Source organism: Helicoverpa zea, chromosome 17 (assembly GCF_022581195.2).
Source record: "Helicoverpa zea isolate HzStark_Cry1AcR chromosome 17, ilHelZeax1.1, whole genome shotgun sequence".
Taxonomy (NCBI): domain Eukaryota; kingdom Metazoa; phylum Arthropoda; class Insecta; order Lepidoptera; family Noctuidae; genus Helicoverpa; species Helicoverpa zea.
In genome coordinates this window covers 29,082-90,501 of record NC_061468.1, presented here as the reverse complement: position 1 = coordinate 90,501, position 61,420 = coordinate 29,082, and the positions used below count along the sequence as shown (strand labels likewise).

The 61,420-nt window shown below is 40.4% G+C and overlaps 5 protein-coding genes and 1 long non-coding RNA gene across 11 annotated transcripts in view; 4 read left to right on the top strand and 2 right to left on the bottom strand.

Annotated features, from left to right (window-relative positions):
• The first annotated feature begins 1,728 nt into the window (after positions 1–1,728).
• On the top strand, positions 1,729–9,864 carry LOC124638062 (tafazzin). 4 transcript variants are annotated; one of them, XR_006985325.1, is made up of 5 exons: positions 1,732–2,025; positions 4,098–4,223; positions 6,036–6,459; positions 8,258–8,762; positions 8,809–9,864. XR_006985325.1 is itself a non-coding variant. In XM_047174871.1 (4 exons), exons 1-4 carry the CDS (start codon positions 1,911–1,913, stop codon positions 6,629–6,631), a joined length of 699 nt encoding a protein of 232 aa, XP_047030827.1. In that variant the 5' UTR covers positions 1,729–1,910; the 3' UTR covers positions 6,632–7,689. The 4 variants fall into 4 exon arrangements, 3 of the variants coding, with proteins under 3 accessions (XP_047030827.1, XP_047030826.1, XP_047030825.1); XM_047174871.1 differs by lacking the exons at positions 8,258–8,762; positions 8,809–9,864 and adding an exon at positions 6,611–7,689 and having other exon boundaries at positions 1,729–2,025; positions 6,036–6,472; XM_047174869.1 differs by having other exon boundaries at positions 1,733–2,025; positions 8,258–9,864.
• An 11,169-nt stretch (positions 9,865–21,033) lies between these two features.
• On the top strand, positions 21,034–29,166 carry LOC124638044. The gene is made up of 2 exons (XM_047174840.1): positions 21,034–21,539; positions 26,993–29,166. The coding sequence occupies exons 1-2, from the start codon at positions 21,511–21,513 to the stop codon at positions 28,791–28,793; spliced, it is 1,830 nt and encodes a 609-aa protein (XP_047030796.1). The 5' UTR covers positions 21,034–21,510; the 3' UTR covers positions 28,794–29,166.
• Positions 29,167–30,103: 937 nt separating this feature from the next.
• On the bottom strand, positions 30,104–33,702 carry LOC124638046 (enhancer of mRNA-decapping protein 3). The gene is made up of 3 exons (XM_047174841.1): positions 33,047–33,702; positions 32,821–32,969; positions 30,104–31,634 (listed from the first exon to the last, which is right to left on the bottom strand). Exons 1-3 carry the CDS (start codon positions 33,199–33,201, stop codon positions 30,484–30,486), a joined length of 1,455 nt encoding a protein of 484 aa, XP_047030797.1. The 5' UTR covers positions 33,202–33,702; the 3' UTR covers positions 30,104–30,483.
• A 213-nt stretch (positions 33,703–33,915) lies between these two features.
• On the bottom strand, positions 33,916–36,094 carry LOC124638047. The gene is made up of 2 exons (XR_006985323.1): positions 35,930–36,094; positions 33,916–34,311 (listed from the first exon to the last, which is right to left on the bottom strand). It is a non-coding gene; the product is annotated as an uncharacterized LOC124638047 (long non-coding RNA).
• A 6,162-nt stretch (positions 36,095–42,256) lies between these two features.
• Positions 42,257–52,740, top strand: LOC124638085 (endoplasmic reticulum metallopeptidase 1-like). Of its 3 annotated transcripts, none has more exons than XM_047174917.1 (10): positions 42,257–42,677; positions 44,494–44,727; positions 45,103–45,250; positions 45,318–45,443; positions 45,710–45,866; positions 45,943–46,045; positions 46,107–46,227; positions 46,294–46,776; positions 49,572–50,231; positions 50,897–51,438. In XM_047174917.1, the coding sequence occupies exons 1-10, from the start codon at positions 42,675–42,677 to the stop codon at positions 51,295–51,297; spliced, it is 2,436 nt and encodes an 811-aa protein (XP_047030873.1). In that variant the 5' UTR covers positions 42,257–42,674; the 3' UTR covers positions 51,298–51,438. The 3 variants fall into 3 exon arrangements, with proteins under 3 accessions (XP_047030873.1, XP_047030871.1, XP_047030872.1); XM_047174915.1 differs by having other exon boundaries at positions 42,264–42,677; positions 45,695–45,866; positions 50,920–52,740; XM_047174916.1 differs by having other exon boundaries at positions 42,265–42,677; positions 50,920–52,740.
• A 4,149-nt stretch (positions 52,741–56,889) lies between these two features.
• Positions 56,890–61,420, top strand: part of LOC124638034 (basigin) — a 6,933-nt gene continuing 2,402 nt past the window's right edge. The window contains exon 1 of the mRNA XM_047174822.1: positions 56,890–57,129. Coding sequence (XP_047030778.1) covers positions 57,060–57,129 — 70 coding nt within the window. The 5' untranslated portion in view covers positions 56,890–57,059. The remainder of the gene's footprint in view (positions 57,130–61,420) is intronic.

Sequence of the window (61,420 nt, the reverse complement as noted above, 5' to 3'; positions counted from 1 at the left end):
TTATTCTGATTAAAACTCGAGAACGGCTGGGCCGATTGAGCTGATTTTGGTTTTAAAATGCTTGTAGAGGTCCAGGGAAGGTTTGAACGATACGAAGTTCGCGTGATCAGCTAGTTAATAATAATTAATGTTATGAATCATGAGTTTGGACTAATAAGAAACATTCATATTTTTATGGCTGAGTTCTATTTTACAACGTAGGCACAGTTCGTAAATCGCGCCAAATAACTTAACAATGGGATGCTCTTTTTTTATTATTATTATTTTCCTAGCTGATGACTTGATAGTGCTAACCTAGGTACATGAATGCAAGGAACGGAATGTCATATCTTATCAACCTCATATAATTTTCAGGTAGGTAAACGTTTTTATATCATAATTTTTAAAATAGACAATAGGGAATGGAAATGGAATAAAAGAAGAAAAGAAGACAGTCAGATTATTATCCGAATATCCTGAGAGATTTTTTTAACAATTTTCCAGAACTCTTTTATCTGAATTTCTTGGATCTCGGGTCAAAGGGCTCGGTGCAATGTTTTTTTCTAACTTGGCAAAGGCACACTCGCGTTGTAAGTACATGGCCATCTCGTCACTTTCTTGGGAATATTTTTTTTTTAATTATCGAAAAAAACCTTCCACAGCTTAGTGCATACCTCATAGATATAATATTACTAAACAAGATTGCGCACGCTCAAAATATATATTTACGAAAATGAACTCTATTCTAACGCAATAAGGTACTAAATTGGTTGCATAATACACAGAGGCAAATCCGAGCCGAGAGGGATAGTTCGAACGGAGGCTGTTTGTCTCTTTCTAACACCTTGCCAGCATAAAAAAATGTTGTGATCAAAAGTTTTGTCTTCCCAAAAACAATTGAATCACTTATATTTTTATCTTATTTTAACAATTGTAAGTCAACAAATTAATAACAATCGCATTAATTTATTCGTATTTATTATTAAAACATAAACAACATAAATTTTTATTTTGCTTTTTTTTATTTTCTAGCGGTAACCCTGAACATTCTTGGCGCGTAATCAGCATTTAAAATTTTGTTTATATTTTTTTGTATTAAATCAATTTAAACTATTAAAATGGTGAACAAGTGTTGCGTTTCTACTTGCAAAAGTGAATCCTATGGTGGTTGCAATATATCGTTCCACAGGTTAGCTAATAATAACATTTTCGTAAACCAAACAACTAGGGTGCCCATGAATTCTTGTAACGAGTCAAAATATGGGTGATGGATTTTAAAACTGTTGTACTATTGTTATAGCTTCCCAAAAAATGAAGAAAGGCGACATAAATGGCTCAGCAGTCTATATATGAAGTAGAAATACAAAAAAAACAGTCTTCACTTCGAATCTTCCTGCTTTTATACTGCTAATTTCCGCTAATTATTAAAAGCCTTTATTAGTATTTTAAGGTCACAAACTGCGTAAGTTAAAACTTCAATACTAATCTGTGTTTAATAATCTTAGCAAATTCGGATTTGTCTCACATAGCTTAATCTCATAGTCACCCTATTAGAAAGGGACAGACAGCCTCCGTACTAACTGTTTCACTCGGCTCGTTTTTTGGGTTTATATGCGCAGTCCTGTTTACTAATATTATGTCTATGGCATACCTTCACTCTCTCATGTGGATTTTTCTTCTCGTCTATTAATTACTAAAATTGTTATAGCAACACCATTTTTGTACGTCAGCTTTCTGTCATAGCTGTCCATAGCTGTCTTGTACTGTAATGTCAGTCAGTCAGTCATGTCAGTATTGGCATTGTCATACATTTCGCACAATAGGCTGCACGAGTGCTGGCTCCGAGAGAGTTTAAGTGTTTTAAGTAAAGAACATCACAGTAATGATGTTGTTGTAGCGTGTTGTCGTGCTGGTACGCTTCCGCCGCGGCCATGGGCTACGACATCGGCTGGATCATCCCGCGGCTCCGGAACCCCGGGAGACTGTGGTACTGCGCGAGTTCTATCACAGTCGCCGTCGTCGGATTATTTAGTAAAATTATCATTGGTAAGCACAGTTATCTTTCTGACACGCTTTCTTTGCAATAAGCAGTGCATCTTGTGTTAAACAGTATTGCTCAAACGCGTGATTTTGAATACGTAATGTGTTAGTGTAGTGGGGACCGAACCCTTACATCAGCGTACATTTGTAACTTGTTGCTTAGGACGTGGACGCTCCTCCGTGCCAACGTTTCATTTACGTATTAAATGATTGTGATGGGCCCTATAATCGATAGTGCTTAACCTCAGTTCAAGTATAAGTCATGAAGCTCAATGTCCAACTACTAAAACATTATCCAAATGCTGAACTGTGTGCCAGTATTTGTATATTATGTCATGTGTTGAATCAGTGAATAATATATATAAACCTATGATTATAAATGAATAGTTGTAGGTTGTGTTGCCCCATAAGACTGCTAGTTGGAGAGAGTGTACCAGCACGGGAGAGTGCTGGTCAGCTCGGGCCCCATGACTGCTACTCTGGATGTATCGTGATTTCATTACATCATAATTTTAAATTTGATCAAAAATAAAACTGGTTGTGCTCTTAAGAATACTATTAAGAAACTTGGAAATAAACTCTTTCAATTCATAATATTTTGTGTTTAGAGAAAGTGAAGTAAGAGTTAGTAAGGCATGTTTTGAGGTAATTTTTTTTGGGCACGAATGTGGATGAAGCCGTTACTTAACATAGAAAGAACAAACTTAACATAGAACTAGTTATGCAACAAATGTTTGTTAGTTTTATATTACTGAGGTTAAATAAGTCAAGATCAAACTGTATATTGTATGGCTCAAAGCCCAGCTCTAAATATATGCTCAGGGACAAATATTTATTCACTTTAAATATTCATTAAATGCCTTAACAAGCTACTGTTGCTAGTGAAACTAAATAAATTACTCAGCATGTGTCTAGCGACTGTTGCACTAGTATGGATATTATCTCATAGCTGATGCCTTTTTGACCCATTTGCTGGAATTAGGTTAAACATAGAATATTGTTTATCTACAGCTTCACAATGTCATTCTACATTGAGAAATTTTAATAATAATAATTTAAAATAAACTTGCAACGTGAATAGGGCTGCCATCCGTCCGGGTTTCCCCGGATTTGTCCTCGTTTGGAGACCGTTCGGGGGCCGTCCGGGCGGAGTTTCAAGAAGTGTCCGGGGAAAACCGGGCCAAATGAAAATTAGGTCTTGTTTTCTTTGCATATTATTTTCGGACTCGTCCGGGATAAAAAGCGATTTTCGCCAAATGTCCGGGTTTTTTTAAATCTTTGTCCGGGTTTGACGAAATACGAGATGGCAGCCCTAAACGTGAAGAATGCATTTTTTACAAAAAATTTCAATTGTTCTTCAATCTATACAAATATAAAAAAGCAAAACAGAAGGCTTTAGAATATGGGAATCGCTTTGCGCACCGTACACTTATGGCAAGAAAAAACATACACCCTTTTATTATTTATGTTTTCCTAAGTTCCCTACATAATTTCATACTGGCTCAATGATGTAAAGCAAGATTTTATATTGATTTATTTAATGGAGAAATGGAAATTCGGATGGAATTAGGTAATCAAAAGTGTTTCTAATTTAAAATATAGGTTACATTTTCTAGTTTGACAAAAAAAAACTACTATGTACCTTGGTACTTTTCTTGTTAACTCTCTTGAGGACTCACTTCTACAATTTTTTACCTCGAATTTAATTTATTCTTTAATGAAATGAAAAACAAAAAGAAAAATATATTTTATAAAAATTGGTGTCAATTAAATTGGCGTGAGGTCAACTGCAGCAAAGATCCAATCCCGAGTGCCGGCTATGACGCGATGCGCTGCGGGCCAATCACCGCTTTACCCCGCCCCACGCCTCACTTCATATCACCAAAGGGACTCAATAAATCACTTCTGCGCAGGTGAAGGTCAGCACTCAATATCCGTGCTGATGATTATAATAGAAACTGCAGGCGGATTCTAGTTACAGTTAATATAAATTCCAGCAAGACTTTAGTGAATGTACGTTTTACACTGATGTGAATGCCGTAGTGAACGTGCAGTGAGTTGAGTGCGTTGTGTTGCAGAGTTCCTGAACAAGACGACGGTGTACAACCGCGAGACGCTGGCGGCGGCGGTGCGGCGGCCGCGCGGGCAGCCGCTGCTCACCGTCTCCAACCACCACTCGTGCTTCGACGACCCCGGCCTCTGGGGTCAGTGCCCTCTCGCACCATGTACAGCCATGCCGCGCGCGCCACCTACACTCAATACTCGTTAAACTATTATTAACTATTTTTGACAAATAATCCTAATAACGCATTCCCGTTTATCTTTATTATTACATTATGGCTATCTACATAAAAAAGGTTTACGTAACCCTGGCGCAGCCGCTCCCACATTCTCCCGAGCTATACATTACTTTTACGTTATAATGGGTGCGGATTGCCGCATCACGCTCTGATGAAAGCATATCGTGCTAAATTCTACTAAATAAAACATACACATAAAGGTGTATAGGTAGGTATGATGATCAGTAATGTTTGCAACTGAAAGGCTGTTTAGCTACTGAAGACCTTAGGAACCAATAAAACAACAATACTTTCCTTATGTACCTATGCCTGTTCATGAAAACAAATGTAACTATAGATAAATAATGTACGTAAATATAGATAAATTATAATCACGTGTCCACTAGCCAAAATAGTTATTACTACATGTTCGTCTTACATTTTATAAGTAGAAACGATAATCTGTGCGATAAGCGCGTACCGTGCGATACATTTTTATCAGCGAAATACTTGTAGGCAGTGAGGCAAGTCGGTGTCGTTCACGAGTTGTTCGGTTACGACTGCACTCATTTTGACCACTAGCTGTTTTGCCGCGGTTCCACTCGCGGCCCGTGGAATATACTTCCCGTACCCAGATAAAATATAGCACCCTGGTATCCCGAGTAACTTTACAACAGTGAAATAATTTTTCAAATCGGTTCAGAAGTTTTGGAGGCTTTAAACAAATAAACAGCATCGAGCACGCGTGGCACTGGTAGTGGCGGCTGACGTCACGCCACAGCTGATGCCGACCACCGGCCATTGTCGCCGCAGCCTGCCGCTCTTACTGCGTGCCGTGCCATCCACGATCACATAAACATACACTTTTATAATTACAATAGAATGAAGAAGTATAGGCGATTGCAGACCACGTTCAAGGGTAGGATACCCGCTACCGAACTGCAATTTCAATTGGAAGACGATATCGGTATGTCAGGAGTAATGTGAGATGAACTTTCATTATGCATTGCTGGCCTAGTAGGTAGCACGAGCGACTGCTGAGCACGAGGTCCCAGGTTCGATTCCAGGTTCGGGCCAAAATTATTTTGTAGGTTATAGAATTTTTACAAAGCAGCCGGCAGTCTGAAAATTGGTGACGGATACACTCGTGCATCGGGAAGCACGTTAATGTCGGTCCTGCGCCTGATTTCTCCTGAGTCGCGGTCGCTATTCGAGAACTTCTCTGCCCCATTGTCCATCTGTTCTACAAACTATGTGCCCTGCTCATTGCCACTACTACAGATCCGCGAAAATGTTGCGTTTTTAGTTAGCTTCCCGAACGCTCCCCAGTCGAGTTGGAGTCGACAATTGACCTCCTTCTCGAAGTTGGACTAACCGAGCTGAACTGTTTTTCCTATCAATAACTTCGGACGTGCAATTTTCCACTTTTACGGGTGTAGGTACTTACTACACAGCGGTTAAATAGGTTTATTCCCAATGGTTGTACGGTAGAACTAATGGGTTTTTTTTTCACTAGACCTTGTCTTAGGTATCCATGTTCATTTTAAGATCTACTTGATAGGAGATTCGTTGAGGTCATCGAGCATTTTACTCAAATCGTCCAGGGTCTCAGCAACAAATGAAAATAAATAAATAATTATTTAGTAAATGGATTAAGAAATAACGACGAGCACAAGAAATATAGATTTGTTTGTAAGACAGATTAGAGGTTTAGCTAAGGACGATGTGGTGTCGCAGGCGTGCTGGATGTGCGGTCGCTGACGAGCCGCTCGCGCATGCGCTGGTCGCTGGCGGCGCACGACATCTGCTTCACGAACGCGCTGCACTCGTGCTTCTTCGCGCTCGGCAAGTGCGTGCCCGTGGTGCGCGGCGCCGGCGTGCACCAGCCCGCCATGGACTTCTGCGTGGAGCGGCTGGCGCGCGGCGAGTGGGTGCACATCTTCCCCGAGGGCCGCGTCAACGTCAACAAGGAGCACATCCGCTTCAAGTGGGGCGTGGGCCGGCTCGTGGCCGAGTGCCCCGCGCCGCCGCTCATCGTGCCCGTGTGGCACGAGGGGCTGGACGCCGTGCTGCCCAACCAGGAGCCCTACCTGCTCAAGTTCCGCAAGCACGTGTTCCTCAACGTGGGCGAGCCCATCCAGATACACCAGCTGCTAGACAAGTTAGTACACTACTACAACCCTTGCCAATAAAGAATGGGATTAGAAATCGCGACAGCTGTATTTACCTCTCGCTCATGTGCTATAGTGTATGAGCGAGAGGTAAATACAGCTGTCGCGATTTCTAATCCCATTCTTTATCGGCACGGGTAGTACTTTACTGTCGGCTGTTAACCTAATCACATTAAATCCTATCACATACACTTTATGATATTCTATGGCCAATTGTTAAAAAATTAACGTAATTCAATCAGTGATTTGGCCACAGGAGTCATTTTTCGTTTCATAAAATTTACATCATGTGTAAAGCAGAGATAAAGTTAGGAGTATCGAATTTTTTGACAAAGTTTTGTTGTAATGACTGACTCTTACATGGTCTTCTAATTCCCGTACATTTTTATTTACTTTGTTTGAAAAAAAACACTTTTTTATATTTTTACGTATTTTATTTTGTTCTTCGTGCTAATCGACGTATAATAACCAGTAGGTATAGTAACGTATTTAGTTTATTGTGATTAGGTACTACACACTGTGTATGTCAATGTTAACCAGTATATTAACGTGTTTAATTTAATGTGATTAGGTACAACACAGTTTGTATACCTATACTCCATATGAATAGGCGCTTAACTAAAGGTCAATCTTGATATAACTTTTACTCAATTATAATAATTAAACAAAACAATGATTCAATTGGTTAATCAGATTCAGAAAATTTATTTGTTAAACATAAAGTTGTTATTGTTGTAATAACGTTGATTTTAGGTCACATTTTAATTTAACTGAGTTTTTAACTAAAAAGTCCTATCAAGATTGTGTCTTCTTCTTCCGGACAAAGGATTCGCGTCGGTTCTCTCGTACGTATCACGATGGTTCGCCCAGAAAGAGCGTACGCAATGATGGAGTTGAACGAAGCGGCAACATTGTGCTTAGCTTCTGTAAGCTGCGACTGTTCGCAGGTCAATAGAAACGAAGGGGAATTACAAAATGAAATTTTCTCTGTTTTTTTACTAAACGTCATGTGCTACCTGCCTAACTGCTAGCATTTTCCGACCATGTTGGGCTTCCAGTCTAACCGGATGCAGCTGAGTATCAATGTTTTACAAAGAGAAACTGCTTATTTGCCCTCCTCGACCGAGTTACCTGGGCAACCCAATACCTCTTAAAATTATATACTTCTTTTGATTGTGTGTAACTTTTTACCAATATATAAATCGATTTGTAAATGTGAATACCATGTACCATTTTAATTTCGTCATATTTTATTGCTTGCGATTTTACATGATCTCCGCATGTTAATTGTATCTATGTTAACTGTACTATGTATACTATTAACCTTATCTACTATGTATACTATTTTTAAAAAGCGCAACCGTGGAGTTTCTTGCCCATGGGAGGCTACTTTTGGAATGCAACAATAATTAATTAATTTATGCAATATTTTTTTTATATTTTTGACGTTAATAAGTCCTTGTAAAGACCGAAATGAAATAAATGATTCAACTTTTCAAGACTGATTGTCAGACTTTCTGACTACCCGTAACGACCCACCAGTTTATCGTACCTTCCGAAACACGGAAGAACTTGTCATCGGACTCCCGGCTGTCATTCGAACATTTTTGACAATCGTTAGGTACGGGTTACGGTTATCTGTGTTGCCGAGGTAACCGGATCGAGGAGATCAGATATGCAGTCGGTTTATGTGGGACCCTGGTATAGAGTGGAAGTGGCTGCATCCGGTTAGAGTGGAACACGGTCGGGGCGCTAGGCACAGCAGCGCAAGTATAGTGTGTGTGGCAGGCTGCGGCGCGCGAACGCCAGCGAGGAGGAGACGCGCGCCGCCATCACCGACACCATCCAGCGCGAGCTGCTGCGCCTGCGCGACGCCACGCACGCGCTCATCCGCCGCGCCGCGCCCAAGCGCGCCGCCGACCTGCTGGCGCCGCCGCCGCCGCGCCAGGACCCCGAGCCCGAGCTCTAGCGCCGCCAGTATTACCCAGCCTAGAGCTGGAGCCCGCCTCTACTCCTTACTTATTCTATTCTAAGTTTATCACGTGGGAATGTTTATCGATAAGGTTAATATGTCGTGTGCGGTGAGTACGTGTGTGTGCGTGTTGCGGAGTCGCGTCTTGTCGACGGCGCCGGCTTCGCCCACTGTTGATGTCGCAGGAGCTTCTACGTATTTTGTATCTACTCACTAATTTTTTATAACGAATTTTTTGAATATTTTTTTACACCAGTTTACCTAATCTATATCATTTATATCCCTTAGGATAGCGACTAATATCGAGTGTCTCCTGTTATACTGAGCGGCGCCGCAGCTCGCGACGCGTCGCCGGACGCATCGCGGGCTGCGGCGCACCTCGCGGATATCATACATGTGATGAGAGATTTAATTCAGCGGCTACCGCCATCTCAACAACCAAAGACTGTTGCACACATAATGTACACAATATTTTATATCCAAAATATTTTTAAACATGTTTATTAAAAATAATCTTTTAAATGAATTATATTTTTCACATAAAAGTAAATATTAAGGTATAATTTGGTGGCACACGTCGCATATTCTTAAGCCGTCCATGCATTGCGAGTCACGGGCCGAGACCGCGCACAGCGAATGCCTCGCACCCTGGATACACTTCATGTATACTCGTGACGAGGCATATGCTACGTATGGCGATGCCTCGACCCGACCATAATGTTGCTATCATTTTTCTATAGACAGGCACGCCTCAAGCCGAGGCATTCATTGTGCGCCGTCCATGGCGCATGCCTTGCAATGTCTGGATCCACCTTTAGGTGTTCAGTTGTGGACTGCACCCTGTGTCACACACCATTGACATCGGCCGTGTCAACTATTTATTGCGAAAATATTATATTAATACGTACACTGCAACGATAATAGTACGATGTCAAACTAAAAATGTTCAATTTTTTATGGCAAAAATAATTATAGTACTTAAGTAGCTACGCGTTAACTCTGCAAAAAGAAATGTTACGTAAGGAGGGTGCAGTTGTGCTGTTGCTGACACAACTGAACATGCGAACGGTGTGAAAAGTAATCAGAGCAGAATAGTAATGAAGCGTTACCGCGGCAGTGGAGGCGCGTGGCTCGCTCTGCTCAAGCCGAGAGCGAGCTGTGACGACGCGCGCCTCTGTCCGAGACGCCAGTCTTCCGATCGCTAATTATTATTTATTGTTATTTTGTAAATAATAGTTATGTTTGAGGCGAGTGCGGTGCACTTGCGCCAGTTTGTACAGTCAGCCGCCATGTTGTATATAAGTTTACCTAGATGCTATAGTGTTGTTGTGTTAAGCCATAACATAATCATGTTCTGTTGTCCAAATAAGTGTGATGTGCTTTTTGAGGAAATAATTTTTCCAAATAAATCGATGGACATAAAGTTACCTTGTTTCCTTTTTTACGATTAAATAATAAAAGAAAATTATGCATCCTACCTATACGACAGAATAAGCATGGTGAATGAAAAAAAGTAATTATTCTGTTTTTAAATAACACTAAAAGAGTGGACACGTATTTTTATTTTCTCTCACAAACAAACACCAACGAAGATACAACACTAGAATGTTGTGTTTCGTAACTTTTGAGCACTTTCACAAAAACCCGCTCCCAACTCCCAACCCTTCTGCCTTATATCGGAGTGAATTCAATATATCCTGTCCTATATTTTTTGGTAACCTAAAAGACGGAATAGAACTATTATACATTATATAACTATAGTTAGCGTATAGACGGTACTGTGGGACAAGGCATTTCTAGGCGACGATGATGTATAACGTTAAATGTGCAAAACCTCAGATACTCCAAACTATTTTTAAATCAATGTTGCACGCGGTTTTACCTGCGTCTCGAGCAATTTACTTCCCGCACCAGGATAAAATAGCTGTTGTGGATGCATAATAGGAAGTCTACCAACACCAACTATCACATTGTTCAATGTTCGATTGCTATACCTACTCACGCTGTCCTGGTAGTTTGTGAGCATTGAGTGTTGCTGGGCTCATGAAAGTTATGCTGTTCTAGTACTTGACGAGCAGTTGTATCGATCGTCATCCCGCGATTGGTATATACTTCCGCATTTTATGAGTGGGTCTAATCACCCGATCCATAATCTAACTAATCACCTGAGCCCCGGGCGACTTCTTTCTGTCGGTACCGAATAAAAAAAAAAATCAAGATAAATTCATATTTAAATAGCTATCGTTTTTATTTTTTTTTTACGACCATCTTAATGAATGACAATATCAAGGCATTCCTGTTAGCTTTGCAGTACTGCCAACATGCGGGTAGTGCAGTAGTACAATCGTAACTTGCGTAGCCAGTGCTCAGTCAAGGAATGTGGAACAACTTTGAGTTGTTTTAGATTGTGAGTCCAATCATTCCAACATACCAAAATAAAAGCTCCGCGTTCAAGGCTTGCACTATATGAACTGTTTCTTATTTTCGGACAGAAAAGCGTTGGAGCGGGTCTGGCAACATTTGCTACTCTTGCGGGGCTTATCCGGTAGAACTAAGTACGTCCCGCACAATATATCGGGTGTGTCGCACCTAATCACATTAAATTAAATACGTGAATATACTGGTTAATATGTATCGATTAACACAAAGAAAAAAAAAACCTAAAAATAAATATTTTTTCAAACAAAGTAAATATAATAAAAATGTGCAAAAATTAGAACACCATAAAGGTTATGGCACATTATAGCGGCACCGCAACAGCACGGCTCCACACCAGCATTTAAGTTGTCATTCAATTTAGACTAGAGCATTAAATCGTGTATATTATAATATATTTCGTAATGTCAATATGAAAAAGCCAACGGCGAGCAGTCAGCGTGCTTGCCGCTTCCATACAACTCGACTCGCCGCCCGCGTGCTGCAAGCGAGCGGTCCTCATGCGTACAGCGCGCCGACTCCGAGCCGGCAGCGAAACAACGTCATTACGTCGTGTTCAATCATAACATCAATCATAATCATCTTAAAATAATATTGAGTTTGCGGTGACAGCAAGCTTACACCTCGCAGCAGGCGCGCCGACGGCGAGCGGACAGCGCGTGGTTGGTGCGCTGGCAGCTAGCCGTAGTCTTAATTCGAGGCGACGCTGTGCTGTTGCCGTGCTGTTGCGGTGCTGCTATAATGTGCCACAAGCTTAAGAGTCAGTCAATACCATCGAGCTTAGAATTATAAGGAGACGCCGTGTTGTTATAGACGTGTCTATAGTTATATAAATATGAAACAAACTATGCAACATAGTTCTGTCTCACTCTTTCTAAGCAGATAAGTGTATTTGAAAACAGGGACAACAATATTTTTGTGATTGCGTAAAATGGTGACATTTTACTTTTGAAATCCTCCGGTTTGTAGGTGCGTGCCATATCTGGCCATATATGTCATGGTAGTTGTGCTGTCAAATAGGTGCTCTTCGTGACTTATTTTTGCTATTTTATAGAAAATCACTCGAGTTTACTTTTAAGACTTTACTATTTCAATAGTGAAATAATCAACGAATATGCCTATGTGTTGTATTGTGAAGTGTGGTGCCAGGAAGCACCAAAATCAAGCTGGATTGTCGTTACACAGGTTAGGAACCTATTTTTGCTAGAAACTACATAAAATAATTCACATTGGATAAAAAATATGTATGGGAACATGAATTGATGGTGAAAGTACTTATATTTTGGTTTATTTCTGTATAAAAACCTATATTTAGAAATAAATGTTGTTTACAATAACATGTCATATTGGCATAGTGCTGTGCAGTTGTCATAATAGTATCGATATATTATCCACTTAATAAGTGTGCTTTTACAAATTTTAACCTAAGACACTGAGCCCTCAGAGTTGTGTATTATTTTCAATAAAACATCTTTATTTTGTTCTTTAGTTAAATACTAGCTTTTCCTCGCGGTTTTAGTTGCGTTCCGAATATATGTGTATATTTTTAGGGAATAGTTTATGTTTTTATATATATATCCTTCATTTTACAGATAAAAAGTTTTAAAATGCAGTTAAAAACATTTTGATTAAAAAGGCGTATTATAAAATTCAGGATTTTAAAGACATATTTTATTGAAAATAATATGTTTTGCCTTTTTATCTTCACATGATGCTTCTACGGCGACCACGGGCACGGCAGTGCTTCCGCACAGACGAGCAAATCGGAATGCAAGTTGCAATATTTGCTTCAGAACTTAGTTACCGAATATAGGTTTCGAATTGTATAAATATTTTTTTCTTAGCACTAAAATTGTTTTGTACAATCGATTAATACATAATTAGCTCCATTTGCATTATATAACTTTCTCATGAATAGCTTGAAAACGATTTTTAATTATTGTATTTTTTTTTAAGAGAGTATCTACTTATGGCGTTTCTTGCGGATTCTTCTTCATAAGACCGAATCTTTGGCACCCTGCAACTAGTCTGTCGTGAAAGAACTTTCATAGGGCTATTTGAAATAATAAATCCCTACCCTACTGAAATGACTCCTCCCATTTGGTTGATGTTGTTGAGGTTATTATAGTTCGGCCATTCAGAGAATGCGTTCCTGACACGTCGCGATTGAACTGACGACGTAACTACATTCATTGATTATTGATATAATAATGTTGTTTTAATGCTCCTCAATTGTTAAAACGGTAAACAACCAGCAAAAATATTTTTATCGTAACTGCAACGCCATTGCAAAGTTACGTCGTCAGTTCAATCGCGACGTGTCAGGAACGCATTCTCTGAATGGCCGAACTATAGTATCAGTGAAGTTAATGTGATAGTTAGTTCTATGACGAAGAAATTATTTATACTCGGTTATTTTTATGCACCCAGTAAGACTCGTACGTACTTCTAACTAGAATACAATATCGATATTTGTTGAATCCGGTAGCGGTACAACCCTAGTAACGGCAGCCATTTTAGTTTCTGCAGTATGCACGTTTTTTTCATAGACATTTCCTGTCCCTATAGTTATATGTCAATGGTCAATACAAACAACGGAAATTCTCCCTTCAAAACTGACAGCTGTCAACAGGTCAAAACATTCGATACTATATAACTTTATCTCTGCTTTACACATGATGTTGTAAATTATGAAAACGAAAAATAACTCCTGTGGCTAAACCAGTTGATGGATAAGGTTATTTTTTGTACAATTCGCTATGGAATCCATTTGGAATTATGATTATTTATGATATTCCATAGTATGGAATGTCATAAAGTATATATGAAGGAATTTAATGTGATTATACACCCGATATACTCTATCTGGGGCCCGATTCTCCTAAGTTAATAATGTCAAAATCGAATAGTAATCGAATCGCAATACGATCGTAATAGCAGTTTTAACCATATCGGGCATTCTGCTACTAATAAAAGACCAATCGTATTCGATTGACATTTGATTGGTGTGCGATTGGTATGCTATTTTGGTAATTTTGGTCTATACGGTAGTTTGCCGTGCAATCATTTTGCAATCGTAAAACATTTGCAGACAAAATGATTCATTATTGAATGACAGAAAAGAATAAAAACGTTTATTTCAAAGAAAAAATAGCGGAATGCCACATACGCTTCAATAGTAATCGAGTCGGGATTGGATCTCAGTCGAATCGAGTCGAACGTCAATCGAAGGTCGCTTAAGTAAAATTAGGAGAATCGGGCCCCTGTTGACTTCAGGCCAGGTACCTGTGCCAGGTTCAGCCGTTCTAGCGCGAGTATAACAAAGTAATGGCCGCTGCATACATGACGGATTTTTTATGTAAGGGTCGGACGTCATTTTTTTAAATATCTTTTCAAAATGTACGGACCGAACAGGAACATGACACTCACGGGCAATCACAAAATGACAAACTGACAAGGTAGCACAAGTTGAACAAGAAGCAATCAAGTGTCCCACAGGACAGTGCACGTCGCGTGCGCTCCGGTGCGCTGGCCTGTTCTACTGCAAGGAGATAAACGAACAACAAACCACCTATAAATTACTAATTTATTTAATTTCATTTAAATGCAATTTATAAAATTTAATTACATTAACAAAAACTTAAATAATGTGTCACTAGTACTTGGTAGGTAGTAAGAAACTGCCGCCGGCTCTCGTTTTTTTTTTCGTTATAGCGGCTAAACCACGAAGGAAGGTAAGATAAGCGGATACCTTAAATAAGGTAGGGTAGGACAGGTGCGTTCTTCTGAGTGAAATAACGTAAGGTGGGCACGAAAAACACTTGCAAGTGAACTAATGTGTTGTTCGGGTTCTTTGAAACATATACAGTCGTGGTCAACTAATAAGACACCCCCCCGACTCGAAGTGAAATAAGTAGTTATGGTACTGACATGAGCTTAAGCACGGTATAAAATGTAATGTTATTATTATTAAAACAATCATTACATTATTTTCTTTAAATTAAGGACAAAAAATATTAACTTTCTTTTATACTTTAGATATAACGCTCTCTGGGAACTGAACACTATATTTTGTAGCGGATACTTGGCTGGTCAGCTAATTAAAGACAGTAAAAGCTAAGTTAAGGAAAAAAAACGAAAGATAAAAGTAGTTGTCATACTTTTTTTTTAAATTATTACCTTATTTATGAGAACTCAAATAAGGTAATAATTTAGGTTTCCTTCATTAAAATTTTTCATTTAAGTCCAATCAATACGACTGAAACAAAAATTCTGGTAAGTAAAATGTTTTAGGCTTTTTTCAATAAAGTTTTGTCATGCGGATTCATTCATACCACTTGAACTGTAATAAGGACATGGTAATAAATGTATTATTTAAGATGCCTTGTTAATGGCACTCAAAAAGTCAAGGTTTAAGAACAACTGAAAACCGATGCCAAGGAAAACTTGTCCGCAAACAGACTTTACAGTGGTGTTATAAGAAAATAGTGAACCATTTACATGATTCGGTACTGGTTTTTTTGGGAGTCTTCTGATGCTAAAAGGACAACAAACGTGTCTGCAGAACTTTTAGACTACAACCGGATCGGGAAAAGCTGAAGGGCATGGGTATCTGAAGATGTTTCTTTTGGGAAAGCACCGAGTGTCCATACTGTAGTTGGCGTTTTCTATTAAAGGTGAAAGTTGCTCTGAACAAGTATTAAAAAATGTTTTTTTATCTGATAAAACAAAGGAATTTGATGAGTTCTAAAAGAATAGTTGATTTTAGTCACCTCCAAAACATGTGATGGAACCAAAGTACACCAAGAAAGTTCTCAAACGTAGGAGGCGAAAATGTTATAGTGTGGGGCTGCTCACCGCTGTTAAGTGTAAGACCCTTCAGAGAGGTATTATTAAAAACAGGTGAATTCAAGTACTATAATATTTCAGAAACAAGCATATTGTTAAAAGCTAAGCATAAGTTACCGGTCATTAGGACTTTCCAAATTAGAAAAGTTCTGAAAAACACTGCAAGTGTAGTAAAAATGACTCTTTGATTGGACAACTTATGACGGTTTTGGTTTGGCCTCTTGCAAATCCAATGGAACAAAAACTGGTAATAGGCGAAAAATATCATGGCAATAAGTCCTACTTGGAACATCGATCCATTTTACACAGATTTTAATTAAGCATGGAAGAAAATTCCCTTAGCGACTTCTACAAAACTGACCGCTTGCTAGTTCAGGGTTGTCGCACTGTTATAGAGGTAAAAGGAAATAAACCAAATATTAATACTTATTGGAATGTTTAAGTATAGTGTAGAGAACGTTGTTGTAGAAAGGTAACTCAAATATTATTAATAATTTGTATTTCATCCTCTGAGCAAATGGAGTGTCTTTAATTAGATGGCCAGGCCTCGTTATGGATCATACCGCCCGAGATTCGGATAAGGCGAAAAAAACTAGGTGCCCCCGGCACCTAGTTTTTTTCGCCTTATCCGAATCTTATTATTGAATATAGTCATTAGTTTTAACATTTCACAATGCCCTCTTAAATATTTTAAAATAGAAAAGAAAGTTCCAATGGCAATCTGAAAAAAAGAAATACAGATGAAATGCCCCGGTAAGTTAAGATTCCAACAGTGTCTTTAATTAGTTGACCACGACTGTATGTCGAGGATTTTTGGTTTTACAAAAATTTTATGAGGGCGGAACTAGTACGTCCGCTTAACTGCCCCGTCACGGAATTACGTGAACGCCCCTGGCGACACTTTTAAGGGGACGGCAAAATTTCACAATTACAATAATATAAATATTTTAACTAAACATACACGTAGGTAGACAAAAAATAAAATTTCATTCAGATTATTCTAAGAAAAACAACGCGCTTGATTCCTTTGTTGCAGTTTTTCTGTGCTTATTATTACTTTATGACCTTTTACATATTATACCTTCCGTAGGCCATAAGCTTTTTCGAATTTCACTTAATTTGCGTTTTTCTAGATTTTTAAGTTTCTTTACTCTTTTTGGGACAAAACGCTCCACGCTTTTATTAGTTTAGCTTTTTAACTGATTCTATATCTGTTCTGTAGTCATAAAAAAAAACCAGCGTTTAAAACTGAAATAGTCGGCTATTCCGCGTGGGGCCTTGGGCGGCGAAAACAGTAAATCAGCCGCTGATCGATGTGATCTGGTGCAAGAGAGACAGAACAATAAGATCAGACACTAGCACCAGGCGCACTAGTCTTTTGTCAAAATCGCTCCAGTTCAAGGGTTGAAATGGTATTGTTAATACGATTGTTAACCCGAAAACCAGATTCGAAATTTTCAGTTATATCGGATGGATATACGGACTTATAAGGCTGAATGCTCTTCTATTTAATATCTAAAGTCGAGGGCGACAAAATTATCTCTCGCCCCGGGCGGTGGACAGCCACGCTACGCCACTGATTCTTATAGGAACCAGTCAGTCAGGCGAATAAGAACACTAGTATAGATGTAGATAGTTGGCGGCACAGTGCACCGTGCACGGCTGGGTTACGTAAGCCTAGATGCAATAACAACGAGCACCTGACGGATGGGGCATCTTCACGAGACGAGGTACGATCAGGGGCCTGATTCTGCTAAGTTAATAATGTCAAAATTGAATAGAAATTGAATCGAAATAGCAGTTTTAACCTTAGCGAGCATTCTGCTACTCATATAAGACCAATCGTACTCCAACGACATTCGATTGGTTTGCCATTTTGATAGGTACCTACGGTTGTTTGCTCTATTATCATATAGCAACGTAAATCATTTGCAGTCAAAATGATTCATTATTGACTGACAGAAAAGGATAAAAACATTTATTTCAAAGAAAAAGTAGCGGAATGCCACATACACTTCAATCGTAATTGAGTCGTGATTGGATCTGTGTGCGTTCGCGCAGCGGAATGTTGTTGAATTTAAAGATTTTAATTATGCAGATAATTAGTGTAAGACGTCCTATAATTGTGTATGGTAAATAAAAATTTGTGTATGCAGCCATTGTGGAGAAATTCACCAAAAACAGATTCCGCTGGGCGAACGTTGGCGAACGTTGTCCTGGCGGAACTTTTTTTAATCCATAGACTTTAGAAGAAAAGAGATGTGTCCGAAAATTAGTGTGTATTTGTGTATAATTGATTATGTATGAATGAAATCAGTGCATGCATAAACTTCGGAGAAATTCAAGTTTCCGCTACGCGAACGTTTGGCCATTAGCTAGTTTTCATATAAAGCGCTTACATAGAGAGCTGTAGATTTTTACATACGTTGTTTTGAATTTGTTTATATTTGTTTAAAAAACAGATTTAGAAAAAGTCGTAGGGTTTAAAAGATAAAAATATAAACGTAAAATACACTTATTAGGTCTTAGTTCTTAAAGTATGCAGTTTGGGGTCTAGATTTTCACGTTTACACAAACCTTGTAAGTGTCTCCAACATGTTGCCAAGTATCAATGATGTTCCGTTAGTAATTAAAAAGTTATAGGATATTTTACCATGAATAGATCACTGTTTACAAAGCAGTCGAATATCACGACGTTCTAAAGGAATTGCATGGTAAAATGTATGCCAATAATTAGTTTAATCATTCAACTATTCACTTGCAAAATTTCATGTCATTAAATTCAGTAATTAAAGAAAGACAATTATAATACTGACGGAGCATCGAAACCCTACATAATCCGACCAAGTTCGGATAGCTACAAAAAAGCGGCCGTGCCATATGTCTAAGAAACGTTCTTAACTTGGAAGGTTAGTATATTTATTAATATGGTACAGTTGCGTACACAAGCTTTAGGCAAAAATAAAACAATTGCATTTCTTGAATGAAAAATATTTTTTTAATAATAACGCCACTATCTACGACATTTTAGTTAAAATACGTAACGTTTATTAACGTTATTTTTAATCACGTAGTTAAGTAATTTATGTAAGTAATAATAATAAAAATATTTTTGTACACGGATATTTAAATAGAGAAGTACTTGTTAATTGAAGATTTATTTTTATCGTAGATAGTGGCATTATACACTGCTTTGTAAACAGTGATCTATTCATGGTAAAATATCCTATAACTTTTTAATTACTAACGGAACATCATTGATACTTGGCAACATGTTGGAGACACTTACAAGGTTTGTGTAAACGTGAAAATCTAGACCCCAAACTGCATACTTTAAGAACTAAGACCTAATAAGTGTATTTTACGTTTATATTTTTATCTTTTAAACCCTACGACTTTTTCTAAATCTGTTTTTTAAACAAATATAAACAAATTCAAAACAACGTATGTAAAAATCTACAGCTCTCTATGTAAGCGCTTTATATGAAAACTAGCTAATGGCCAAACGTTCGCGTAGCGGAAACTTGAATTTCTCCGAAGTTTATGCATGCACTGATTTCATTCATACATAATCAATTATACACAAATACACACTAATTTTCGGACACATCTCTTTTCTTCTAAAGTCTATGGATTAAAAAAAGTTCCGCCAGGACAACGTTCGCCAACGTTCGCCCAGCGGAATCTGTTTTTGGTGAATTTCTCCACAATGGCTGCATACACAAATTTTTATTTACCATACACAATTATAGGACGTCTTACACTAATTATCTGCATAATTAAAATCTTTAAATTCAACAACATTCCGCTGCGCGAACGCACACATTGGATCTCAGTCGGATGTAAATTGTATGTCCCTTAGGCAGTTGTCCCACCAACGACGAGAAAACGACTAACTATCGGCTATTTCCTCGCTCAAGAAACGTACAATAGATATACTTTCCAAGTGAACAAAAGAGATGCATATACAAATAGTTGATCGCTGACTGTTCACACTGCCGGCGAGCACTCGCTTCACTAGTTTGTCGCTGAGCGACAAAAGCTATGAAAGATAACACTCGCTCGGCGACAGTCGCCAAGCGATTAGAACTCACGCCGAGTGAGCAACCAGTGGTCATTTCTCTACAGTGCCATTCTAAAAGTACACGGTTTTTTTATTTACTATGAATATCGAAAAATCATTTGAATTATCATTGTTATCTAGTTCAGACGACGATGATGATGAATTCTGCGAGTAATCGCCCGCCTCACTCGCACACTCGCTTATAGCCGAGCTACACAAATATCGGAACTACGCACTCGCTCCCCTGATGGGCAGTCGGTTCATGCGGCACAATTCAATTCAATGTATTTATTTGTGAGCACATTGAATTGAACGCTAGTACGCTAGTACTACCACAGATTATATAATAGTTACTACGTAACAGATAAATCACTCCATAAAAAAAGTCCATACCTACTGTTATAAGCACCTACAAGTTCCCCAACTACCTACAAATTCCTAACTGCGTTATAAAATGAACCTTAAAAGCTCGAGCGCTTGATTGTTATTCCAATGCGATAGCGCACAGTTCAGTGACCGCAACCGTGCCGTGGCCGTGCTTAGGGTTGCTTCTAACAATTTATTAATATTTAAGTAGGAAAACAAAATTACGCTTATTTTAAGATAGCCTTTTTTAAAACTGAGTTTTTAAATAAAAAGTAATATCAAGAATATTTTTCTTTAGTTAACTATTGTATTGCCTACTAAAATGGAGTATGGGTACATATTACTAAATATTATCTAATACGTAAGCATAGGTAAGTAAAGCTTTCGTCAAAATCAAAGGCGGTTTCCAACTATTTTTCGAGCACAAGTGCCATACCCCATATGGTACAACTCCGTCGAGTGTTGATACATACCTAAAATTGGTTTCTGCGTAGCGACACGCGTAATGTTCCAGAACTATACCTACTTACACTCGAAATGTGTTTAGCTACAAAACTCACAATACAGTTCATATAAGTAAGTAGGTATCTAAAGTAAAATAAGTACCTAATGATCTCTGTTGTTAAAATCATAAAGTAGATAAGTATATAAAAAAAATAGAATTACTAGATAAGTTCATAAATATAAAATGTTTCTAAATCTTACAATAGTCGCATATAAACCAACACAACTCAAAATAATCCATCAGTTTGTTAGGTAGCTTAAAAAACTAATAAAAACCAACAGCATAACATGCCACGAAATAAAAATAATAATATTGGAACGCGCGCGGCGCGTGATACTATTGAAAGCCCTGAGTCGCATGGGGTTACCGGTAACCCAGCGAGCTGTTATACACTGTATGCACTTTAAGCATGTGTGAGAGACCACCCAGCGCGATGTTTGTCATCCCGTGAGACAGCGGGCAGTACTAATTAATAATCCGATCTAACCAGTCGTTCATCCAGTGACTCTCTCATCCAGTGACTCTTTCATCCAGTGACTCTCTCATCCAGTGACTCTCTCATCCAGTGACTCTCTCATCCAGTGACTTTCTCATCCAGTGACTTTATCTTATCCAGTGTATCTCTCATGCAGTGACATTTACCAGTGACGTTTTATGTACTCATTTGTGTTTTACTGCAGAAAATTCTAATATACCTAATATTTGGAAATTGGACCTTTTATTCCAAATCACCTAACTATATAACAAATCTGGTGGCAGCGTAGCGGGATACAAGGTATCCCTGGTTCGTCTCCAAGCATACTTCTCTGATCGTGAAAGTGCTCGTCGTGGCCGTTCCTGCAAAGAAAACCATGTTCCTGTACATTTTCTTCGCGTTCCTGTAAGTAACTATAAAGTGATTTATAAAGTGGTTATAGTGCAAGTGCAAGTGCGTGATCCGAGTGAAACTTCGTGATCCGAGTGAAACTTCCATCACCTCGTTTGAACAACTATTAAATTTCAAAATTATAACATTTACATTATTGTCACTTTTATTACAACATATTATTTAACATAACTTTCTCACAGTTATTATTGTCAATTCTAAGAAGCTTCGTCGCTCATCGCACACCTGCATACCGATACCACATAGCAACTGCTGACACAGAGTTTTGCGAATAACAGACAGCGACTTAGGTGGCCGCCTGTTACACCGTACTATATATTACTCTTTATTAAATAAAATTACCTTCACTTTATTAAATTAAATATTTGCTATAAACATGGCTACAAATCCGCAATTGAAACAAGAAAAGGGTGAAACTATCCAAATAAGTACATTATTTAAATTCATAAAAACTTTTGATGGCTCACGTGACAAATTAAATTCATTCATAAATAATTGTGATAATGCATTTGAATTAGCTACGGCAGAACAAAAAAAAATATTATTCAAATATATCCTTTCTCAACTAGAAGGTAAAGCTGAAACTGCTGTATCTATAAAAGAATACGAATCGTGGGATCAATTGCGTGAGTTTTTAAAGACACAATTTGGCGAAAGGAAGCATTATTCTCATCTTTTAACCGATTTGCAGGAATGTCGTCAACAAACCAGCGAACAAGTTCATCAATTTTCATTGCGCGTTGAAACATGCCTCTCTAAATTATTAACTGAAGTGACCTTATCTAATAAGAAAAAATCAGAACTAGCGGGTCGTACAGCAGCTATGGAAGAACTGGCTCTTCATACTTTCTTACTTGGCCTTAAATCTAACATCTCAAACTTAGTCCGTGGTAAAAACCCTTCTAACCTCAATGAAGCTATAAACTTAGCCATTTCCGAAGAAAAAATATTAAATTCGCTATACAAACGAAATTCTCAAGTATCTAACTATGTCCAAAAACCACACTATACCTTTAGACCTGCTATAAACAATGTAAACACTAAACCTCAATCGCATAGACCTATGGCTCAAAATTATCAAGGGTTGTTCTGTCGCTACTGTAAAGCTCAAGGTCATACTCTTGAAGTCTGTAAAAAACGTGAGTATAACAATAATAGATTTAGGGTTCCACAAACGGCACAGCCAGCCTCAAGTCAAAACTACCCAAAACCGGGACCCGCTCATGTAAATTACATGATCAAAGATCATACTGAATATAATCCCGAAAATCACCCAAACGTAAATGACGAAGATGAAATCAAACACTATAGTCATGACTACTCAAATAATAATGATTTAAACGAATAATGGGCTCACGGAGGTGTCTCGTGAGACCCAAATCACAATTTTCTGCTAGACCCATTAATAACAACGACACCTCCCCTATATCCAAGGACCACAAGGGTAGCCAGCCCCAAATAAGCGTCCAATCTTCTATATCCAAGGACCACAAGGGTAGCCAGCCCCAAATAAGCGTCCAATCTTCTATATCCAAGGACCACAAGGGTAACCAGCCCCAAGCAAGTGTCCTTAATAAAGATAATGTAATATATGAAATATCCTGCAAACCTACTAAAGTATCCTTACCTCATGTTATTGTCCAGACATGTGTTTCCAACAAACCACTTACGTTACTTGTCGATACCGGGTCTTCTGTTTGTCTCATCCGAAAATCTTCCATCCAATCTTATTCTAATCTTACCCTAAAAAACAACATAATTAAATTAAAGGGCATAGATAATAATGAAGATACAGTACCAACCTTAGGCAGTTTTGATCTAAGTCTTATATTTGGGAAAGAGTCAATTTCTTTCAATTTCCATGTTGTTGAAAATATTCATCTTAACTATGACGGTATTATAGGAAATGATTTATTTACCCGTTTTCAATGCTTTATTGATTATAATCAGCAAATACTTCACCTAGAAAATAATAAAATAAAATTAAACTTAACTGACCCTACTTATCATATTCCGGCTCGTTCAGAAATGATTGTAGAATGTACGGTCACGAACCCTGAATTACAAGAAGGTCTTATCCTAGATCAACATATCAGTGATACTCTTTTTATAGCAAACTGTTTAGTTAAAGTTAAAGAAAACAATAGGATAAACCTCACAATTTTGAACGCTTCTGAGGAACCTATTACGCTGAAGTCGAATCTTCAACTTACCTTACACCCCGTCGATCACGACCCTTTCCAACCAAATAATTCAAATAAATCTTGCTTGAATAGAACTCAAGAAGTTCTCAAACTCCTCCGCGTCTCCCACCTAAATTCTGAAGAAGTTGAAGCCCTTTATGAAGTATGTTCAAGATATTCCGATATATTTCACTTACCAGGCGATCAGCTGACGTCAACTGACGCCATTCAACATGAAATTCGAACTTCATCAGATCACCCAATTAATGTTAAGTCCTACCGTTTTCCTGAAATACACAAACAAGAAGTTAACTCACAAATTCAAAAGATGTTAGATCAGAAAATAATCCAACCTTCTGTTTCACCTTGGTCTTCTCCAATATGGGTAGTTCCAAAAAAAATTGATGCATCGGGCCAGAAAAAATGGCGTATTGTCATTGATTATAGGAAATTAAATGATAATACGATTGGAGAAACCTACCCCATTCCTAATATTGTCGAAATTTTAGATCAATTAGGAAATTCCAAATATTTCTCAACTCTTGACCTCGTTTCAGGATTTCATCAGATCAAAATGGCTCCCCAAGACGCCTGTAAAACCGCATTTAATGTTCCCCAAGGACACTTTGAATTTACAAGAATGCCGTTTGGTCTGAAAAATGCACCATCAACTTTCCAACGCTTAATGAACAATGTCTTGACGGGCCTTCAAGGTGAAAGGTGTTTCGTTTATTTAGACGATATAGTAATATATTCTTATGATTTAATGCAACATATAAATAATTTGACCGCTGTTTTCCAAAAACTCCGTGACTTTAATCTAAAATTACAAGCTGATAAATGCGAATTCTTACGGAAAGAAGTAGGCTACCTTGGACATATTATTACCGAAAACGGTGTAAAACCAGATCCTAATAAAGTTAAATCTGTTCAAGACTTTCCAATTCCAAAATGTCCAAAAGACATAAAATCCTTTTTAGGTCTAATATCCTACTACAGACGTTTTATTCCCGAGTTTTCAAAATTATCAAAACCCCTTACACTTCTTCTCAAAAAAGATAATTCTTTTATTTGGTCCAACGAACAGCAATTGGCCTTTGAGACCCTTAAAAATAAACTAGTCACTGCTCCTGTCCTCATATACCCAGACTTTACAAAACCTTTTACACTTACTTGTGATGCATCCAATTATGCCATATCAGCAATACTCTCTCAAGGCCCAGTAGGTAAGGACCATCCTATAGCTTATGCATCCAGAACCTTGAATAAAAACGAGACAAACTATAGCACTACTGAGAAAGAACTTTTTGCTATAGTTTGGGGTTGTAAAACTTTCAGACCTTACCTATTTGGCCGAAAATTTTATATAATAACCGACCATCGGCCATTAAAATGGCTGTTTAATCATACTGATCCTAGTAGTAAATTACAACGTTGGCGTCTTCAACTTGAAGAGTTCGAGTATGAAATTATCTATCGAAAAGGCAAACTAAATTCCGCAGCTGACGCCCTCTCTCGTTATCCTGTGAACCCTATAAATCAAAATGACCCTAAAGGTGAATTAACGGACCCTAGTTCACTGGACTGTACGCCTTCCCCTCTTCAACCCTCTACTAGTAATCACAGAAATGCAATACCTTATCTTGATGAAACATATTCAAAATTCTTAAAAACTTCTCTAACCGCACAGTATAACACTATAATAGTTGAACACAACGATAGTTTATTAAAAAGCAAAAATAAAATTCTAATAATTCCCACATCATTAGATCTAGACGACTCCATACCCTATGTTCAAGATGTCTTGTCAAACGTAGAAAACTCTGAAACGATTTTTAACTCTGAAAGAACTCTATATTCATATAAATCATTTTCAGATAATAATAAAATTTATTATTTCTTGTTCACCAAAGTGCACCATTTTGACACCTGCACTTACGGCGAAATATTCGAGTCCTTACAAAACCTTAGGAATCACTTAGTATCCAATAATGATTCTATAACTCAAATAAGTATAACCGATTTTAAAAATCCTTTTGATAGGCACGTTTATGTCAAAATCTATAATATGCTAACGTATCTGTTTAATAATACTGGAATACAAGTCCATATTTATTGTAATAAGATATATTATCCGAGCCCTAGTGAAATAAATAAAATTCTTAGAGAAAACCACGATATCCCTGTCGCAGGACATCTTGGATCCACCCGGATGTACAATAAAATTAGAGAACAGTATTACTGGAAAGAAATGCGCAGAGACATAGAAAATTACGTCAAGACTTGTGTTTTATGTCAACAAAATAAAGCCTTACGAAAAACAAACAGGGCACCCATGCAGATTACAACTACGTCCACAGCGCCTTTTGAAAGATTATCCCTTGATATTGTTGGCCCGCTTCCAGATTCAAGTCCAGGAAACCTTAAATACATACTCACTCTTCAAGACGATTTAACAAAGTATTCTGTAGCTTATCCTATTAAAAATGCCACTGCTGAAGAGACCAGCGAATGCCTAGTTCATTTCATATCCTTGTTTGGCATTCCTAAGACTATACTAACAGATCAGGGTACCAATTTCACAGCGCAACTATTCAAAATGACCTGTTCCTTCTTAAAAATAAAGCAATTGTTTTCTTCCGCATACCACCCTCAGACTCAAGGTGCTTTAGAGCGCAGCCACTCTACTCTTAAAGAATATTTAAAATCTTATGTTTCCGAAAATCAAAATAATTGGGCTAGATATGTATACACTGCTATGTTGGCATATAATACAGCAATTCATACAACAACTAATTTTTCACCATATGAATTGATCTTTGGCCACAAACCATACATACCTAATTCCATATATGAACCAGTCCCACACGTCACTTATCCAGACTATGTTAGAATGTTACAACATCGTCTTAAATATGCAAGAGATAAGGCAATTGAAAACATAACAAAGTCCAAAGAGTCTTCCAAAGCTTATTACGATACCCGCACACGTCCTGTAAAGTATCATGTTGGCGATTTTGTTTATTTAAAGAACCATCTCAGGCTGCGTAAGGCCTTATCTCCCATATGGAAAGGTCCTTACAAAGTTGTAAAAATAAACGGTAAAAATAACCTAACGTTGCTCATAAACAGACGTCACGTGACTCATCATTATGACGAAGTTAAACTTGCCCGTCGTTGTGAACCGTAACTTAATGTCTTAGTGTTAAAACCTTCAAGTCTTATTTAGAATATTATTATAATGTACTTAATGTTTTATTACAGTTCACTATCCCTGGCACAAGAACCCTTCATCCAACCCACTGTGAATAGCCCCGGTATATACTTCGACCCTGTTGGTTCTCTAAAAATAATAGATGGTTATCTTAGCGTTATTATACCTTCTGATATTTCTTTTATACGACCACATATTAACAATCTGTACGGTGTGATAGACTCCTCCAAGCGCTTATGTAAACAAAGTAAGTTGTTTACTGATATCGAATGTCTGAACTTGCTCCAACCTTTATCTACTCGGTACCAAGACATATTACGCGATTTTGAATCAATTTCTTATTTGATTGATAATCGATCTAAAAGATCAGCCTGGTTTGGTGGTATCGGTACAGTGTTCAAACACCTTTTTGGTGTAATGGATGAAGAAGACGCCATAAGATACAGCAATGCTATTCAAACTGTCGAAAAGGATCAAACCCAATTGTCTAGATTGATAAAAGAAAATATTCTAATTACCACTTCAACTCTGTCTTCCATTAAAGAAATTACAAAAAATATTACTATAAATGAACAACGTTTAAATAGTGCTGTTGAATTATTGTCGCGTCATTTGTTGAATGTAACTTCGTTATCAGGTAACTTGTTGTTACGAGCTAAATTAAATGAAATTGTAAACATGTTAGAGGGAAGTTTATTAGCACTGTCCTTTAAGTTAGAAGATATTATTAATGGCATTATGTTTAGTAAATCAAATATTTTATTTCCTTCTATTATCACCCCTAAGCAATTATTTTCCGAATTGGCTGAAAATTATAGATTTCTGGCTGACTATAATCAATTTCCTGTTAGTCTATCTTTAGAAAATATTTACCTATTAATTAATGTATCTGAAATTGCTTGTTACTTTAAAGATGATAAAATTGTTTTTGTTTTGAGGGTTCCCCTTGTAACAGCCAAAGATTTTAACTTATATAATTGTATCCCATTTCCTGTAACACTCACAAATAACACGTTTTCTACAATAGTGCCCTCTACTAAATATTTAGGAATAACTAAGGATTTATCGTCTTATTGTAAGCTAGATAGTTTAACTAATTGTAAAGTTTTATATAGCTCGTATTATATATGTGAAACATTAGATACTTATTCTAGTTCCGTAACTCCGATCTGCGAATCGGAAATAATTTCAAAGGCCCTAATTTGTGTGCCGAATCAATGTGAAACCAAATTCTTACAAGGTAATTATGAAATTTGGCAAAGATTGAATAATAATAAGTGGATATATGTAATAAACAAACCTTCCAAATTGTTAATTGACTGTCACAATCTAAGTAACACAGAAACAACTATTTCAGGCACAGGTATACTGAGTATCCCGAGACATTGTATAGCATATTATAAAGAGTTAAGGTTAATTCCAAAGGTTACTAAAATTATTAGAATGCAACAAATAAACTCAAATTTTAATTTGATAAACGATTCATGCTGTAATAATGTAACATTCAATAAACTTAAACAAAATATTCCAAAATTGAATTTAAAAAATGTTAATCTTGATTCTGTTATGGCAGAACATACTAAAGCAACAAGCCTTATTATAAAAGGTTTAGACAGAATAACTGAAAAACCACATATAGTTTTATACAGTGAATATTATTGTTATACTACTATTTTAATTAGTATCGTAGTTTTAATCTTAACCCTATACTTATTATATAAGTGTATCAGATCAGGCAAATGTCACCGTATGACAGATAAGAAAAACAAGAAGAATATTGATAAAAATGAGGAACCTTTAGAAATTGCCGACTCTACTGAAATTCCTGCACCTAAAATCCGGACATCATAAACGTAAACTTCACTCTTCAGGTGAAGTTTAGTCTTACCCTCGGGGGCTGTTATACACTGTATGCACTATAAGCATGTGTGAGAGACCACCCAGCGCGATGTTTGTCATCCCGTGAGACAGCGGGCAGTACTAATTAATAATCCGATCTAACCAGTCGTTCATCCAGTGACTCTCTCATCCAGTGACTCTTTCATCCAGTGACTCTCTCATCCAGTGACTCTCTCATCCAGTGACTCTCTCATCCAGTGACTTTCTCATCCAGTGACTTTATCTTATCCAGTGTATCTCTCATGCAGTGACATTTACCAGTGACGTTTTATGTACTCATTTGTGTTTTACTGCAGAAAATTCTAATATACCTAATATTTGGAAATTGGACCTTTTATTCCAAATCACCTAACTATATAACAGAGCGGTAGGCATTTATCGCGCGCAAGTACGTCGAGTGACAGAGGTACTACGCTGCATCTGATGATGTCATTCGCGCCAAAGCGATAGACGAGTCAACTGTAGATGCTCCGAGGCGGCGCAACACGTGTGGGGTATAGCTTCAGAGCTGCAGCTCGGAGGACAAGATGGCGAGCGTAGGTGTCATAACGCATCGCCTAAGCAGCGCGCCCAAATGTTGTGCCGGGTGACGAGGAACGTTACTTGCTCCACCCTCAAACGTCTTCTTTGGAACCGGTCCATTTTATAGTTTGTGCAAAGTTCACAAATCAGAGTATGTACAAGTTTCTTTTTTTTATTTACTTAAATTATTTCTACATTAATTGTAAAGTTGTCAGACATTGGACTCGTCTGAATGGTACAGCGACACGAGTACAGTAACGGCTGTTACCAATATTCTATCTACCTAGCTGTTCTTTTGCTTACTACAGATAGGGATTTCACATTAAAAATCAACAGATAGATAGAGTAGGTACCTATCTGACTGCACAAACTCTAGTCTGAACACTGCTCTGACATTAATTGCCAATTTAACTAATTACATGTCCGTCTAAGTTTCCCCAAAAACTTGTCTCTATCAATAGAGTTAATTTTAATACGATGGTACGATGATGACCATTGACTAGTTTAAATATAAACTGAAGAAAAACATATATATGATGATCATTTATGTAATTTTTTTTTCTTTTTTTTTTAATGGGGACTAAAAGGAACCAAAAATGGCCATTATTGCAAGTGCTCCATTTCATCGCAAATAGTGTATCACTTAAAGTTGACTCACAATCATTTTGATGAAGTATGCGTCACTTCAGGTCGGTGACCCACAGTAGTCACACTTACATTATACTAATAACATAGACATATACTTCTACATTATAATTTTACTATCAAAAATATAACACATCACATAATATGTCGATTAAAACAATTTGGTTTACTGGTTCGTCGTTTACGTAATACGAGTTTACATTTGTGCAGGAGCGAGTACGTTGTACTGTTGTCGAGCGTTGCTCTCATCTACATTACTATTCATTACAGATATCTTCGGCATTTTCATTTTAAATATTTATAGTACAATGTCAAAATCGCTACTCCGTTGCACAATTAAATAAACATCGAAGAAGAAATTATCACAGGAGTGTTACATCTGTCAATGTGAGTATCTCACCTATACATCGGGAGAGTCGGCGAGAGAGTAATGATCGAGTAACCGAAGCGAACTCGTGCAGGCGAGCGGCGGCAGTCAGTCCGTGGCCGGGTGCAGCGCCAGCACCGGCGACGCGCCGAACGGCGGCCGGTACTGAATACCCAGCTCCGCGAACACGGCCTGCGGCACGCACACGTCCGCCAAGTACTGCAGGCCCAGCTCCGGCGCCAGCGCCGCCGGCAGCCCGCCCAGCACCGCCGCGCGGCACGACACGCCCGCCCAGCCCGCGCTCGGCGGCTCCAGCGCCAGCACCGCGCCCCGCGCCCGCGCCGCCCACTCCAGCGCCGCGCCCAGCTCGCCCGCCGGCTCCTGCGCCGGGTCCGACAGCGCCAGCAGCACCACGTCCGCGCCCGGCAGCGCGCCCGGCTCCGCCGCCAGCGCCACGCCGCTCGGCGCCAGCGCCGCCAGCTCGCGCCGCAGCGCCGCGCAGTCGGGCGGCGCGGGCGCGGCCAGCAGCGCGGCGGCGCGAGCGCCGTGGCTGGCCAGCAGCCGCGCGGCCGCCAGCCCCGCGGCGCCGGCGGCGTGCGGGCCGGCCAGCGCCACCACGGTGGGCGCCTGGTGCGCGTTGCGCGGGTCGAGGCGCCGGCCACCGCCCGCCAGGCGCAGCGCCACGTCGGCGGCGGCGCGCGCCAGCAGCGTGTCGGCCTGGTCGCGCAGCCCGCGCCGCGCCAGTGCCCGCCACAGCGCCGCCCGCAGCCGCGCGGGCGCCGCGGGCACGCCCAGCCCCTCGTCGGTGACGAGCAGCGCGGGCGCGGGCTCGGGCAGGCGGATGGCGCGGCGCGGCGCGGGCGCGGGGCCCAGCACGTTCTCGTCGTGGCGGAACTTGCCCAGGTGGTCGGCCTGGCGCACCACGTCGGGCTTGTGCGAGTTGCGCAGCTCCTCCCACAGCGCGCGCTTGTTGAACAACGCTAGGTTGCCCTCGAAGTCGAAGTCGTCGTCGAGCTCTGCGTCGGCCAGGTCGCCGAAGCAGGCCTCGTTCCGGCGGCGCGCCTTCTCGTACACGTTGGCGGGGCCGCGGCCCTTGGGCGTGGAGCTGGCATTGCCGTAGCTGCCGGCGAGGCTGGCGCTGCGGGCGGCGCGCTGGATGTCGATGGGCTTGCTGCGCGCGGGCGCGGCGCGGGGGCGGGCGGGGGGGGCGGCCGCGCTGCTGGCGGCGCCGCTGCCGCCGGCGGCGCTGCTCTGGTTCCCTAACACATCAAACACCCTGTATATTTCTGTACCAAACGTCTGACTTTTTTTAGGACAGATATCGGCCTTTTTAGGCTTCCGTCGTAAACTAGGAACCCTTATAGGTCCGTTAGCACTAAAGCGATGCGAAAGCGATTCAGGGCGTTTCTGGGCTATCGGCGGCCAGTTTCCATGCATTTTCCATGAAAAATGGGCTTCATCCAGTTGGACATTTGGGAAAACAGATATTTGCATATTATTGCAATGGAATTGAGTGCATTGCAATGAAAAATGAGCTAAGCCTCTCAGTTATGTGTTCTTTGCTTTTTATTAAAGTTTTTTATTTATTTTGGACTTTGTTGACTCTAGCAAGAAAAAGAGCTTGTCCCTAAACTGCAATATTTCTTCCATGTTACAGAAAGCACCTTAAACTTACACAATCCTTATAAGTAGCACCTGGTAAGTCAAGTAGTACCTGGTGACTAGGTTGTGTTACACTAGGTGCCAGAAAAGTTCATATACAAAAATGCATTCCTTTTTCATATATGATTTATTAGGACCATACATCATACTTACCGAAATAGATATCCCAGAGTCCATATAAATTAGTCCATTGTCCTTTGGTACCAACATGTATATCTATCACAAACAGTTGTGGGAAAATACTGTTTTATTAGTGTACTCCCACTACACACAAACAGGGGCATCTTTTTATCATTCCAACCCTAACGTGTGATATTATGTAGAATATAAATAGGGCCCCTATAGTTTTGTAAAAATATAATAGGAAACTCCTATTATAGTTTTGTAAAAATATAATAGGGTTTACTAAAGTCATTTTTTATTATCTTAATATTTTCGGAAATAAATCCAAAAATTGAAAATAATGTGTCCCCCCTCTAACCTTTAATGAAACTATAGATACGTTCAAGAATTCATATTTATCAAAACCTGTTCAAGATTTGTACAGAATATTATCTGAGTTGATTAAGGCTATGACCTAAACTCAGGAAACTATTAATCCTATAACCATGGCCCAACATGCTCTTGGCCAGTTTCTTGAACAGTTTTTAAAAAATTGTGTAAAATAATAGCTGAACTAAGTTTGTAATTTATTTGAATGGACCATGACTTTACAGTAATTGCTAAATCTCCCTGGAGGTGCACAACTATTGTTAGAACTAAAATAAAGACAATATAGGGTACCTGAACTGGTGGGGTTTGCCTGCAGATTCTCACATACTGTAGCTCTCTGTGCCTTCTTTAAGCCCTTGGTAACGGCCACTGTGCTGTGTGTCTGCTCTGCTGGCTCTGGACGGCTCTCGATTATCTTCAGATCTTTGATATCAGCCGCACTGAAGATCATAAAAACATAAGTACTGTATTGTGTAATGCCGTATGAAGCCCACTTACCCTGCAGGTATTAACTTACTTTAGAGTCACTTGTGATTTCGGGTAAGGAAAGCCATTTCTAAAGGCTTTTGTTAAAGTAATAGTGCTCCCATCAGCCTCCAGAATAGTGCCCTGATAGCAACCCAGAGGTTCGCCGCAGTTTACAGATATCGCATACCCGACCCAGTTCGACATGCTCTCAAATGTCACAACAGGAGGCAGGTATCTCAACAAAACTAAACTATGCTTCTAGTAGCAAGATCAGGCCTGACGTGACACACCCAATAACGCTCACATTTAAACACCAACAAACGGTTTCAATAACGTTTCTCCTAATTTAAAAGTATTTAACTAACAATAATTCACAATTACACAACTCTCCATGTCCGTGAATCCCGATTCCTTCGAATGAAATCGAATGTGTGAGTGAACGTGAATTCGCTTGAGCCTTCCTTGGTGCGTGGCTGTCACTTGCAACTTGTGTCAGTTGTCAATAGTTGTCACTTTCTTAGGTTTGAGCATGGAATTAATAAGTACTACGTACAACTGGAAAGCCTACTGTGCGACAAAGCGCGCGCCGAGTGAGAGGTCATAAATCTTGGTTCGTCTCTTTCTAACTAGTGTAACCATTCTAATCTGTATACATGGGACATTTAAAGATGTTTCAATGCTTACGAATAAATTTAATAATAATAAATGGCGTAGATAGGTAAGGCAAATTAGCCAGTTAACTAGGTTAATATTGATTATTGAAATTAAATAATATTAATATTAAACATAAAAATCTAATTTAATCTTAACGGTGAGGGTTAAGATTAAATTAGATTTTTCTTCAATAATAAATTTCAAAATTTTCTATGGAAAACGGCAATTTAATAGGTTAAGCTAGACTTAAATAAAACACGATTATTATAGTAAATGGTATATTTATTATTTATGTAGACATTTTAAAATTACACATTACTGAACAAAATTGTTTTGTGCAATTTATGGCGCAAAGTAGCGCGAGATGCGCCTATGGCCTTCAATGTTTGATCTTTGCCAAAAGTTGACAGTCTCAATGTGAGATATTTGTTAGCAATGAATTTTAAAAGAATAATTTCATGTCTGTTTTCACAATTGAAAGAATTCACTGGATGTGGCGGAACAATCAGGGTCGCAATCACTCCAGGTTTTAACCTTTTCCGAGACTATGTTCGATAATCTTCAGGTTTGAAATGAAGTGTGCAAACCACAGAACTTTTATGTAAGTTCCCAGGTATCACCTCAAACCATTTTTTCCTCAACTCTGAATCCGATAGCAAACTGAAAATGTATTTTTTATTATAATTAATTAATGAATATAATTATTTAGTTTGTTTTGGTGTGAGAATAGATTTTCGAAAAAGATATTTATTAGTTTTGGAGAAGAAATCAGGGGACTACGAAACGTTTATTTTGGGTATCTTAGATGGCTGCCAATTAGGCAAAGACGTGAGATGAGAGCATTAACTACTCTATTTTCCATTCTTCATACTCCTTGTTCACCTCCATATTTATCATGCCACTTCCAGTTTTTGTGTTCTCAATAGACATGGGAAAAACGTATCATTGAAAAGAAAAGATTGATATGTATCTTTTGATCACTGGGATATGTATCACTCTTTTGTATCTCTATATCCTTTCGAATCCGTGAGTGACATTGTACTGTTGCTCGGAGTGACTCGCTTCGTTCAATTCAATCCAATGTATCACTAAATCAGTACGAACTAAGAGTGATAGATTCGTTTAGGATAGATAGATTCGTATATCAGTTCATAATATTTTTAAGTTTATTTTTTTTTATTTTTAAGTTTCTATTTTTCATTTCAAATTTAAGTTTACAATTTATGTAATTGGCTGTTAAAGCCGTGTAAATCGAATAAATAAATAAAAATAATGGTCAAACACTTATTCTCGGTATCGAGAAAGTGAGACAGAACATTCTAAGTAGGGAAGTGCGAAAGAGATGTCTGGACTTTCCGATGAGAAACCGTGACACCAGCCGCTCAACGCTGTGTGTGCGAGTGCAACACAGATACAAACGGACGACGGATTGAATGAGTTGTTAAAGATACACTGATACATTCGGATTTGAACTGATACAAAGAGTGAGTGATAAGAACGGAAAGATACATATCTTTTTTATCTATCACTCCTGAGTTACCCATCTCTAGTTCTCAACATGACAGAAATTTGCGTTTCTCCAACAACCGTCTACTCCAATGTCCCTCACATTGCACAGATTTCCTTCATTCCTCCTTTTTTGTCCAATCTATTCTTTTATGGAACAAGTTGCCCTCGGAAATTAGGATGGTAGATAGCCGATTGACTTTCAAATTGAAGCTTCGTGAGTATCTTCACCAGAGTTTGCAGAATTGACACAACTATGCATTTGATTTTGTGTTATTTATATATGTATTAAAGGTACATAACATATATATATATATATATATACTTATTATACATATCATATGTATACATATCATACATACATATACATACATACATACGTATGTATAATAAGTCTATGTACGTTTATATATTTTCGATTTGTCTTATATACATATTTAGTGCACCTGCCATGAAATTTCTCCTCCACCTAAAGGTTGACTGGTAGAGAACGCCTAAGGCGTTAAGTCCGCCTTTGTACATTGTTTTTTTTGTAAAATGTGTGCAAAAAGTATAATAAATAAATAAATAAATATCTTTCATACAGATCATTTAAAGTTCTAATAGTAATCTACTCATAATGCAGGGAGACTTGTAAATAGTGAATTTCCAAAATATTAAGTGATACAAAAAACATAATAAATCCAGTACATAATTTGGTGATGATACGGATAAAAATACGTCTCTACGCGTGGACTGTAGTCACCCTAGTTCCTATTTATGTCAAACTTACCTGAGAAAAGATAATCCACCGCCAGGATACGATTCTTTCCCACACCCACTCACAGCACATAATTATATTGTTCACCATTTTACAATCCAATTTACTATGTAGTAGCACTTTATTAACGTAGAAAACAAAAAACAAGTTCATACGACAACAAAGAAAACGCCATTTGTTTTTATTATTTATTTTTTTCTACCACAAAGATACTACCATTTTACCAAGTGTTGCCTAACGTAAAAGTAATAAAACTCTCATAAAGTATTGAAATGTCGTGAAATAATAAAAAGATTTAACTAAACCTACAAAATATTGGATCCATTATTAATAGAATTACAAAGATGCTGCACGTATTACTTATATACGGAATGATTTTTTCTTTTGCGGAATATCTTTTCTTAAATTTACTACCATTTCAACAATCATATTGTACACGGCAATTGTGCGAAAGAGACACACCAAGAAAAAGTATGTCTCACATAAGCTCACTTCTCTAAGTAGATATTGGTTATTCAAAAAATACTTTATTTGTATGAGCTTATGGTTCATTTTGATATGCTGAAAGGTAGCAAGTGAGCCTTCCAGTTGTACGTAGTACTTATTAATTCCATGGGTTTGAGGATTATGTCTATGGTCTATGGTTTAGGTTAGTTCCATAGACATAATATTAGTAAACAGGACTGCGCATATAAACCCAAAAAACGAGCCGAGTGAAACAGTTAGTACGGAGGCTGTCTGTCCCTTTCTAATAGGGTGACTATGAGATTAAGCTATGTGAGACAAATCCGAATTTGCTAAGATTATTAAACACAGATTAGTATTGAAGTTTTAACTTACGCAGTTTGTGACCTTAAGATACTAATAAAGGCTTTTAATAATTAGCGGAAATTAGCAGTATAAAAGCAGGAAGATTCGAAGTGAAGACTGTTTTTTTTGTAAGTATTTCTACTTCATATATAGACTGCTGAGCCATTTATGTCGCCTTTCTTCATTTTTTTGCAAGCTATAACAATAGTACAACAGTTTTAAAATCCATCACCCATATTTTGACTCGTTACAAGAATTCATGGGCACCCTAGTTGTTTGGTTTACGAAAATGTTATTATTAGCTAACCTGTGGAACGATATATTGCAACCACCATAGGATTCACTTTTGCAAGTAGAAACGCAACACTTGTTCACCATTTTAATAGTTTAAATTGATTTAATACAAAAAAATATAAACAAAATTTTAAATGCTGATTACGCGCCAAGAATGTTCAGGGTTACCGCTAGAAAATAAAAAAAAGCAAAATAAAAATTTATGTTGTTTATGTTTTAATAATAAATACGAATAAATTAATGCGATTGTTATTAATTTGTTGACTTACAATTGTTAAAATAAGATAAAAATATAAGTGATTCAATTGTTTTTGGGAAGACAAAACTTTTGATCACAACATTTTTTTATGCTGGCAAGGTGTTAGAAAGAGACAAACAGCCTCCGTTCGAACTATCCCTCTCGGCTCGGATTTGCCTCTGTGTATTATGCAACCAATTTAGTACCTTATTGCGTTAGAATAGAGTTCATTTTCGTAAATATATATTTTGAGCGTGCGCAATCTTGTTTAGTAATATTATATCTATGGTTAGTTCATAGATTAAATAATTTCAACTGGTAGGGGAAATCATAGACGTAATATAGTAAACGGGACTGCGCACTCATACCCAAAAAACGAGCCGAGTGAAGCAGATAGTACGGAGGCCGTCCGTCCCTTTCTAATTCCGAATTTGCTAAGATTATTAAACACAGATTGGTTTTGAAGTTTTAACTCACGCAGTTTGTTACCTTAAGATACGAATATAGACTTTTAATATCATCATCCTCCGAACCTTTTACCCACCTATGTTGGGGTCGGCTTCCAGTCTAACCGAATTCAGCTATAAATAAGAATATAGACTTTTAATAATTAGCGGGAATTAGCAGTATAAAAGCAGGAAGATTCGAAGTGAAGACAGTTTTTTTTTTGTATTTATGCTTTACATGTAGACTGCTGAGCCATTTATGTCACCTTTCTTCATTTTTTGGGAAGGTATAACTATAGTTTTAGAATCCATCACACATATCATATTTTGACTCATTACAAGAATTCATATATTTCAATAATTTTTAGTGGCAGCATAGTTAAGGAATTCGTTTTCATCGGGAGTCGTGGTGGCCTAGTGGGTAAAGGACCAGCCTCTCAAGTATGAGGGCGCAGGTTCGATCCCAGGTCAGGCAAATACCAATGCAACTTTTCTAAGCTTGTATGTACTTTCTAAGTATATCTTAGATACCAATGACTGTGTTTCGGATTGCACGTTAAACTGTAGTTCCCAGCTGTCATTGAATATACTTGGCAATCATTACGGGTAGTGAGAAGCCGGTAAGTCTGACACCAGTCGAACCAAGGGGTATTGGGTTGCCCGGGTTTCTGGGGGTTTCCCGGGTTTCCGGGAATAATCAGGGGCCCCATTCTCCGAATTTTACTTATGCAACATACAATTCACATTCGACTGCGATCCAATCACGACTCAATTACGATTGAAGCGTATGTGGCATTCCGCTATTTTTTCTTTGAAATAAACGTTTTTATCCTTTTCTGTCATTCAATAATGAATCATTTTGTCTGCAAATGATTTACGATTGCTATATGATAATAGAGCAAACTACCGTAGGTACCTATAAACCAAAATGGCAGACCAATTGGAGTACGATTGGTCTTATATGAGTAGCAGAATGCTCGCTAAGGTTAAAACTGCTATTCCGATCATATTGCGATTCGATTTCTATTCAATTTTGAACTCTGCTACATCGGGTTGGACTGGAAGACGACCTGAACATAGTTGGGAACAAGGCTCGGAGGATGATGATGATGGTTGTTATTTAATTCTCAAAAAGAAAACCTCCCATTGGCAAAGGCTCAATAACATATTAAATACAACGCCATCTGTCACTTTCTTGAGAACTATTTTTTTTAATTATCCATAAGAAAACCTCCCATTGTTGAGATATGTATGACGCCCCGTTTCTTGCAGTCACGTACCAAGATCAGCGCTATATAGGCATCCCACCCAAAACAAAAATGTGAAAGACTGCCAAGTTCGATAATATGGGAATGCTTCGCCTATAAAAGAAGTGAGATCTGAATAAGTACCAAGTTCCATACACATACCTCAGTTAAAAATAGTTACTTTTTAATGATGTTACCTGGCAAGTTTTCACATACCTTGTTATAAACCTACTAAACGCAATGAATCAAGTATTTAATTTTCTATTAAAACTTGCCAAGTAACATCATTAAAAAGTACCTAACTATTTTTAACTGAGGTATGTGTATGGAACTTGGTACTTATTCAGATCTCACTTCTTTTATAGGCGAAGCATTCCCATATTATCGAACTTGGCAGTCTTTCACATTTTTGTTTTGGGTGGGATTTTATTTATTTTTGTAAGGTTGTTTATTTTATTTTTTTCTTATGATTAAGTTAGTTAAGGAAATGGTTCATTTATACTATCTTTTAGATTTTTAAATATGCACTATGCTTCTTACAAAGAAATGAACTAGATTAACTAAATGGACTAGATTTACCAACTGACTGACATGACGTTATCATTTATTATGTTCGTGGATCAAAGTTACACATTCGTTATTTTCGAAAGTGATTCACACTTTGCCGTTTTCAGATTTTTACTTTACTTTGACTAAATACAAACCTTTGTACCATTCGAAGGTATATTATAGAAATATAGATTTTAGTTCGTTTTAGTTCCTTAGAGGTATAAATTTACACCGGGTATAAAACACCTTCATTATTTTGAAACCGACTCACACTTGGCCATTTTCAGATTTTTTCCTTTACCTTGACATAAAGACCTACCTCCATGCCAAATTTCAAGTCAATACGACAATTGGAAGTGGTCTAGGTTTTTGATGAGTGAGTCAGTGAATCAGTCAGTCAGTGAGTGTATAGTAAAAATAGCGATTTTCTGACGTCAATATCTCAAGACCTACAATAGGTATATTAATGAAATTTTGTATTTTAGATAAGTGAGGGGGTCTCAACAGATACTAGAAATTTGATATGCGTAAATAAAATAGATTTTGAGTTACAGGGGCGTCGAATTTGGCCCGAAATGGTTCGTGTAATATATAACCCACGGCCGGTGTGTCTCTTTTTTTTTGCTCGAACTGGCGGACACACTGCCGTGTGTCTAGATCAGCTAGGAAAAGAATCAAAATAAAAAGATAATCCTTCATTACTGTTAACTGTCACTGTCAGGTCAGTTTTTAGAAATACCTACAACATGCGCGTTGGTATTGGTAGATATATGTTACAGCCATAGTGATTAAATATATATTATTCATAATCACTGGTCAATATGTACAATACCCAAATTGACCTGACAATATGATAAATTATATAATCACTTTATCTGGATATTATTCATAATAGCTGGTCAAAGTTAGCCAAAGTAATAAATATGGTATAACCAACTTACTACTGACTAATTCTTAAAAACGGTTTAAGTTTAATTGTCGACTTTTTTATGATAAATCATCAAATGATTTCTCCGGCCTCCCGCTGTGGGTTAGCAGCGTGAAGGAGTGTCAGACTGTTAGTGACTTAAACCCAATGGAGTTTGCTGAATCTCTTCGTGGAGCGCGTGGAACAACGCGCGCTGCCGAGACGGGCCCGTGACTTCTATGAGACGGAAGGACGATGAGGCACCCGAAACTCGCCGCCCACAGACCCACGCCTACGATAGCCGGGAGAGAGCACTCCACCCGGGGCGTCCTGGTGCCTTCCACGTCCATGGCAGCAGCTGGGATGAGAGGTGTTAACTTCTCTAGCGTCCGCATGAGACGAAGGCATCCCATTACCTCTCACCCCGGTCCGTGGCTTGAACCAGGGCCGGGCACGAGACGTTGCCACTGCCTATTGCCTCGACGAGGACACGGCGGTGCCCTTCCCAGGCAGGGCACACCTGGTCTGTGTGGTTCACCGTGTCCTCCGGGCCGTCCGTATAGTGGCCCGAGCCACACCTCAAAGAGGGGACTTTTCGTTACTATTATGGCGTGCCCTGCACTGGGCTAACTGGCCTTTTTCGAATTGTATTAAGGTCAGCTACCAGACACGTAGTTAACATGAAATAACAATGTTTACCTACTTGTTTTATTACATTATCTAAGTCTATGGAGATATTATATAAAATTGCCAGTTAATGTGATTAATTCTGTGTCAATTATCACTTTATCCAAATTGAGTAGATATTACAAATAATAGCTAGATAATATATATAATATTCAGACTTATTACTTTGGCTATAACATATACCTCTTCTATTCTCGATATTTATAAATCTACTCACTCTCGAGCTTCAGTGTTCGTATCATCTCTATGCCGACGACTTGCAGCTTTACCGTCACACCAAGGCCATTGACTATCTTTCCCATAATCGACTATGGTGATGTTTGCTACTATGACCTGAATGCAGATCTGCTGAATAAACTGGACCGGCTTCTCAACAATTGCATTCGATTCGTTTTTAATCTCCGCAAGTACGATCATGTGTCAGCGTATCAAGCGCAACTTAAATGGCTACCGATAAGACAACGACGTGTGATGAGGGCATTAACTATTCTTTTCTCTATTCTACATTCTCCCACTTCACCTTCTTATTTAACTCCTCACTTCCAATATATGTGTTCTCAACATTCCAAATCTCTTCGCTCTTCAAATAATCGTCTTCTACACTGCCCTACTCACCGTTCAGACATTATGCATTCTTCCTTTTTCGTTAAATCCATTCTTCTCTGGAATGAGCTTCCTCTGGAAATCAGGATGGTTAGCAGTCGTTATTCCTTTAAAAAGAAGCTACGTGACCACATCCACAGGAAATTGGCAGAATCGCTACCATAGCTTGTTTTCTTTTCTTTTTTATTTCTTTGTCTCTCATGGCAAAATGTAATATGTATGTATATATATTATAATTATGTATTATTATCTATATATATATATATATATATATATTTTCTTCTCATGTGGACTATATTAAATACTGCACCTACCACTGCTATTTCCCCACCACCCAAAGGTAGACTGGGAGAAAACGCCTAAGGCGTTAAGTCCGCCATTGTACTGATTGTGCAAAAAGTATTATAAATAAATAAATAAATAAATATACACATACACGATGCACGTGGCGTGCTGTAACGAGGGGTGTCGACATGTTTCAATAATATGGTTCCAGGTACAGCTTGATGACACGCGTGATGTGAATGCGACTCAATGATACGACTTGACAGCTTGACAGAGACACTGACTCGTGACATTTGACACTTGACAGTTTGTTCTAAAGTTATGAAGACACGCGAAAACAAGAATTTATGAGCGAAATGCGCTGCAAGCGCTCCTTTTGAGCCGTAGTTTTGAAATGAGCACCCTTTTCCGTTTATAAACTTTATGAGATATGGATTGATTCTGACTTTCATGATTAGTTTTGAGGTTCGCAACAAGACACTGAAGTATTAGAAAACTAATGAATCGAGTTTTTGAACTTTTTCGTTTTTTATCTTTTCGTATGTAATCATTTATGGAGGTTGATATTGAAATGTTTATGAAAAATGACAGTATATATTACAATAAAATAAAATTTTAAGTAAAAGAAAAAAGCTGACAGAAGACTCCCATTCAAAACTTGTGATAGCAATAAGAAATAATTTATTTTAAAATGGTAAGTGCCATGCAATTTATACTCTATAAAATAATGGATATTATTTACAATTAAATTGTGATACTGTATGTAATTCATGTAGATTAATACTATTCAGAGATTCACATATTTTGTGGTTTCAAGTTAAGAATAGTAATAACTTGTACAATATCTAAGTAGCTCAGGATGTCATAAAAACATTAACCTGACCCATGGAGATGATATCATTATCAGGTAGGTGTTACTGATTGCTTCTAGTAAAACATCCTTTACATCATAGTTATCTAGTTTTTGTAATAATTAGAAAAATATTGTTTTTTTTTTCAATTGTCTTGTTTTTTGTAAAACCTAATCATTTATGTAGCATGGTATTGGGGTCATCTTTGGGGACTATATCTTGCAATTGAATCAACTACATACCAGTACGTAACTCCAGAACAGTACAGATACAGTAGTCACAAATAGAGCATTTTATAATATACAGGGTTACTTGTAAGTAGACCGCATCCTTTCATGAGGTGATAGTATAGGTCAATACGGACAAATTTGACCATGGGATACACTGGGCAAAAGTTAACCCGTTTCAAGATAAACGAATTTCAAGATCTTTTCTTAACAAGTTGTCTAGGTACACGTAAAAATTTTTATTATTAGTCAAAAGTCTCGTTCAGTGTATCCCATGGTCAAAGGAGATCATTCATTTCGTACCCAAAACTGAAAGTGCCGGCCACAGTAAAAAAATTGTAGATTCTCGTAGAGAATAATGCCTTGAAGATTTTTTACTATAACTATACTCATCGTCCCTCTGTCTACTTGGGCCCTGCAGCAAACCCTGCCAGAGCTGCGGGATTGTCCGAAAGATTTACATACCATGGCCCTGGTACATAAAGGGCTTAAGAAGGAACATGATGGGTTTTAGTTAGTAAGAGTCTCCCATTCACGCGGCTAACCTATAGTGTGAGGGTTCATTTGATGATTTCCCATTAAAGAAAAAAAAGAAAGGTTTTGGGCCTCTCAGGTTGGGCAGGAATTTCTTGAAAGCAGCGCCTGTCTCCTGGAGGAGGCCTGTGAACATCAATGATGTTCAAACATTGTGGGATTTTTTTGTACTTTCAAACTCCAGTAGCAGCCTGGGGGTTAATTGTAGGCGATTCTTGTAATAGTAAAAAATCTTCAGGGCATTATTCTCTACGAGAATCTACTATTTTTTTTCTCTGGCCGGCACTTTCATTTTTGGGTACAAAATGTTCGAGACTTGAATGATCTCCTTTGTTCGTATTGACCTATACTATCACCTCATGATGAGAGTTCATGAAAGGATGCGGTCTACTTACAAGTAACCCTGAATAGATAATCTTTAACATTCGTTTGCGGAAACAGAGGAAGTTGCTGTTGTGATTATATTCAGTAGCAAACCATTTCTACAAGATTAGTAGCAACCTCTTTAAATTATTGAATATATTAAATTAGGAAAATAAAAGCGTGAGTCGTAAACCAAAAGTGCAAGTATCCAAACATTCTCACAAACTTTCACATTTTATAAGTAGGATTAACATAAGTGGTGAAACCCAGTTTTGCAGGAGAGCAAAAACAATTATTTTCCATTATTTTAATATCAAGCTTTTAAAGAGGTACAAAAGTATCCATAAAGCCAAAAGCGGGTAAAATAGCCCTTTTAAGAGTAATATCATATTGTAATATCACAAAAAGACATAGAATATAATATAGACTATAAAATAAAGTGTATGGAAATAGTGTGGAGCCAACAAAATTGTGGTTGTAGTGTTACCCGTGATGGGTGGGGCTGGATATATTGATGTATGAGATACGGGCGCAGGTGGTGGTGGCGCACAGCTCGCGGGAGCTGGTGAAGGAGAACGCGTCGCTGCGCGCGCCGCTGTCGGGCGCGTGGCTGCTGGCGGCGCTGGCGGCGCTGCTGGCGGCGCTGGCGGCCGTGGCGCACATCGACCACGCGCTGCCCGCGCCGCTGGGCGCCGACGCGCCGCGCGAGCGCTTCCGCGGGCTCGTCGCGCACCAGCTGCTCGTCAACCTCACCTCCATCGGGCCCCGGGTGAGCGACCGCATCCCGTCACAACTACTGCTCTGCTCGTATCGGAATAAAACGCAGCCTATGTTACTTGGAGAGAGTGTAGCCAAAGCTTGTGACCAAAGACCTCAAATTGAAGGCTATGCCCGCGCCTTACTATACGTCATCATTCCTATACAATGAGATTATGCTAATATTTTTGAAGCTTTGTCACTATTTTTCACGTTTTTGAACTTGTTGACACCGCCCCGGGTGCCACCGGCGCCACTGATACGAAAACGTTAAGTTTTATCCTTGGACATAAGCTGAGTATATAACTGTGCATCCTTTCATCACTCCCTTCGTCGTCAATGATTTGAATGAAGTGCATGACCACTGGAAGCCGGCATATGAACACAGGTGGCGGGCAGCTACGAGAACGAGGTGCTGGCGGTGAGCATGCTGGTGTCCACCATCAAGCACATCGCGCAGCACGCGTCGCCGCACAACCGCATCGAGCTGGACGTGCACGCCGGCAGCGGCGCCTTCGCGCTCTCCTTCATGGACGGTGAGCGAGTGTGGCGCGTGCGGCGGTGCCGGCGTGTGGCCGCCTCCTGACCGCGTGCTCTGTGCAGGCATGAGCAACGTGTACCGCGGCGTGCAGAGCGTGGTGGCGCGCGTGCGCGGCGCGGGCGGCCGGCCGCGCGACCGCTCCGCGCTGCTGCTCAACTGCCACTTCGACACCGTGCCCGACAGCCCAGGTACCTACACCGCCTGCCCTCGCCACTACTGCGGGATACTGACTTTACTATTTTTCAAATTTGTTAAAGTAAAAAAAAATCCTCTTCATTACAAGGTAATAGTATGCAGTACACATATATTAGTATAGTTATAACAAAAGATAAGTGCTGCCAGCCTTTTGGGCTTTCCATACTACTTACATATATGTAAAGTTTAGTGGGTCGCGACAGTGGCATGTTCCCTTTAGCAAGCGATAGTATGTAGTGGTGAGGCTGGTCGTGCGCAGGCGCGAGCGACGACGGCGCCGGCTGCGCCGTGCTGCTGGAGACCATGCGCGCGCTGGCCGCGCAGCCGCGCCCGCTGCGCCACGACGCCATCTTCCTGTTCAACGGCGCCGAGGAGAACATCCTGCAGGCCTCGCACGCCTTCATCACGCAGCACCGGTGAGTGCGCCCGAGCCGCGAGCCGCGAGCCACGTGCCACGTGCCACCCAGCGCCGCTCACACGCGCGTGTTGCAGGTGGGCGCGGGACGTGCGCGCCTTCATCAACATCGAGGCGTGCGGCGCGGGCGGCCGCGAGGTGCTGTTCCAGGCGGGCCCGCACGACCCCTGGATCATCGAGGTACGGCCGCGCCACCCCGCCCCCGCTTGCCTCGCTCCTTGCTCACGCTTCGCCCTTGCAGATGTACGCGAGCGAGGCGCCGCACCCCTTCGCGTCGTCGGTGGCACAGGAGCTGTTCGAGAGCGGCCTCATCCCCGCGGACACTGACTTTCGCATCTTCCGCGACTTCGGCAACCTGTCGGGTAGGTAGCGCGCTGTGCGGGCGCGGACGAGCGGGAACAGTGCGTCTAACGGCGGCGGGCTTGCAGGCGTGGACCTGGCGTGGAGCGCCAACGGGTACGTGTACCACACGCGGCTGGACACGGCGGCGCGCGTGCCGGCGGCGGCGCTGCAGCGCACGGGCGACAACGTGCTGGCGCTGGCGCGCGGGCTGCTGGCGGGCGGCGCGCTGGACGCGGCGCCGGAGCGGGCGCGGCTGCCGGTGTACTTCGACGTGCTGGGCCGCGTGGTGCTGTGCGCGCGCGCGCCGGCCGCGCTGCTGACGGCGCTGGCGGTGCTGGCGCTGGTGCTGCTGAAGCTGCGGGCGAGCGCGGAGGCGGCGCGCGGCGCGCTGGTGGCGTCGCGCGGCGGCTGGGCGCGGGCGGTGCTGCGCGCGCTGCTGCTGGGCGGCGCGGCGTCGCTGGCGGGCGCGGGCGCGGCGCTGCTGGTGGCGCTGGCGCTGCACGCGGCGGGCGCGCCGCTCAGCTTCTACTCGCGCGTCGAGCTGCTGGCGCCGCTGTACGCGCTGCCCGGTCAGTGCACTGCTAGCTCACGGGATGGACATAATACACTGGTCAACAGTGGTTTTGGTGCCGAAAAGCTGTATTATTTTTTTAATTTAGGACCCTATAGTAATTACATAAATAGCAAAAATTTTGATTTTCTACGTGTAGTTTTCTAGATTTTTTTATTAAACAGAAAAAACCATAATTACACCAAAAACAACATATATTAAATTCTTATGTACACAAAAACTTCTTTTTACGCGATTTTCGTGAATGAGGAGTAGCAGGACAATCACGCTGCATCCCCCAGCAGTAGTCAGCCATCATATGCTGATCCCATCGGCCTTGGTACCTCTCTTCCATAGTTTTTAGGTCCTGATGAAACCGCTCCCCTTGTTCTTCGCTATAGGAACCAAGATTCTCTGGAAACTGGTCAAGGTGACTGTGGAGATAATGCACTTTGATGGACATGTTACATCCTAAGTTTTTGAAATTCTCCATCATGTTGTTAACAATTTCAGAGTAGTTACTAGACTTGTGATTTCCCAGAAAATTTTTTGTAACTTCAACAAACGAATTCCACGCAAGTAGCTCCAAACTGGTCATTGAACTTGAGAAATTAGTATCATTTATTAATATTCTTATCTGTAGTCCATCAAAAATACCCGCTTTTATCTTTTCTATGCTTAGACTACGAAATTTTCTCGTTATATAAGAAAAACATTGCCCATTTTTATCTAACGCCTTCACAAATTGTTTCATTAGTCCTAGTTTAATGTGCAAGGGGGGCAATATAATTTTATCTCTTGGAACCAAAGATGGGTTTATTACATTCTGCTTTCCCACTTCCAACATCTCACGTACAGGCCAATCTCTATTTCTCCAGTGTTGCTGTTTAGCACGACTATCCCACAGACAATAAAAACATGGGTATTTGGTGTATCCACTTTGCTGTCCTAATAAGAAGTTAACCATTTTTAGATCTACACAAATGCTCCATTTGTGTTCATTATATTTGATTTTTCCTAGAACAAGTGCAATATTTTGATATTCTTCCTTTAATTTGGTTGAATGAGCAATGGGAACTGAACCAAATTGGTTGCCATTGTGTAAAAGAACACACTTAAGGCTTCGTTTAGAACTGTCTATGAAGAGACGCCATTCACTTGGTTGGTATTTTGAAAGACCCATTTTGAGAAGTAGGCCTTGCACATCCGAACAAAAAACAAGATCATTTTCCGAATTAAAAAATGGTAGCAAATCTTGCTCTCTTGTACGATAGAATGTCACTTTCGTACCTGACGCCAACAAGTTTTTTTCTTTTAATCTAGAAGCCAACAACTCTGCAGATTCTTTAGGTAGTTCGAGATCCCTTATTAAATCGTTTAATTCGACTTGGGTAAAAGGTTTTGGCTCTGAAGACGCTGTTTCTTCAATGTCACTATCGCTTGACGCGTTACTATCGGTTTCTTCACATGATGATTCATAGGTAAAACAAAACGTTGGAACAGGTACTTCCTCTGAATGTGGTAAAGGTCTTCTAGCCGATTGTAAGTCTGGATAAATCATTTTTTTAACGTTAACACCATGCAAATTGACACAGCAGAAGTAACAGTCATCGAAGTGATTTTTTGGTTCTCTCCATTGCATAGGCACCCCGAACCTCATACGGCTTCTTTTACCACTGACCCATTGTCTCAAGTGTTCATAGCACATTTTACAAACAATTTGCGGTATCCATGGCTTGTTTTTATCTTCAATTTGCGAGTTAAAGTACGAAAAATAGGCACTTTTTATAAAATCTGTAATAGGTTTCCTAAACTTTTTGACTGTATATTCCCCACAAATGTAACAAAACATATTTGGATCATTGACACAACTTCTACGCGATGAAGACATTGTATCAAAATCGATTTATTTATTGAAAGAGACAAATAAGACTTGAAACCGTGCTCACGAAAGTACTATTTACTGCAAAGTTAAAAAATAGAGGGTAGACAAAAAACTACACGTAGGAAAAAAAAAAATATATATTTTTAGTGTTGTCAATGCATACCTAATACAAAACCGTAAATGAGATCTCGGCACCAAAAATTTTTTTTTCTTTTGTTGACCTGTGATATCATTCACGTTATTCTGCTCTGATCGCTATTGGCTGTTCCCAATATTATACAACGTTATTTTTTGTATATCTTTCTGTTTTGCTAGCTAGAAATAGGAAACAGAATTAATAGGAAACTAATATATTCTATGTACTATCTAACTAAACAATCATCATCTCCCGAGCCTTATCTAAACTAAGTTTTTTTTTTCAAATCAAAAATCATTTATTTCAAATTGGCTACAAAACAGCACTTTTCGAACGTCAGAAATTTACAAAAGACAGCCCCCAAAATGTCCACCCTTCACCACTTCCTATGTGCTTAACTTTTACCCAATTTAAATGAAGTGTGATCCTCTTCTACACAGTAGGCCAGTGTTCAGGGAGCTGGTCTCATATCCTAGGCGCTCATATAATGTATGCAACACTTCGTTATTATATGTGTCTGTAATCATCAAATTTTAATATATACTTATGTATATGGCATAGTATATTGGGACAGCTATTTGAATTTTTCAGGAATTTTCTTGAATACCTTGAAGCTAAAAAAAAACACAATATACCCATCTTATCAAACATTTCAGCAAGTATTCGAAATTACTTTTAATATGCCATTCTTTAATCTCTTTAAAAAAAAAATTGTTTTACCAATCAATATTCTTCATCTATAGTTGCTTGTACAGAATAGTGTATATGACGTACGGGACATGTATGTGCGCAGCGGTGGCGGGCACGTGGGCGGCGGCCGCGCGGCTGTGGGGCTCGCCGGCGCTGCTGCGCGGCTGGTGGGCGGCGCGGGCGTGGCACGATGCGCACGCCGCCGCCGCCGCCGCGCTGCTGGCGCTGGGGGCCGCGGCCGGCCTGCGCTCCGCCTTCCTGCCCGCGCTGTGGGCGGGCGCCGCGGCCGGCGCGGACCTGGCGGCGAGCGCGCTGCGCCTGCGGCCGGGCGCGCGCGCGGCGCTGTGGGCGGCGGCGGCGGCGCTGCCGGCGGCGCAGACGCTGTACCTGGCGCTGGGCTCGCTGCGCATGTTCGTGCCGGTGATGGGGCGCGCGGGCGCGGGCGCGCTGCCGCCCGACGCCGCCATGGCGCTGCTGGTGGCGCTGCTGACTCTGGCCGCCACGGGCTGGCTGCTGCCGCTGGCGCTGGCGGCGCGCGGCGTGGCGCGGCTGGCGCGCGGCGCGGCGCTGCTGACGGCGCTGGCGGCGCTGCTGGCGCTGTCGCCGCTGGGCCGGCCGTACAGCGCGGAGCGGCCGCAGCGGCTGATGGTGTTCCACACGCGGCGCACGCTGCACGCGCCGCTGGCCGCGCGGGACGCGGTGGAGCACATGTACTGGGTGCCGGAGCTGGACGCCAACACGCCGCGCACCGTGCTGCGACACGGTCAGTATGGTTCATACCCATTGTAACGTAGATGCATACACAAAGTTTCAGCCCTTATAAAATAACAATATAGGTCCGGCTCTTGGTCTATTGTGACCGACGAAATTACCTCCTAGTAGCAGCTACCTTATGTTTGGGCATATTTCATTCATATTGATAAAAGCACGTTGTAACTGCTTGTTGCCGACCGCACGTGCCGCAGCTGCACTACTGGTTTGTATGTGTACATGACACCGCTTTGTATGGAAGCGGCAGCAGCACGTGCAGTCATTTCACGCAGTCGCGGTGTTTGCGGTGACAATTGCAGTCTGCAAATAGCATTCTACTCGACTGCACAAAAAAACTGTATGGGCCGACTCGAAATGAAATGTTTGTGTTCAGACATTCATTTTTTACTAGCTTTTGCCCGCGACTTCGTTCGCGTGGAATAGTGACTTCCAGCAGATTTTTGGTTTGATGGCGTTGTATGTTCGGAGTAGTTTGTTTTTTTTTTTTTTAATAAAAACTATTCTATTTCCTTTCTCAAGTTTCAAACTATGTCTGTACCAAATTTCACACAAATGGGGTCAGTAGTTTATGCATGAAGAAAAGACAGATGTTACTTTTGCATTTATAATATTAGAATTTGGATAAGATGGTCTCAAATTAGCGGCAAGTATCGTTAGCAAGTAAGGCGGTGTGCGTGCAGTGGCGGGCGCGGCGGCGCTGGAGGCGGCGGCGTGCGCGCGCCTGCTGTACTGCGGCGCGCCCTACTACCTGCCCGTGCGCACGCTCGTGCCGCGCTGGCTCGCGGCGCCCGCGCCCGCGCCTCCCCGCGTGCGGCTCTGCGCCGGCGTGGCGCGCAGGCGCCTCAACGCCACGGCGCTGGAGCTGTCGCTGCGGCTGGCGGGCGCGGCGCACGCGGTGGTGGCGCTGGCGCCGGCGGCGGGCGCGCGGCTGGCGTGGAGCAGCGCGCTGGCGGCGCCGGCGGAGGGCGCGGGGTGGGGCGGGCGGCGCACGTACTTCGTGGCGCTGCACGCGGGCGGGCGCGCGGCGGGCGGCGCGTGGCGGCTGCGGCTGCTGCTGACTCATGAGCCGGGGCTGGCGGCGCCGCACTGGGCGGACGTGGCGCTGGCGGCGCACGCGCAGTTCGGCGCGCACAAGCTGGCGCCGGCGCACGCGGCGCTGCTGGCGCGGCTGCCGGACTGGGTGGCGGCGACGGGCTGGGGCGTGGACCTGCACCTGTACCGCGTCTAGCGCCGTCTCTTGTTCGTTTTCTGCGCGTGTCTGTTGTCGATTGTTTGACTTTTGCTATTCTTTTCTGTTTGTTCACGTTTTTGTTATAATTTTTCTAATTAGATAGTATTTAAGTAAGTCTGTAAGACCATTCGATCGATCCCCAGAGGACGCAAACAAAAATATATCAATCACGAAATACAGACAATAGGACAGACATATACGAAGTAAATTGCTTGCACTCACCGCGCCTCTCGCTCAGCGCCGCGCTCGCACTGCGCTGCACGACGTCAGTGCCGTGTGCCGCGACCCGCCGCCGACACACTTGCGTCAGGGTGAATAGGCAACCTACGCGCATTTAATATTACAAACATTGAATTACATACTTGATAAAAACAACACAAAATACATTCATCACTATCGGCCTCATCATTATTGGCCTTATAATAATTATAATTTTAACATTAAGCGTTCTTAATTATAAGATCAATAAAACATTAGGAAATCAATAGTTTCTGCGGATATCTGTGGTCAACGAGGGGTTAAGAAGTAGAAATAAATATCGATGATGAGGTGCTGTTTTAGTTTTCACCACATTCAGACAGGCTCTTGTCGATACTTGTTTCAGTTTGTACGGGTTAAACTAATTAAACTTGATATTAGGCGTGGTTTTGTAAAAATAGCTTTAATTTGAATCACTTGGGAACTCTTGCATCTATCACAGGCAAGGTTATAAATATTTGGGTATATACTAGTAGTAACATTTTCGGTAGCTCGAATTGTGGATACTGAACAAACTGTGCCTTAATGTTCTGGCACTTGTTAGCTACAATGTATTTAGCAGTTGTCGCATAGACAGACAAACGAGCTGTGATCGCCTAGCTGTAACATATTTTAGTTGTTAATAGATAAGTGATGGCATTGTGGGCGAAGCTTTCCTTCCTACGTGCGATGGACGGATTGTGTAGTGTAGAGCTACAATAAAATATTGATTTTGAGATGACTGCAAATAAAAAGTATGGGAGGAGAGTTTTCTCCCATCACGTCAACACACGTGCAAGGCCACTGCACTTCTGGGAAGTAAGCATGACATGGCATAGGGGCAGCCTAGATGATCTTCAGTTTGCCAGGTTAGGCAGACGTAATGTACCTGTTGTAAACCTCAGAGCATAGTGTCGTATGCAGTTAGTATATAATCTATGTATATTTAAACTCGTCATTGGGTTGTTATTACGTTGGTTTCAATAATTATCGTTTTTCAGTTATATATACTTAATGTACATTTTATATACAACCCAGTGTTTTCTTTTTATTTCTACCCCACCTTATCAACCCCATCATCGGCCCTAACGTTCTAGGGTCGATTTATACTAGCGCTGAGTCTAAAAAAAAAACGAAAATTTGATTTTTATGCCATCGGATACCTAAAAAAATGCGCACCTATTGAACTTACGCGATGTCATGCATGAGTGACGAAAAGAATTAAAAAAAAGAACATCCCTTTATTTTTCCGAAATCTGAATTTCTTGGGTCTCGGCTCAAAGAGTTACGCGATGTCATGCATGAGTGACGAAAAGAATTAAAAAAAAGAACATCCCTTTATTTTTCCGAAATCTGAATTTCTTGGGTCTCGGCTCAAAGAGCTCGGTCCAATGTTTCGTTTATTTTTAACTTGGCAGTATGTACAACGTCATCTATAACCTTTTTAACCCCCGACGCAAAAACGACGGGGTGTTATAAGTTTGACATGTCTGTGTGTGTGTGTGTGTGTGTGTGTGTGTGTGTGTGTGTGTGTGTGTGTGTGTGTGTGTATGTGGCATCGTAGCTCCCAAACGGATGATCCGATTGTAATGCGGTTTTTTTTGTTTAAAAGGTATGTCAGTCGGGAGTGTTCTTAGCTATGTTTGGTGGAAATCGGTTCAGGTCTTCAAGGTCATCAGCTCGTTTGCTAGATGTGATAGGAATGTTACACGATCAGTTTACTTGCAAGTATATGTGGGATCTGAAATTTGAAACACTAATGTCTTTTGGAATCACTGAGCTGGTCTGCTGTTAGGGCACGAAGGTAGGAGACGTAACCCTGAACTGCCTTTTAGTAAACGCATCGAGTTTGGGCTCGTTGAATTTGTCTTGACAAGTTCTCTTCATGTTTCTGATTGACGAGAACCTGATGCTGGAAATGGGATGTGGCGGATGAAACCCTGAAATGCCGGAATGAAACGGATAAACCGATTTATATTTTTGCTGAAAATCTAGAATGTCCAAATGTTTCTCAATCTGTGCAATTCTCCCAGAGCCAGTTTGTCATGAGGATTGTTAAACAGCTTCCTTTGGCCGAGATCGCATATAGCGACCCCATCTTAAGATAAAATAAATTAAATGAAAGAAGGAAAAATTAAGGAGCTACTTTAAAAAGCATGAAATAAAATTAAATTATAAATTTAAAAAAACCCCCGACCCAAAAAAGTACGCAATAATTATGACAAAAGGTTAAAAACGCTAAACCCTATAAAAAGCAAAAAATAACTTTTAACACTACGTAAACTAAATTTTGACGTGTCGGGGGACCGCTTCTTACCTTCATAAATACTTACATAAATCAAATGATACCTACCTAATTACAACATTCGTTAAAAAAAAAAACACGTATCTAAAGTAATGAATTAGAGCGGTCCCCCGACACGAAAAAATTTAGTTTACGTAGTGTTAAAAGTAATTTTTTGCTTTTTATAGGGTTTAGCGTTTTTAACCTTTTGTCATAATTATTGCGTACTTTTTTGGGTCGGGGGTTTTTTTAAATTTATAATTTAATTTTTAATTCTCAAAAAGAAAACCTTCCAATTGAATGGCAGCACCTACAACGATTCAAATGAGAGTCCATCACAGGTGGGAGGTTTTCTTTTTGAGTGTGGGAAGTGTTCTTTTAAAATCTAATGGGATTAATTGTTGATAACTAGTATGTTTCGCTATACGACCTCAAAATGATATAACGTTGTCAAGGTATGGCGATTATCACACTGCCCCGCATGATGCAGCGTAGCGCGTGGATGCGTTTTTTTCCGTTGCTTGTAAATATCTCCGTTTGTATGAAAAACACGCATAGTCCAACACACTGAAAATGCATCCACGCGCGTTCATGCGGATCACGCGCATACACGCGGAGAAACATGCAGTCCGCGCGTAGGTTCAGGGCGAGACGCAAGGTATGGCACACCGAATCCCGCAGTGCCGCGCGTGATTTTGAATGTTCGTGACTAGGGCTTTCAATACCGGTATTACGTTATCCCGTAATACCGTGATCACGGATATATTTTGGTCTTTTTTCAATTCCGGTATTGACGAGCCAATACCGTGATTACGGTATTACAATCTTTTTATAATTATTGTGGTTTGTTATAATAAGTAGCAGGAAGTTGTATTAAATAAGATAAATAACTGCGTACTCGTAAGATGTATGTACTGGTAATATTATTCTCACACTTCACACTTGTGTGTTAAGCGCCAACTTTTATCTCCAGCATACCTCAACCTTTCTTAAACAACTGATTTCTTAATCGGTTGAGCGAGCCAAACGATGTTATTGTTTTGTTAGTCAGTAGTAAAGAGACATCTCATCACTAGGATGTATCGCCAATCTACTTGGCAACGCTGCAGGGACTCCAGAACAGACCAGATTTCAACCGAGTCAAAGGCCTTCTCATAGTCCACAAATGCTAGACACAGCTGAAGTTGAAGAACAGGACGACAACAGTCCTACTCCACGTCTCTGGAGTTCTTCCTTCAAACAGGACATCGTTAAAAGCTTCTGGAGCTCCCCCAGTACAGGCTTACCTCCTGCTTTTAATAGCTCTGTTGTAATGCCATCCTCGCCAGGGGCTTTTCCATTTTTGAGCTGTCTCAGAGCGATCTCGATTTCGCCACTGCTAACTTCTGGCAGGTCTTTGGTGAAATGGCGTGTTAATGTGGCTCTAGAATCCTCATTTCCGGGATCAGGTCGAGATGCATGCGATGCGCATAGCTGGCCATAGAAGTTTTCCACTTCCGAAAGGACTGCCGGCACCGAAGAAATGACTTCTCCACTTGTTGTGGTCAGCTTCGTCAAGTGGCTTCTTCCAAGAGATTGTACGAACACCTTTGACCCCCGATTCAGCTCAATTGCTCTTTCAATGTCAAAAGTATTGGAGCACCGGAGGTCGCGTCGTACGTGCTTGTTGATCTCTTGGTTTAGAGCCCGCTTAGCTGACGAAGTGACAGGCGGGTTTTCACGTCATTTCTTCATAAGCCCTAAGGTCTCTTCCGAAAGCTTTGATTTCTTGCCCTTACGCTGCCTGTTACAGAATCTCGAACCTTCCTCCCTGAGGATCCGAACCACATATTCGTGGTTCTGGTTAACGTCTGTTGTGGTTTCCACGGCGGCAAATCGGTTCTCCAAATTTGACTGGAACGTTTCAGATCCTGAAATGGTTTGGAGCAGTGATGGTCGGAGCTTGGCCTTCATCAGACGGAAACGTTCGGCCTTGAAGTTGATATTCAGAGAGCCTCAGACAAGTCGGTAATCGCTACCGGTATTAAACCTTTTGATCACGGAGACGTTTTTATGTGCTTCTTGTTCGTCATGATGAAGTCAATCTCATTTTTAGTCATAGTGTCGGGGCTATGATTGGATGCTTTTTGAAACTAAAGGATTGTGTTTTAAAAGTTTTAATCGATCTAAAATTAAACTCCGATTTCGAATTAGACAATATTAAAAAAATATTTACAACAGCCTTTCTGTAGTCATGTAGTCAAAGTAACTGTATTAGAAATTTGTAAACGGGATACCAATTTACTAAAAGCGGATATTGCGCTAAAATGTATGTTGACGAAGTTAGATGGTCAAGCTAATGACGTAAGCCAAAATCTTGCAAAAGCACTTCGAAGACGCGATAAAGGAGCGACGACTTTTAATATCTAGAGTATTGCAATATTTGCATGGCCGACAATTTTTAATACCGGTATTGATACCGGTATTGAAAAAATCCGGTATTTGAAAGCCCTAGGCGTGACGTGTATATTTGAAAATGGATCTCGATGAGAGCCGCCTTGCGTGAATCTACTAAACGCACCTACGTGCGTGAGTGCGCAAAAAACCCGCACGATGATGCAGATCTGCACTCCCGCAGGAACGCGCGTAGGTGCGTCGACACGACACGCAATACGCAGCGTGATGCGGGGCAGTGTGAAGATCACCTAAGACGCCCCGTTTCTTCCAGTAACCTACCAAGGTCAGCGCCATCTAGGCATCAGCTAAGAAAAGAGTAAAAAGAAAATCTCTCGTTTTGTAAGTAGGTTAAAAATATTTAAAAAATCCTTAGAGTAGAATCTAAAAGTAAATTTCTGGCAACATCGTTAATTATTTCTTTATTTTCACTGATATTTCCACTATTTCATATTTATTTTGTTGGTTGGTAGTAGAAAACGGCAAAAGGCCATTCCGCCATTGTTCAGTCAGCGTGCAACCAAAGCTCTCGCGTCAAGAATACAAATCAGAATCTAGTTAAAAGATTGTGCCTTAACAGTATTCCATCATATTGTAATTTTTGTGTCTTTATGGTGTGATTTAGTATAGCCACCATGCAGCAGCAATTGGTATTGCCTTTGGCTCTGCTATTTATAGCGCTCGGAGCTTCCTCAAACGCACAAAGTAAGTCCAAATCTTTTATTGTTTAAATTGTTATACAAAGGTTGAACGGCGAATTGTTAAGCTGCGGGGATTGTGTTTAGCTGTAAAGACATCGATGGCGAGGGTAGGTCGGGGTGTCGTCGCGCACCATTCGCGACAGCGCAGGACGTCAATACCGCAACCACAGCTGATGGGCGACGGCAGCTCGCATGATGTCACTGGATGCGTAATTTCTGCTTTCGACCTAATTATGTTTAATTGTAGGAATCTCCCATCTAGTGAGCATTGTATCGATCCGCACGGCGTTTTTGAAATTTTCGTGTTTATTTAGATCAAGGACAGTCATAAACGTTAAATACTGCAAGTCGGATTATGAATTCATTGTAGCTCCAATGATTCGTAATTGAATCGCCATGCTGTGTCAGTAAAGGATCGCGTCCGATGTTGATCACATGCAACTTATTTGTTATGGAGTAATTTTTGGGGCCTAGGTACAAGTGCATATAAAATATTTTCATTATATTAGTGCATATAAATTTCAATATATTTATAAAGTTAACTTACTATAGAATAATACTAGCTGTTGCCAGGGGTTTCACCTGAAGGAAGTAATTCTTGGCGTGGCTTCCTGAAGGAACTGGTCCTGGATGAAATATGGTGTTTGTTAATCAAATCAAAATGTCATTTTTTCAAAATAGGTTGAAAATTAGCACACTTCAACTTCATGAACATCAAATTTACAAAAGACAGCCCCCAAAACATCCACCCCTCACCACTTCCTATGTGTTTTTGCTGGGAAGAAGAAGTTATTATTCTCATGTGTAAGCTGTGTTACTGTCAAGCTCCATCAAAATCCATCCAGTAGTTTTTGCATGAAAGAGGAACATGCATTCAAATTATAATATTAAAAGGATAATTAGTTAGGTTGGCCGCCCTCCCTTAGTATTTTATATCTGTAGGTATTGTGATAAAGATGTAGAAAGCAGGTTAAAATATTAGAGTAATTCATTTGAATAAAAAAATGATAAAAAAATAATGAATAAAGATAACAGTTGTCCCTGGTTGTTCATGTTGTTTGTCAGTTAGAACATTATCAGTTCGACTGAACAAACACTATGTAATCTTGTAGTTTCTTAAATCATAAAGTAATTAACTTTATATTCTGTTCTTGTGTAAAATAATGCTATAAGTCTAACTAAATAATGACTTCCTGGCATGCGTCCTATCACTTGGAAGACAACGGCACAATACACACTAATACATGCAGTTGCACTAATGAGGAACCATCACGTAGTCATCGGCAAGTTGTTCCCCTGAGGACGCCCATTTCAGCTATTGGGCTTATTCTTTCAATCTGTTTTATGAACTTCATCACATGGAATTACACATTTCAATGGTAAAAATGTATTTGTTGATTTAGGCAGGCAGAAGAGTTTCGCAACTTTGCAGTATCCATAGAATTCTGCCTGCACCACTTGTCTAGGAATTGTCTCTTTGTTGAATTGTTTACAAATTTCTATTGTGTTTAATGGTCATACCATTCAATAAATAACAATAAAAAAAAAATTGGGAACCATGTTTGTAACTATGTTTAAATAATTCAGATAGGAGTATCTCACTACAACAAGACGAGGACAATGCCTCTAGCAAAGCAAACCTTTAGTTTTCCCTGCAAAATTAAAAAAATAATACAAAATAGGATGTAATGGTTAACTTAACGCAGTTAAATGCTTCATAAACCTAATTAATTCTAGTTGGTATGGGACTAAGAGATTCGTTAAGGTCAATCGAGCTAGGGTAAAAGCGTATGCAGGTGGTAAAGTAGGGTCGCCGGGTAGCGCGTGTCGGAAGTGTGGCGGGAGTGTGACGCTCGCGTGCGCAGGCGCGGAGCTGGCGGTGGCCGAGGGCGCGCCGCTCACGGTGGAGTGCTCGCTGCGCGTGGACGAGCTGGTGGACTGGCGGCTGGACGGCGCGCGGCCGCCCGCCGACCTGCGGCCCGCCGGCGAGCTGGCGGCCGCCGGGCGCGTGACGGCTCGCCTGGCCGCGCCCGCCGCGCGCGCGCAGCACGCCGGCCTCTACACGTGCGCGCGCCGCCCCGCGCACTCCGTGCGCGTGCGCGTGCTGCCCGCCCAGCCCGCCCCGCCCTCTGCCTCCGGTACCTAGCGCACGTAGCCGCCGCCGCCGCATCCCATGCCAGCCACTCTAACGATAAATATTATAAGACCTTGTAACATTCCTGTAAGAAGCCACTGTTAATGCAATTTTTGAGGTTGGGTGTCTCAGCCGAATAGTTAAATAGCAGTTCAATCAAGTTTTTTGACTCAACATCGCCTCATGAACGGCTGTTTCAACCAGTTGGCTGTAACATGTAAATTATAGTCTGAATCCAGTGATACATACAATATCTATAAAACGGGGACAACTGCTGTCATGTCATGTCGATGTCTGCCCATACGCTCTAGCTCAGCCATCTTATTATGTACAAAATATCGATGACTTTATGCGAACAAGTAATACAAGAATCTAAGTACATATTAAACTCTTAGGGTGTTATTAGACCAATCGATCAATTGTCGACGTCGATCCCCTTATGGACATAATGGAATCGTTGGAGGCATTTATAGATTACGTTCATTTTTTTTATGCCTTCTGTTTGGTTTTCTTTGCTTAGTAAAAATTCGTGCGATTTTAAGTTTGTCAAAGTTTCAACATAATGTATAAAACCATCCGCGAATTAGGTGACTTGGGCCGATGGCGCTTAGAGAAGCTGCGTAACAAGGGTAGTCGAAGAGGCAACGGGAATGTGACCGAATACCAAATGACCACTACAAAACTATTTTGTGAACGTGGAATGCGTTACTACCGAAGCATATTGTATACTTACCTACATATATGTTGAAAGCGCATGATGAGGTTGACTCTGGATATTGAGGATTAATAAATGTAATTATCACCCTCATTTCGTCATCAAATATTAGGCACCAAGATTTACTTTTGACACACTGTTTTTCTATGGTAAATGGTCAGGGATTCGTACACAAAGTAAATGAATAACAACAGGCTTTCGGCCCAACTAAATCAAAAGTATAGTAGAGTGGCGACTGCATTGCGTCAGTGAGGGCAGTAGTGTAGCACCGCGACCTGAGGGCAGGAGGTGAGTGGGTGTAGCGCCGGGCGGCTTACAGGAGTGCTACGCGCCATCCCAGCCCAGCTCGAGCAGCCGTGCACTCGCCACGCGCGGCGGCGCCAGTGCACGGCTCCTCGGCTCCACGGCTGCGAGAGCGATGCGCCGTCTGAGCTGCGTGTGCGTGCCATACGTGTGCCTGATACTAATATTTACTTTTACTAGCCAATTACTTATCAAATATTGCCATCCTCAAACTTAGCAGACACAGACCTAGCAGTAGGTATATTTTTATGAATGGGCATTACACCTAGCAAAATAAATACAAAACCTACAACAACTTCAAATGGAATTTTAACCAAGAAGATGAACAAAAACATGGTTTGAAGAGCATATGATTTAAATGATCCTGTTGTTTCAAATGACACAATGTTGAAGGCAGGCAACACCTCCACACGGTCTCGGGATCTCACTACTGCGACGGTAGCCAACCGTGTCTAGCTCTTCTACTACAGTTTCTCCCATTGCTCGATGAATTTTAAATGGTTTTCCGAGGATTAGAGCTTTAATAAGCAAACGCTGCAGTTGTGTTTGGGCAATGATTTGGTAGGAGCGCGGTGTGGGGCACACGCGTGGCAGGCAGCCGCGGCTCACTCGGTGCTTCTGTTCCACATTGTTACTTGTCTTTCATTACTTTGATGACGTATTGCTGATTTGATGCCTGTAGTTAAGCCTCAGTATCTATGTAGGTTTAGTAGCATTGCAGTATGCCGTTGATATGTCGCCAGTAGTATCTACACGTACTTTATTTAATTAGTTAGATAAGGTTGTAGTAACGTTATCTGTTTGCTGATAAGTTTATTAGATTTAATGGTAAGAAATCACGCCACAATAACACCAGAAATCAATGACAACAGAGACGACACACAAATGTGGCCCTGATTAAGCTATTCTATTTAAAATTGGTTTTAAGGAAAATAGCGAGTCATTGCAAAAGATCAGAGATCACACCACACTGTTCTAGTTTTTAAGACAATTCTTTTTTCTTCCAAATGTTCACTTGTAAGGTAATCGTTCGGGGCTCTTATTTTGCGAAAATGGTATTACGAATGGAATATAAAGAGTATCTGCTAGTGGAACATGCAGAGCTATAATTTCTATTTGCTTCCTTATATCACATAGTATTTT

Excerpts from the sequence above, each read along its gene's own strand:
- LOC124638085 (XM_047174915.1), top strand. Across the intron at positions 46,777-49,571 it reads GCCGCTGTACGCGCTGCCCG|CGGTGGCGGGCACGTGGGCG; the intron begins GTCAGTGCACTG and ends GTATGTGCGCAG. Across the intron at positions 50,232-50,919 it reads GCGCACCGTGCTGCGACACG|TGGCGGGCGCGGCGGCGCTG; the intron begins GTCAGTATGGTT and ends GTGTGCGTGCAG.
- LOC124638046 (XM_047174841.1), bottom strand. The coding sequence starts at position 33,201 with ATGTCGAACTGGGTCGGGTATGCGATATCTGTAAACTGCGGCGAACCT. Across the intron at positions 32,970-33,046 it reads AAATCACAAGTGACTCTAAA|TGCGGCTGATATCAAAGATC; the intron begins GTAAGTTAATAC and ends TATGATCTTCAG. Across the intron at positions 31,635-32,820 it reads GGCAAACCCCACCAGTTCAG|GGAACCAGAGCAGCGCCGCC; the intron begins GTACCCTATATT and ends TTGATGTGTTAG.
- LOC124638062 (XM_047174869.1), top strand. The coding sequence starts at position 1,911 with ATGGGCTACGACATCGGCTGGATCATCCCGCGGCTCCGGAACCCCGGG. Across the intron at positions 2,026-4,097 it reads ATTTAGTAAAATTATCATTG|AGTTCCTGAACAAGACGACG; the intron begins GTAAGCACAGTT and ends GTTGTGTTGCAG. Across the intron at positions 6,460-8,257 it reads ATACACCAGCTGCTAGACAA|GCTGCGGCGCGCGAACGCCA; the intron begins GTTAGTACACTA and ends TGTGTGTGGCAG.
- LOC124638044 (XM_047174840.1), top strand. The coding sequence starts at position 21,511 with ATGTTCCTGTACATTTTCTTCGCGTTCCT. Across the intron at positions 21,540-26,992 it reads TACATTTTCTTCGCGTTCCT|TTCACTATCCCTGGCACAAG; the intron begins GTAAGTAACTAT and ends GTTTTATTACAG.